General features: G+C 48.6%; 1 protein-coding gene, 1 long non-coding RNA gene, 1 other non-coding gene and 1 pseudogene across 8 annotated transcripts; 2 read left to right on the forward strand and 2 right to left on the reverse strand.

Moving 5' to 3' along the window:
• Positions 1-9,765: 9,765 nt before the first annotated feature.
• LOC118969568 (high mobility group protein B1 pseudogene) lies at positions 9,766-12,809 on the reverse strand (annotated as a pseudogene).
• A 5,106-nt stretch (positions 12,810-17,915) lies between these two features.
• TBX4 (T-box transcription factor 4) lies at positions 17,916-49,278 on the forward strand. Of its 6 annotated transcripts, none has more exons than XM_037004065.2 (9): positions 17,916-18,011; positions 22,533-22,721; positions 23,514-23,608; positions 31,587-31,706; positions 33,061-33,208; positions 43,275-43,427; positions 44,436-44,524; positions 44,641-44,876; positions 47,149-49,278. In XM_037004065.2, the coding sequence occupies exons 2-9, from the start codon at positions 22,536-22,538 to the stop codon at positions 47,766-47,768; spliced, it is 1,647 nt and encodes a 548-aa protein (XP_036859960.1). In that variant the 5' UTR covers positions 17,916-18,011; positions 22,533-22,535; the 3' UTR covers positions 47,769-49,278. The 6 variants fall into 6 exon arrangements, with proteins under 6 accessions (XP_036859960.1, XP_017519579.1, XP_036859959.1 ...); XM_017664090.3 differs by lacking the exon at positions 17,916-18,011 and adding an exon at positions 18,574-18,787; XM_037004064.2 differs by lacking the exon at positions 17,916-18,011 and adding an exon at positions 22,310-22,337 and having other exon boundaries at positions 47,152-49,278.
• Positions 22,740-28,017, reverse strand: LOC118969571 (uncharacterized). The gene is made up of 3 exons (XR_005057483.2): positions 27,880-28,017; positions 24,059-24,165; positions 22,740-23,509 (listed from the first exon to the last, which is right to left on the reverse strand). It is a non-coding gene; the product is annotated as an uncharacterized lncRNA (long non-coding RNA).
• Positions 38,256-38,362, forward strand: LOC140849330 (U6 spliceosomal RNA). Its single transcript, XR_012131070.1, has one exon. It is a non-coding gene; the product is annotated as a U6 spliceosomal RNA (small nuclear RNA).
• Positions 49,279-70,612: the final 21,334 nt, after the last annotated feature.

The raw sequence follows: 70,612 nt of genomic DNA on the forward strand, positions 1-70,612 counted from the left end.
CTGATGAAGGTTTCACATGAGCAACATTGTGGTTACAACATTCACACATATTATCAGGTTCCACCCCACACACCCCATTGCAGTCACTGTCCAACAGTATAAGTCATTACTTGTTTTCTCTGTGCTATACTGACAAGGCAAAAGTTCAATGGAAGGAATTGAAATGTGGCTGTTGGCGAGGGTATTCCACTGTGACATCAGGGCCCTGTGTCAGCCTGGCCTGTCCCTCCCAGCACTCAGTCTGCCTCAGACACCAGATGTGAGAGCTCCTCGACAGGAAGGCCTGTTGGCCTTTCCTATGCCAGGGACGAGGGACAGTGCATCTCAGCTACGGAGCCAGCCCAGTGGATTGTCTGTGGCCTAACCTCAGCAGGCCTCTGAGTACACTAGTCAGAAACCCCTCAGTGGCAAGGGACAGAGATCCAGCTGAAGCAGACGAAAAGGAGCAGCTCACTGGGTCATGTGGTTCCGGAAGCGCAGAGGAGGGGCAGCTGGTCTTCACAAGTGGCCCTGGGCTCTCTCACTCTCTGCCTTGTCTTGCATTTTTCTTGTGTGTTGATGCATTCTCTCCTACCACACATGAGCTACCTCATGGGGCAGGGAGCTTGGCTGCAGGGTTGCAGAAATCTAGCTTATTGGCCCCAGTGGAAAGGAAATCGCCCTCTTCTTCCACTCAGAACCACCCAGGGGAACACTCTGGCCCAGCAGGGATCACACACTCACTTCCCTCAAACTCCCATATAAACAACCCATTTCCACCCACTGGTTACACCAGAAAACCAGGCTTGCTGGTCCCTCCCCAGATGCCTGCTACCCACAAGGTACTTTGCACTATGACTTCTTTTAATCCATACGACTGCCCTGCAGAAAGGTATACTAGTCAGCGCTCTTTTGGTTCCTACAAACAGAAGCCTAAATCAAATTAGCTGAAAACAAAAAGGGAATTTATTGCTCCTATGATTGATAAAAGCAGGCGTGGACTTTAGGTATAGCAAGATCCAGGGAGTCTGGTTAGTCTGGGCTGTCCCTTATTAGCAACCGCCCTTGGCCTGACTCCCCTCTGTACTGGCTGTGATCTCAGGTACATTATCCCCACACAGCAGGAGAAAGGACTAAGGCAGACAGGGCCTTGGTAGCCTTTATAGCCCTCAAGCCCAGAGGAAGGGAGAAGCCTGTTCCCTGCGTGGAGCAAACTATTTGGGGGAGACTGATTGGCTCGTCTGAGGGTCATATCTACTCAATGGACAGGGAAAGGCAGCTCTGATTGGCCAAGCCAGATCATATGCCCACCCCTGCAGCAAGAGGATAGGGCAGCACTGTGGGGCTTGGTGCCACCAGAACCAGGAGGGAGAAGATAGATTGCACAATAATTTCCCCATTGTATAGACTGGGAAACTGAGGCTTGGAGAGATTAGGTAATTTGCTGGAGCCATACAGACTTGAAACACAGCTGGGACTCAAAACTACATCTGTCTGCTCTTCCCAGAACATCACTCTGCCTCCTTTTAAAGTGATATTGAAATGTCACTTGAAAAGTAGATTTCTATTCTCAGCCTTGACATTCCCAGTACCCCTGGCAGCAGCTGTCACAGAGAGGATGCTCGGGGTAGGGACAGATCCTCAGACAAAATCTTTCATAAGCTCTGCTCCATGCCTGGTAGTCTTTGAGGTCCCTGACTCCTGTTGCCATACTGAGCCAGAAATCCATCACCTGGCCTCTGTCTGGACACTGCCCATGATGGGAAACTCCCTGTCTCCCAAGGTAGGCAACTTGTTCCAGCTTTGAACTGGTCTAATGCTTAGAAACTTCACCAAGGCTAACCCATTAGGATGGCTAGAACCTTAAAAAAAAATTAAAAAAGCAAAAAAGGAAGTGCTGGCAAGGACATGGAGAAATCGGAACTCTTGGACCTCCTGTTGGGAATCTAAAATGAGGCAGCCCACTGTGGAAAAGTTTGGCAGTTACTCAGAAAGCCAAACGTAGAATTACCATATGATTCAGGGATTCCACTCCTAAGTATATACTCCTAAGAACTGAAAACAGGGGCTCAAACAACTATACGTGCATCAATGTTTATTGTATCATTATTCACAATAGCTGGAAAGTAGATACAACTTATGTGTCCATCCACAGATGAATGGACAAATAAACTGTGGTATACACACACAACAGAATGCTATACAGCCATAAGAAGTAGTGAAGTTCTGATACATGCTACAACATGGATAAAGTGTAAAGACATTTTTATGCCAACTGAAATAAGCTAGATACAAAAGGACAAATATTGTATGATTGCACTTACACAGAGTATCTAGAATGGGAAAATTCAGAGACAAAACAGATTAGAGAGTACCAGGGCCTGGGAGGGGGCAATGAGGAATTAAATCTTAATGGGTAGAGAGTTTCTGTTTAGGGTGATAAAAGTGCTTTTGGAAATAGATATCACTGATGGTTGCCCACCAACATGAATATATTTAATGCCACTGAGCTGTACACTTAAAAATGACTAAAATGGTAAATTTTATGTTATGTATATTGTATGCCACAATTATAAAATGTTTTAATGATAGAATGGCAAATTCATGTTATATATATTTTACCCCAATAAAAAAAAAATGGGTCAGCATGGCTGCAAATCCATAAATGACCTTCCAGGTGAACTTTTAAAAGGCCCATCTTCTTCTGGGTGCAAGTGAGTGGACTACTGGCTGAAATTCAGCCCCTGTTTAGTCCCTCAACTTAAAAGATGCACTTAGGTAGTGAACAGCCTGCACAACCATGCCTGGTGACAATGTGCCAGATCTGATATTTATGTCAAAGTCATGTCGGGTCCTCGTTCTGGTATCCAGTGTATTTGCCATCTCCCCAAGCTTTGTGATGCCTGCTGAGCTGATACTATTCCATCTCCCTCACCATTGATTAAAAAATCAAACTGGACAGAAAACTAGGCTACTCAGTAGAGACCTCCCGCCCAACTGGAATCGACCTGCTAACTGACACTCTTACTCAAGTTCAACTGCCATCAGTCCTACTTGTGCCTCTGGAACGACACATCATCACACCATGTCCTGCCTCCGTCCTCACCAGCCTTCACATTTTCCCACATTATCCTCAAAGATTTCATGAGAACTAGATCAAAGGCTTTACTAAACTCAAGAGAGAGGGTATTTCCTTCGTCTGTTAGTCTAGACATTCTATTACAAGAGAAATTGCGATTACGTTGGCCTGCCTGGGTCTTTGAGGAGGTAGGATCATGCAGGGCAACTTTCACACGTGAGCAGGCATTGGGATCACCTGGAGGCTCCGCCCACCTTACCTCAGATTCAGGAGGTCTGCGTGGGGCCCCAGCACTTGCATTTCTACTCAGTTCCCAGGTGATGCTGAGACCACTGGTCCAGAGACCACATTTTGAGAATCACTGATGTTTTGGGATAAGAGCAAATTATTTGGAGTCAGATAGACCCTAATCTGTTTGAGCCTCAATTTATTTGAAATAGCAGTAATAATCTTGCCTCACATGGATTAAAAGGATAATGCATAAAAAACACTCAGCTTGCAGCCTAGCACATAAGTGGTCAATAAATACTGACTCATATTAATATGCCTAGGAACCCTTCTGTGCTGGCTGTTCACAGACCACAGCTGGAACACCCATCTACACACTGGGGGTTACTGTCTTCAGTTTTTCTTGGGCTGATCTGGGTAGTGGGGATACAACATTTTCAGAAAAGGTCTGTGTCACAGCCAGAGATCACCCAGGACGTTGGGGTCAGCAGCCAGACCCCTTCTTCCCAGAGCTGGCTGGGTTCCTCCGCAGGTGCCAGGTCTTTGGGCAAAGGGCAAGAGCTCAGGCCTTGGCCACTCTCCTTCCTCTTAGAAGAGGATAACTGTCCTCTCTTAAGAATATGCCACAGCAACTGTATCTTTAAAGTCCCAATCAGGATGTCATGCCTAATAAAAAAATCTGTGGCTTAAGCAATGTTAAAAAGTCCTTTAAAGGTATACAAATCAAGTCATAGTTAGTTACATGTTGAATAAATTATATTTCTGGAAAAGAATGCAATCAAGGCAGACACTGTCCTGAAAAATCTAGGTCACTGGTTCTAAACAGGGGTGACTTTCACCCCCAGGGGACATTTGGCAATGTCTGGAGACATTTTTGGATTTTACAACCTGGGGTGAGGATGCCACTGGCAGCTAATGGGTAGAGGCCAGGGGTGCTGCTGACCATCCTACAGTGATAGCAGGGTGATTTCCCAGGAGAGCCCCACAGCAAAGAACTATCCAGGCCCAAATGTCTACATGTGCCGAGTTGGGAGACCCTGGCCTAGGCTCCCTGGGGGCGTACATGCAGCCCCCAGGGTGTGGGCCCTCTTGTTTTCCTCCTCCCCACTTTGGTCCTGGCCTTGATGCTGTTGTCAGATGGGAGAGGCCTGGGGCCCCTTTGCTCTCTGCTGTTTCCTTTTGTGTTGGCAAATGCAAGGAGACAACCGCTTTCAAGGAGGGGCCCAGGCACCCACACCCACACACACACACACACACACACACACACGGCAAGAGACGGGCAAGGTCTTGAGTTGGCATGTCCCACGGGAGAGTGTCCAGAGCAGAGTCCAGATGCAGCAACGCCCAGCTCTGCTTCTGACCCGTTTCCTCAGTGCCTACTGTGGGCACAGGTGCCTTCCTCACAGTGCTGTTGGGAGGCTCAGGGGAGATGAAGGGCACGACAGAGTTTTGGAAAGCACACAGGTCAGGCAGCACCAATCCACTGTGCCCTGCTGTGGGTGAGATAGAGGAGTTTCCCAGGTGGCCAGCAGGTGGGGGAGGGCACCTCTGAGCCGGAGGAATGAGTGTGTAGCCAGTGGGATGCAGACAACCAGGAGGGACTGCAGCACGAGGAGGGGGTGGGGGTGTGGTGACACGGAGCCAGGCAGCGGGCGGAGCCTTCTCTCAGCCGTGGCTGTCAGACAGCGGGCGCAGGGACGGCTGTGCGAAGACAGGGGCTGGAGCAGGTGGGCTCTGCGCAGGTTGATCAGCAGCATGGCGTTTTGAAGTGAGGAACATTCATATGCACAACTGATGTTTTGAATGTGTTTGTATTTTTAGTTCCTTCTGAAGTGGTTTTGCAGCTTCAGATGTCTTTAAGCATTTTTCCCATCTCTTCAAGGTGTTTTAGGTCTACCTTTAAATTTCTAATTCTGTTTTAGCTAATGATTTTCATTCTAGGTTATGTATATTAGCCAACATTTGGAATAACTGATATGTCCGACAATAAAACATTTATTGGAACAGTATTAAATGCTAATAACAAGGACTTGTGGGAACAAATTAGATGTTCATAGACACACACACACACACACACACACACGCATGAAAAGAAAGCCAGAGCTGAAGAAAGTGGATTAAGAGAAATGAGAGAAGTTTTGTAAGTAGGGAAAAATTGACCCAAATTTCTAAAAACATATATAGGTATATGGAAGTCTGTGTGTGTGTATAATTTTTTAGAGGAGGCAGTGGGGTATAGTGGTCATGCTTTTGCCCAGAAGTTAGAAAGAGACCCTATTTACCAGCAGTGTGACCCTTCCCCTTGGGATGTTATTCATTTTCTCTCAACTTCAGTTCTTCCATCTGTAAAAGGTGGGTTAGAATGATGGTATGTTAAAGGGACAAAGGAGCCAGCTGGAGAAGCTCCCCGCGGCCAAACCTGGAGCAAGGTGAGTGACAAAATAAGTAACATAGGATTTTAACCTCAAGTATAAAACAAATATTCATGAGTTGTACTGATAGAAATAAATGATTGAATAAATAAATAAATAAATACATAAAGGAGAAGACATAAATCTACTATGAAAAATTCCAAATAGTGTATATAGATACTCCTCTTTCAAAGAGGGGAGCATAACTCCCCACTCCTGAAGTGTGGACTGTGGGCCGTGACTTCCTCCCAACTACTGCAGTGTGGGAAGAGGGGGCAGAAAGAAGCAACTTTATAGTAGAAACCTGGTGAACACTACCTCAGCCAGGTGGTCAAGGTCAAGGTCATTAGTGGTTAAGTTGTACTGAAGATGTGTACGCTGGATAGGAAGGATGAAAAGGGCACTTCCCCTCTGATACCTTCCTCAGCAAACCCATAGCCTCAGGCTAGTCATGAGAAAAACATCGGGACAAACCTCAATCAGGGAGAGTCTACGAAATACCAGACCAGTGCCCCTTAAAACTCTCAGGTCGTCAAAAACAAGGAAAGTCAAAAAAACCATCACAGCCAGAAGAGGCCTAAGGAGATATGATGATTACATAAAATGTGAGATCCTGGGTGGGACCCTGGCCCAGGAAAAGGGCATTAGGTAAAAACTAAGGAAATCTGAATAAGTATGAATGGACTTTAGTTCGCCATATTGGATCAATAGTGACCCATTAATTGTGACACACACACCGTATTAAATTAAGATGTTAACCATAGGGGACACTGGGTATGAGCTATGTGGGAAGTCCATGTACTTACTATCTTTGCAACTTTCTATACATCTATTCTAAAATAAAGAGTTTATTTTTAAAAAGTGGAAGATTGTATCTATGTCATATTGTTGCATTCAGTAATAGAATTTATATTAAGTATTTAGGACATTGCCATATGGTATTTAAGGTTAGTTATTATTTATCATTGTTGTTCCTATCTCTGTTTTCTTATTAAAATAGCAATACACACTCATAGAAAAATTTACAGATGAGATGAAGAAAAGTATGAGCCAACGAAGAACATCCACAATCCTTCCCTCTTGAGACAACTACTGGTCATCACACCTTGCTGTGGATCCCTGAAGGGATATAATTAATTTTTTGTAAAATTTGGATCACGCCATACCTATAATTCGATAAGTGGCCATAATTCAATTAAGTAGCGTTTATGTCGTTACAACTCTTTGCTCTAACAAGTAGTCAAGAGCACAATGGATTAAATATTAATTGGGAAGAAAAAAGAAAACCCTGAAAAATGATAAAAACTGGACACCAATGCCTAAATATGCACAAAAGGTGCTCAGTGATTCATCAAACATGCTCCCCTGAAAAGCTGATGACTGACTTTTCCAAATCTGTTTTATTTCATAATTTAAAAATAACTTTTTTTTAACTAAAGAAAGAAGGGAATCAGGCAAAATGTTGACAGGGGTTTTCTTTTGTCTCCTTTGCACCCTGCTGCGGTTGCCAGGTTCTCTATAATAAAGAGGATATTTTATTCTAAAGTAGCAGCCATGCCAAGGATGAGTGATTGGCTGGAGTCCTTTCCAACCAAGTGCCTAAGTCACTGGTTCACTAACTTGCTTTCAAGGAAATCTATGTACTCTCTAGCGTCTTAAACGCTTCCCAAATATTTAGTGATCTGGTGAAGTACCTGAGTATGACTTTGTTCATTGTACAGATGAGGAAACTGAAGCTCAAAGTGGCTAAATTGCCGAGGTAGTAGCCCAGCTGTGCAGCTCCAGAGGCCATGCTCTTAACCTCGTCGTGCTGCCTCACCCAGTCCTTCTGGGCCAAGCTGCCTGTGGCCAACAGCCTGCCCCATGCTGATAAGGGATCAAAAATTACACTAAGCTTCCCGATTCTGGGGCCAGGCCTTTGGAAGCCATCGGACTCCAGAAATCTGCAGGGGCCACTTCTTAGTTGGGTGACCTTGGGAGAGTCCCTTAACTACCATCCCTCAATCTCCTACCCCCAACCTCAGCTTCCTTACTTGTAAAACGGCCAAGGTGATACCACCTGGAGGCTTTCCTTTCCCTCAGGGCTGTCATCAGTTCAGGTTTGTGAGGTTACCTTGCAAACTGCAAAGTGTGTGTGTAGGCAAGAAATCAAAGGACAGAAGAGGGTACCTGTGGGAGGATGGGGGCTCCAGTGGTGTGTAGGGACTTGCTGGCAAATTTCAGACAATGTCCATGAGCAGAAAGGATGGTACAGAAGACCAGCACTACTACTCTCTTTCAGAAGCCCAGGGAAATCAGAGCATGAGCCTCTTATTTGTTGGAGCCTCCCTATACCATAGTTAGCTCACTGGATCCTCCAATGATCTGGGAAGTAGGCAGACTGTTCTCCCCCCTGCACCCAATCTGCTCTTCCTAATGTCCCCAGTGACCTCTAATTGCCCCCCTCCCCTAGTCATTTACTTTCTCCTCCTTTACATCTTGCCAGTATTTCACACTACCGACCTCTCTCCCGGCTCTGAACAGTTCCCCTTTTTCTGCCGGCCCTTCCACACCCTCCAGATTCTCTGCTTGGTTTTCTTTTCTCTTTCTGTGAATTCTACCTTAATGGACTCATCAACTACCAGTATAACCCCCGCCTCATGCACTGATGTGTTCCCACTCATCAGCCCTCGTATGTCCACCTTCACCTTGTCCCTCACTCAGTGGCATTGTGACCAGAGAGGGTTCTGTTCTCAAAGCTGTTGGAATGCACCTGGCTGGTTTAAGCAGAGAGGGAATTCATTGGAAGGACAGAGCAATTCACCAAATTGAAGGAAAGACTGAAGATTCAGGTTCAGAAACTATGAAGACCAGAGCAGCTCTGGAGAGCTGAGTGGGTGCAGGTGAATGGCTCCTTTAGGGTGCAAAGACTGAAGAACATAGCATAAGAATGTTACCTACCATGTAGTATTTGTTGAACCTTAAATGAACTACATGGGTAAGGAAGCTGAGGCCCAAAGCAGATGATCCAAATCCTATCCCTTAATTCTTTCTGCATTATGCACAAGATAAAATTCTAGGAAGAGAGCCCCCAGTGTGGTCTTGGCTGGGGGTGGGCAGAGCCCCTTCACTGAGAAGTCCCACCAAACTATACCCAATGGGAGTGATTCTTTCCCCTAAAACTAAACTGGGGTTCTGAACCTAAAAAAGGAGAGTGGATCGTGGCAGGAGGGGTAGGGTGTGCAAAATCACAAATGTCTATTGTACTCCTGCCCAGAGACATCCTCAACTCCTGCCTCCTTTCCACTCCACTTCTCATAAACATCGTCCCTGCTTTCATAACTGGTATCTCTGCTGCCACTTCTCACCCCAGATCTTCCCATTCCACCACTAGTCATCTTCTAAAATACAAATCTGATCAGTCCAGCCCCATTCCCTCCTAAAAACACTTTACAGCTTCCCATTGCCCTTGAAGGTCTTTTTCTTTTTTTTGGTCTCAATTCAACTTTTATCACCTTCATCATATGCAGGGTGTGTGAACAAAAGCTTTTCAACAGCTAGCTAACTGAAAAGCTAAACACTGTAACCATTCATGTGATCCAAAATAGGCAAAAAACACAAACACAAAAACAAAACCCATCGCTTCTTCTGGAGAAGAAAAATTTCAAACCTATGAAAAGGACAACAATACTAATTTAAAAAATGGTGTTAGAAGCATTCAGAATGTCAACTAAATGGTGTGCAACTTTTTTTTTGGCAATTACAGAGTAGTATTCCATTCACAGAATAATTACTTCGTGTAAGCTGCATCAGCGACAATTGAAGATGAAAAAACTGCCATCTGCATAGACATCTCACTTGTGCTGTGCACCAGTCAGAACCCACTTTAGATTTCCATGCCAGGTCACCACCCCCACACTGTACCAGGCAGTTAGTGGCTGGTGAAAACACCACACTGTCAGGGCTAGCTGAAGACACGTTCAGGAGTGTGTTCCCTATTCAAAAAAGGTACAGTATAAAAGCAGATCTTACACAGCCTTACATTTCAACGTTTTTCTTTAAAAGGAGTGAGTGTACAGAGGAGGGGAGTTAAATGTTTTGTAGATAAGAAAACGGTGCTAGAACCAACTTATTATCTTCGTCCTCATCTTCATCTTCTCTCTTTTTCTTGCTTTCTTCAGTCTTGATGACCCCTTTTTTTGCCCCATCACCTTGCCTGTAGCTTGGCGTGCAACAACACCCTTTCCTTAAGCAGGGCAACCTTCTCTGCCTAAGGCTGCTTGCTTGTCGTCGGCAGCCATGCCGTTCCACTGCCCTCCTGGTTTCTTTGCAACATCCCCAGTGGGTAGGCCCACATGTTCTTTGGTTTTTGGACCATATTCAGAACAAAACATGAAAACGTCCTGTTGGGTGCTTTGGGATCCTCAAAACTTTTCGATTCCCCTTTGGGAGGGATGTAAGTGTTCATGTCCCTTTCCTAACTGGCCTTGTCTGCTTTTGTTATGTCTTCAAATTTGCATTTCTCTTTAGCAGACATGGTCTTCTACCTTTCTGAGCTCTTAGAAAACCGTGAGGTGCCAACTGAAGCATCTGGGCACTTCATCTTGTGTTCATCCAGTAAGTTGGCACAAAGAATACATATGATGGAATTTCGCCTCTCAGCTTCTTAGAATCTCCTGTGGCCACGTTTATTTTTTGTAGTGAAGCTCTGCCATGAAGGGCCTATCTGGCTCTCACTTGCCCAGCACTCTTTCTATGGTGCTCAATGTCTGGCAATGGCTGTCTAGATAAAGTTATGAACCTGGTTTTACAAGGCCCTTCCCAAACTTCACCATCCTACCATTTCCACTACTGCAGCCCCACTACTCCTCAAACTGTTCCTTCTTATGTGCTCTCCCTTCCTGGCATGCCCCTTGTACGTCCTCTCTCTCTCTCTCAGAGCGTCATGCATATTCATCTTTCCGAGACAGACTCCCATGTCATCTCCTTGCTGAACCTTCTTCAGCAAGGCAGGATGAGTTGGTCATTCCCTCTTCTGTAATCTTATCACACTTGATGTGGCTTTATAGCCCCGAGCACATTTTATTACTGCATTTTTTGAGAGGTCTGTCTCCCCTACTAGACTGAGAGTTCACCTAACATAAGGCCTGGGCTTCCCACCACTTTTTTCTGCTGCTGCTTAGCCCTGTGCCTAGCATGTACATGTGCCTAGCTTGGTGAATCTTACGTGAACTATACAGATAAGGAAACTAAAGCCCCGAGAGGTTAAGTCACACACCTGTGATGATAAAAATGTGAGCCAACTCAGAATGCGTGGACTTAGCCTCTAGAGGCTTTTTAAAACAAGAGACTTTATCAAAAGGACCACGTTCAAAGTCCTGTTATTGGTGGACAAATGGCTGAGTTGATACCTGAAGTGGCTGCCTCCAGGAGTCTCACCAGGAGCAGAGGAACCAGCCAGAGGACTCCAGTGTCTCCAGCTATGTTCCCATGGAGCTCAAGGTTGTTTGGGGGAGGGGAGACAGATGAGGGAGCCCTTGCTAATTAAGCCTCTACCCATGAGTGAATGTGAGGCTAATAAGGCAGCCCCATTCCAGGGCACCTCCACACCAAGCCAGCCGGTCTGCCTGTTTATTGCCCGTATGGAGATCATTAATGCCTCCTGACACTGGGGTCACTTCTGGGGTCAATCCCCAAGCCCGTTCTGCAAAACAAGGGGAAATGAACTTCCCAGCACATGTGGCCCAGGATTGGTGGGGAGGGGGACTCCTGTCACCCCACACCTCAGCTTTGGGAGAGATCAGCACCCCAGGCTGCCGAACCCCCCGAACAAAGTCCCCTGGCCCAAGCCAGACTCCAGGGGGTGTGGTCCTGGGAAAGGGTGAGGGGAGGCCCTCATGTGAGCCAAGACAACCCCCACTGAGGCTGTCCTAGCCGACAGACGGACACTAATCCCTTGGCGACAGGCTGGGCTGGTGTCTGGGAGCTGCAGCTGCAGGTGGCGGGAAGGCGCAAGGACAGCGGCCATGTGGGAGCCGCTGCGGACTCTGTTCCACCCTCCTCCACTTCCCCCTCCGTGATTGGGCCCCTTACCCTTCCGGATCCAAGATGGTGGAGGGAGGCGGGGTTCTGGTCCAAGCGAAGCTGTGATTGGTGGAACCGAGGCCCTTTGTGCTGACGGACGACCCCAGCAGCCACTCAGAGGGCTCCTGGCTGTCGTGGCGGGCGCTCAGCCCCCTTACCTCACACTTGAAGCAACCACGGAGGCCTCGTGAACGGGTCTCTGCGAAGGGCCAGGGTGGGAACAAGGAACCCCAGGTGGTCCTCCAGGCAGATCCTTACCAGTCTAGGATCTCTTCCTAGGTAACGACCGAAATTGGGAATCAGCCCCTACTGGCCCAGGAAGCTGAGAAGACTCCCAACTAGCTGGGAGGAAATCAATAGGATTATGAGGTTAATGCCAGACCAGGCTGAGTGACAGTTGCCAAATAAATGATCCCAGGAGGACATGGCTGAGGTTAAATGAGGCCCAATAAATAAAGAAACGTGTTCAAATGAGGAACTTCAGAAAACACAGGGATGTGGGGGTCGGCCCCGAGACTCCTTTGTCCCCTCCCCTTCTGGGGCCTGTTGAATTCTGGAGGAGCCACGGCCTCGGGCCCTGCCTCCCAGAAGTCACAGACTGTGGGCCGTGCCCTGTGCAGTACCAGGGCTGGCATAGCTCCTAGGCACAGGGCTCCTTGGACAGTGCCATGCACCCAGCTTCCAGGGCTGATTGAGGAAATGGAAACTTACTGTGGAGGTCTGACCAGTTAATAGAGCCCCAGCATGCCTCTGATTCCTTAGAAAAAGGACCAACTGCAGCAGGAGGAGTTGAAGCTAGATGTTAGGAGGCACTTCCCAAACATTAGATGGATAGAGGGAACTTGCGGATCTTGGAGGCAGGAACAAGAGCTGTTAAAGAGGATTTTATTCCAGATGAAAGCACATTTATCCTTATCTCCATTTGTGCCTGGGTTAGTCGAGCATTTACTCTTGGCCAAGATGGCATTACCAGTAGAAAGGGCCATCATCAGCACCACCTGTGCACAAGAAAAGCTTGTGGTAGAGTCTGTGTATACAGTGTGCTTCATTCTACCACCAACGTGTCCTGGTGGGTGAGCAGCCACTCCCAGGGGTCCTGCTGACTCTCCCAGTGGCCAGCTTGGTGGAGGTCAGTGGGAGACACAGTGTAATGTTCTTGGGGCCATGAAGGATATACTATTTCTCTCTTTTGGGAGTCTAAGGAGAGCGAAGATTAAGTCTTTGGTTTCTGGGTAGGTATTTTATTTTTTAGATAATAAACAATAATAATAAGATATTGGGCTCTAGAGTCTTCCAGGTCAATGACCTCTTCTCTTGCTAGGTAAGTCCTATTTATAATAATGATACTAGTGTTACTATGTGTTAGGCAGTATTTTACACTTTTACAACAACTTGTGGGGGAGGAATTGTTATCCTTGTTTAACAAATGAAGCCAGCTTAGGTTAAGTGACTGTAGAGCAGTATATTTAAAAGCACTTGAGCACTGATGATCCAGTCAAATCCTGACTTCATTTCCTGGTTGAATGACTTTGGGCTAGTTATTCGATTTCTTCATCTGTGAAGTGGGGATTATGATAGTACCCACCTGACGGAGTGGTCAGGTTGAAATGAGAGAATGTACAGAAAGCTCTTAGAATACGTCTGTGCACATTGTAGGTACATAATAAATGTTAGTTATTATCATAAGCCCTTAAAGCATTTCTATGTGATACCACTTCATCCTTTCTACTACCCTAAGAGACAGTTGCTGTTACTAAATTCACTTTTCAGATGAGGAAACAGACTTAAACTCTATAAACAGCCTGCTAGGGACCTGAATTCACGTTTTTAAACTTCAAATTTCAAGGACTTCTGGTAGCCCACATACTCTCTCATTCTTAAACTCTAATTTGTTTCAGCCTCGTTCAAAAAAAACCTTTAGGATCCAAATTAAAAGCCAATTTGGATAATCCATGCTTAGGAAGAGCAGAGAGGAAAAAGAGAAGGAAAGAAAACGGGGGTTAGATAATTAAGTGCTTTCTCTGACTTAGGAATTCTTTTTTAACCTAACATGACCCTAGCAGATATACCTTCCTCAGAAAAATAGTAAAGTAAGTGTGTATGTTTAGGGAAATCTTACTGGAGGAAATGGAAAAGAAGTGGCCTTTGAGGATCACACCAGGACAAAGTCTAATTTGCAGAGAAACTGCCTACACATACGGGTTCTGGAACAGAAGGTCTAGATTGCTACCCTTGACTATGCAAAACCCAGCCTTGATCATTCATTCCTTATCTCTGTAGCGCGTCATGTAAGAGTTATAGGAGGGAGTCACCCAGGCTGTTGATGAATCACCACCTCTGCTCTCAGTCCTGAGGGGCTCAGACCAATCTACCTCACCCAGGACAGGGATCAGCCCAGTCCTAAATTCTTATAACTGTAAGTTTCCTAATTCTCCTTGTGGGAGAAGGCCTTGGAGGCCAGGGTGAGGTCAGGTGATCAGACCTGCACCTGTGGTAGGAGAGGAAGCACCTGCCATAGCTGCTACCTACTCCCCATTCCCCTTGCTCAATCCTCCAGTGTCCAGAATCAGGTCAAGCTCCTGTCCCCACCCCAGTCATCCTGAGCTTGATAACCCCAATGGGGAGTGAGCTGGAGAATCTGGAACCAAGATTTGGGGCTGCTGGGTAATTGTAAAGCCATAGGGAACAGGAGAATTCCCTGCTGCCTCACTTATCCTTTCCCTTTTTGGGTGGCTTAAAACGTACACCAGGACTTAGATCATAGCACACACAGTGTAACATGGCTGGTAAGGGAGTATGGAGGGACTTTGTTTCTTGGATCTGAATAGAAAGTTTTGTGCACATGCACAAGGACACATACAGGCACTCAGATATGTATCTTTCATTATGGAGTATCTAAGGATGTGCTCAACACTGAGCTGGGACATTTACATATGTCTCAGAAGTGTATTTGGCTGTAAGTAACAGAGACCCAGACTAACAATGATGAGGTAGGGTTTATTTTTCTCATGTTACTAGAAGCAAGCTGGCACCGGTTTACCTGCTCAGTCATGCCTTTAGAAACTCAAGCTCTTTCATTTTACTCAGCTGTCCGTAGCATACTGCTTTCATCCTTATTGCCTCAAGATATTTAGAGAGTGAGAACTCCAAGGATGTTATCCACAAGTGAAAATAAAACTCTTGTCTTTCCCTTTATCAAGAAAGAAAGATCTCCCACCAAACCTCCTCCCCTCTAGTCTTCTGCTTAGGCCTCATCAGCCAACACTGGGTCACACAACCATTCCCAGCTACAAGGGAGAGTAGGAGAGCAGGGAGTAGAATCTCCATGATTAGCATAGGGCAGTAAGGCCTGGTATTTGTTAAATGCTCTAAAAAGCTTGGTTAAAAAAAAATTTATAATTGCTTTTCACCAAACTATGGTGCCCATTCAAGTGGTCATCTTCAACCACACCCACTCTAGGCTCTGTAACAACCACCCTACTGTACTGACTGGGATGCTCCAGTTTATCATCCTGCTGTTCTTGCTACTTTTGGGGTTGCTTCTTTAGCTGATTATTTAGTAAGTGTGCAGAACATTCACTAGTGAATTTGTAGTACGTGGCTAGCCAATCAGTTGGCTAGCTAATAAAATGGTTAATTGTCCTGCCCTCTTATTGATGTGTCTGGCACTTAGTAAGCACTTGATATTTACTTGAATCCATAAAATGGAGATAAGATGGCATTATTACAACATAAAATGTGCTATTTTATAAATGGTAAGACAATGTACAGATATAAGGATAAAATTTAACATGAGAAATTACTTTAAAATTTAGGACCAGGACAAAGTTTATTTCCCTACCTTCAGCAAATAAATACTGTTTCTACTTTTCTGACATGGAGAACACCATTTTACCCTGATGCTGCTAAGTAAGATTTTGCTCTCAGTTATAGCAACATAGTCAACACCTAGTGATAACATATCTTCTTTCTCCTTTTTCCTTAATCCTGTTTTGTTTTCCTACTATTTTTATTAGCTTATTTTGGTCATAAATAACCTTAAGCCTTTTTTCGAGAAGTGGAATAAGATACATTTTTTAAATATTTGGGGTCTCTTACTAACTACCTACACATAGCAGGTATTTACATGCATTAACTTGGCTGAATCTCACAATAACTAGTAGGTTGGTGTGATTACCCCCATTATATGTAGGTGTTAAGGGACTTGCTCAAGGTCACACAGCTGCTAACCGCTGAGTCAGGATTTAGGGCCAGTTTGCAAAACCAAAGTCAGTCTGACGTCAAACTTGAGAGCTTTCCCCTAAGCCAAACCAAGTTGGTATGATAGATGCCTGGTTATAGTTAGCTTGCTACTTAGCTAGCTGAGGAGAGTTTTTGTGCCTAAGACTCAAATCAATTTTGGGGCAAAAAATTGGTCTTTATCTTTCTCCACTGGTCATTTATCAGCAAACACTACACTTCATTAATTGTAAGCTACTCTATTATTGTATGTAATGCTAATGAACTACAGCACACCATTGCTCTTAAAGCCCATCCCAGTTTCAGAGATGTCAAAATGTGAAAAGTGTACATTTTTGTATCAATGAGATAAGGTATTCCAGTCTAGTAATGGAGAACGAGTACATATGGCCTCCCTATCTCGCTGGTTGGCTGCTTTGCCCTTTCCTTTTCATTGCCAAGCCTTGCCCACCCCTTCTGTATCTCATTTCTCCATGTCATCATGAACTAGTTGATACTGTCTTGGACCATCTCCTATGAGTCTCCAGAAAGCCTTGCACTTATAGAAAGTCTCCACTCTAGTCTCTTTAAAGACATAGATGGTCTCACTATGGACTTCCTCCAACAACTGTCAACAAATTCTTTCTAGAGTGTGTTCGAGCTCTAGTTTTCCCGTGGTACCTGGGGGTTCACTGCCCTCCCTGGTCACAATTCCACACCGTCATTGGTTGGCTAGTCTGTACACTACTTATTTGCAAGGGATTTCCCTACAGGCTGTCAGAGAGGGCATGGGAGGGGGCTTGGGAGCAGAAGCTGGGGCATGTCATCCAATTCTCCTTCATATAGGAAACATGACTCCCTAGGCATCTCCTGACATACCAGGGCCTTCCCTTGCTCCAGTCCAGGAGGAGGCAGGACTGGGGGAGGATTCAGCTTCTCCACCCTTCTTAGGCCTTTATTCCCCTTCCTGGTTTGGGACTCCATGAGACAAGCTGTGAAGGGCAGAAGGGGTAGTGGGATCTTGAGTCATGGGCACTTTGGGAAGCCGGGTTACAGGTTCCTTACAGCAGCAACTGGCTTTTCTGAGTTGGTGTTTTTCTTCCTCCTTTGAGTGCAGGGGGGTGGGGGAGGCATTGATACTGGTTTTCTATTTCCTAGCATTAGAAAAGAGAAAGACCACTTCAGGGAAGGAATTTCCCCATCCAGTTCCCTTAAATCTGATTTTGAGGTCAGAATCTGGAAAGGAACAGAGGTTGATTGAAATGTTGGGGAAACCAGTGGAGGGAGGATGCACCCCATGCTGAGAAACAGGGACTAATCTGAGAATCCTACTGACTGAGATCTGGGGCCTTTGGAATGGGTGGGCAGGCCTATCTTTGCCCCAGTGTTTTGGGCATGTGACAGGCTCTGAGGCTTGGGCGTGGGCTGAGGTCCACATGGGTTTTTCTGTCTGTGGAGCTGAAGGGTCCTATGGGGAAGAAACAGATGGATGTAGGGGAATAGAGGTAAGTGAAGACAGAGGGAGTGGAGAGCCAGAGGCTGGGCAGGCGTCTAAGAGGCTGAGGGGCCCTCACTTTGTGAGGCACAGATGCTGCTGGCGCTGAGCAAGCAGAGTGGCCTTGCCTTCCTAGACTGGACAGGCACTGTGGGCTTCCTCGTCAGCAATCTGGGATCTCGGGGAGCTGCTGGCAGAATCCTGGCCCTCCGCAGCAGTTTCCCCAGGAGGCTCTGCCAAGCCCTGGCACCTTGGAGCCTGGGCCTGGGCTCCGATTCAGAGGCCAGCCCAGCACTCTCCCGCTGCCGCACTCCAGGCCCGGCGGCCGGCCTCCTCTCTGCCTGAGCTCAAGTCCTGCCCTCACCCGTGACCTCCGCCGCCGACTCCCAGGGCTCTAGGCCGGGTCGGCGCCCGCTGCCCCCTGGGCCCGGACAAGCAGGGGCCGGCGAGCAGAGGGGCCGTTCCCAGACAAGGCCGTGCCCTGGCGGTCGCGACGGTGCCCCGAGCCCGACAGCAGCGTGGGCGCGGGCCCGAGAGTGTAGGTGTGAGACTGTGCGGTGGGCACGGTCGGGAGACGGAGCGCGGGCTGAGGGGCGTGTGTGCACCCGCGCCCCAGAGACGTGGGCCTAATGAATTCAGTGCGTGCTCTGCTGCGAGCGGGCCTAGGACACGGGGGTGGGGGGGCGGTGCGCGGGCGGGGAGCCCGCGGCCTGCGGCTCGGTGGAGGACGACTGTCTGCAAGAGCGCCTCGGCTTCGGCCGGGCCTGGCTGCGGGGCGCCCAGGGTGCGGGCGTGTCGCCGTTCCGGGCGTGCCGTCCTGCCTGTCGAGCCTCGGGTGGGACCCGGGCGGCGCGGCCCATCCGCTCTCCCTCTCTTCCCGCCCCTCTAATCTAAACCATGCGGGCTCCTAGCCCGGCTGGGACGGCGGGAGACACCAGGCTGCGTGGTGGGGGCTCGGGCGGCCGGCTAGGGGCTCGGGGTTCTGGGGCCGTGGAGCACGGGGACCCTGAGCCCCCCTCCCCGGGGGGCGGCGGGCACGGTCTGATTGACAGCGGCGACGTCAGAGCGGGGAGTGGGGGGGCGGGGGCCCCGCAGGGAGGCAGGAGGAGGAGGGAGCTGAGGCCCCAAGTGCAGCCTCGGAGATCAAGGGCCCGATCCAGAGCCGGGATGTGTCCGGCCCCGAGGGCGCGGCGGGCAGCGGGACCCTGACCCAGCGGCCCTGAGTCGGAGCCCTGGCTGTCCCGTGCTCCTCGGACCCGAGCCTGCAGTGGACCTCGGGCTGCAGGCGCCTCCGCATGTGGCGGCGCAGTTAGGGTGAGTTCGGATTCTGGAGGGGATGGGGCTGAGCCGGCCGTGCGGGACAGGGGCCACCCCGAGCCCACTGCAGGGTCGAGGAAGATGAGCTGGAAGGGGGGCGAATAACGGGACTGGGGTAAGGACCTCGGAATAGTCAAGGCGGCAGGAGGGCGGCGCGAAATGCCTCAGATCGGGCTGCCGCCTGGGCCTGACTCCCAGCATTTGGGGAGCCAGCCCTCCTCTCTTCCGAGTAACCCGACGAACTGTGTCTAGAGACCCAAAGGCATAGAAACCACAGCGCCAGCGCCAAAGGAACAAGGTTAAGCCGCGACAAGCACAGCGGTGGCCTTGAAATTGGTGTTTGCATAATAAGAACGGCCAAGGAAGAGGGCCCGGGTACTTGCGGCAAACACCGATGTAGAAATGCGTGTAATCAGAACACTGAACTCTAGAGCCTTTGATGAAGCAGGCTTGTCAAAATTTAAGCAAATGAGCATCATGTAAAAATAATGATCGATGATCAAGAATTATCAGAATGTAAGCAATTACCAAGGACGCAGGGCCAAGCGGCGTAACTAATATAGTTCTGGTACTTTAAAACAACGGTAAAATAATAGGCACTTTCAGGAACAAGTGAAAATTGTAATCACATATTTTAAAGTGACTCCAAATATAGGGACAATGTGATAAGAACCACGGTATTAAAATAAATAGCGATAGTAGTATAAGAAATAGTAATAGTACAACAAATGACAAAGCTGTAGAAAAAAAGGTGAACAATGAAAAATGCTATTAAAGGAAATACAAATATGAATAGTATTGACAGGATACTATAATTTATCAGTAATACTATGGTGAGTTATTAAAATAAATATTGAGCAAAATCTTAAGAGCGATAGTAATATAAATAGACAGTAACAAGAATTGCAGAAGTAATATGACAATTTATGACCAGGACATTAATAGTTCCAACAACATTATCAATTAATAGTAGAGTAATAATAAATATTGTACCAATGTGATGAAAAATAATCAGAGAATTAAGAGCTACAGCAATATTACAAATTATGATGCAGTAACAAGAAGTAATGATGTGATGAAAAACAACTAAGAGAATTAAGGTCCGCAACATTACAAATAATGACAAAGTAACGGGATATCCTATCGATGTCATGAAGAATACGTTAAGTATTAGGAATAATCCTAACAAAACAGTGGTAAAATAAGTATTACAAGGATGTGAATAAAATTAGCATGAATATTGAGAAAAATAATACATGTTATGGTACAAAACAAATCCGAAACTGTGACAAAGTACAGAAACTGAGGAGCAGTGACGGAACACTTTAGGGGTAAGGAGTAAAAACAGAAACAACTATCTATCAGATACACTATCAGAACACTATATCTAGTAACTATTAAATAGTAGTGGTACTGTTACTAATGTGCCAGGAGGCCCTAGAATGATGGAGCAGTGAGAATCAAGCAGCAACGTATTTAATAATGATGAATTAGCAAATCAAACCAGTACTTCAACCACACAGTATTAAATGGAGAAAATACTAGTAATTTGTGTGGTGGGATAATTTTAAAGTTATCGAACTGATCAGAGTAGAATACTACTCTGATAATGGAGATGATTAAAATATTTAAAACTGTACAAAATAATAACAGTTCCCCCAGGACGAGAAAAATTTCAGCAGTAATCTAGAGTGAAAATAAAAATGCTATTAGAAAACGAGGCGGCTGAAAGCGATGCACCCGAGCGAAAAGGGCGCGCAGCCGGCCGGCGGCGGGCGCGCAGGGGTCTGCGCGGTCCTCGGGCTCAGGCCGCGGACTCCGGCGGGTCGGCGGGGCCGGTCGCCCAGGGCGCCAAGGCTCGGCGTCTGCGGGGACCCAGGGGAGGAGGGCAGCCGGGAGGGAAGAAAAGGAAGTTAGCGGGGAGCTTCAGCGACGGAGAGCTGTGGCCATGTCGGGATGTGACTCGGTGGCCGAGAGAAAAGGACGAGGCAAACCTCGAGGAGGGGAAGAACACAGTTCAACCCTGGACATTCCGAGCCCGCGCGACGGGACCGGTGTCAGTGGACGCGGGCCGCAGACGTGCTCGGCACCCCGCAGGACTGGGAGCGCAGGGTGGCGAGCCGCACGACGCCGTTGCCTGGCTCCAGGCCGCCGCACCTGAGACCAGCCCATCACGGGCACCCATCCCGGCTGACCCCATATATATTCGGAACAAGCAACTTGGGCCAGATTGCGCAGCTGCTCTCCCTTGCCGGGGTCTCTTGGGTTTCCTAGGCTTGGCCCTTGACCTACACGTGGCCCAAGGTGGCTGCTGTCGCTGGCCATGCCCGATGAGACTTGTTCCCTGATGCCTGTGGCCCCGAGGACCGGCGGGACTGTCCGCCTTATCTTTATGGGCTTTTCCCAGCCCCAGCTGGCCCCAGCCCCTTTTTATATCCTCGGTTGCACTTGGCTTGTTTACTTTGTGAGGCCCTGGGAGCTGAGGTCTAGGCTCCAGGATGGGGAGGCCAGTGGAAAGGATGGGTGAGGGACCTGGGCTTTGGTATGCCCAGGGAGATCCAGGTGAGAACAGAAAGGTGAAAGGAAAAAGGGGGAAGGTTCTGTCACAAGCAGGGAACCAGACATATGGAACACCACCGAAACTTGCCTAGATCCAGAAGAAGGGAGAACGCAGGGAGGTGGAAAGGAGAAGCAGAGGCGGTGCAGGCTTGCACCCAGGATGCAGGCAGGCCAGGCAGATCTTTGCAGGCTGAGGTCTCATGCTGATAGACCAGCTTCTAGAAGGGAGCAGGCACTTGGGAAGGTCAGTGAAATAGTCCCAGACCCTTGGGGAAGGATAACTGTGTCCTGTGGCAGGACTAAGCTGTACCTGTGAACTGGACCCACCCAACCAGCCTGGTCCTTAGCTGGTGAGGGTCTGGGTCCTTTGCCCCAAAACAGAACCCTTTGGAGCTAAAGTGTGAGTGAGCCAGCAAGTGTGAATGTGAGGGCAAGGCTGAGGAGGCCCCTGGTGGGGTCCAGGGCCTGAATTAGAGCTGCCTAGGAGAGTGTGGCTGTTCTGGTGACTAGGAAGCTGTGTGAAGGCGCCATGTCTGTATGTGAGGATGTGTATGCGTATGTGGGTGACACACTGGGTGTCTATGTAGTGGGAATGTGCAGGAGTGAAAGCCTTTGGCTTGCGAAGTCTCTACCTGACTGCTGTCAGAGGTAGTGGGTGAGGGCAGATGGGTGGGCAGTGGTCTGATGGGTGGCCCAGCCCTAGGCACCTTCTGCAGGTGTGGAGTCCCAGAGGCCCAGCTCTGCCCTCCTGGCCTGGCTCTCCTCTCCTTCCTGCCTGAGGTCAAGAGTGAGCCTGGATCCTAGGTATTAGGGAACAGCGGGAAAAGACCCCCAAAGACCTCAAGCTCCACTGGAGCCCAGCAGGAGGGAGGGATTGGGGGGTGCAGCGGGGGCAATGCTGAGAGGGCGGTCCTTCCCCAGACCTGCTCATCACACAGCCACACACCCAGGGACAGGCAGACCGGAATCCGCACGCAGACCCTCCCAGGTCCAGAACCCAGAGGGAGGAGGGGAGTGTCCATCCTCCACATATTCTCCGGTCCCCAGCTCAGGAGGGGGCGGGGTCCACGTGCACCGGGGCGGTCTCCCCGCTAGGCCCCCAGGCCCCCAGCTCCAGAGGGCTGCGGGGCTTCTGGCGTATGTGGATGGATCTGGGCATGTGACTCGGTGTGTGTGCCCACAGGAGATGCTGCAGGATAAGGGCCTGTCGGAGAGTGAGGAGGCCTTCCGGGCCCCGGGCCCCGCGCTCGCCGAGGCCAGCGCCACCAACCCCCCCGAACCCGCGCTGGCTGCACCAGGCCTCAGCGGGGCCGCGCTCGGCAGCTCCCCGGGCTCCGGAGCCGACGTCGCAGCCACTGCAACCGCAGAGCAGGTAGGGCCGCTTCGGCTGTCGGGTACAGGTCGGGAATCAGTCTGTCTGCAGGGCCGCCTGTGTCTGTCAGTCCGCCCCGCGGACAGCAGGCCTGCTTCCTGGGGGCCCTGGCTGCATCCTGGACTGTCTACTTGTTCAAGATCCCCGGGGCAGGGCTCGCTCTCTCTGCCTTTCCTCCCTCCTCCTCTTCGAGCCCTCGGGGCTACTCTGGGACAGGCGGGGGAGCTCCGACGACCCCGAGGCGTGGGGCGAGGGGAGGGTGCTTAAATCCTGGGACGGAGCATAAAGAACCGACCAGGCCATGCGAGCGGGAGCCCCCACGGAGCTCAGAGCGCGGGGAAGTCACCAAGTGGATCACAGGGATAACCTGATGGTCACAATGGACAGAATCCTTCTGTGGACTCCCTTGGTCCATGTGGTCCTGCATTGTCTGCGGGTGCGCGCATCTGGCCCAGGGTGTGTGTGCCGCTTCTGGTCGGTTTGTCTGCCTGCAAGCCTGTGGCTATGTCGGGCCACGTGGAGTGTTTATGCTTGTGTGAGAATGTGTCATCTACCCTGGCACGGTCAGTTTATGTGTCTCCGAGGGCCCAACTATAGGTACAGTTCCGAAGGAGGGGTTTCAGCCATTAAATTTTTAAAATTCATCAATGGTACAGGATAATCTTGTGAAATGAAATCTTCAGGCAACGGCAGGGTTCTGCATAGTTCCTCGGGTCTGTATTCTCCTTTCTGAGGCCTCCACGTGGGGCCGCGGGCCAGGCCAACGTAAGTCGTCCTCCTTCCCATCCCTAGACGATCGAGAACATCAAGGTGGGCCTGCATGAGAAGGAGCTCTGGAAGAAGTTCCACGAGGCGGGAACCGAGATGATCATCACCAAGGCGGGCAGGTCAGCGCTGGGAGGTTTACTTGGGGGCGATGACGGGTGGGAGCAATGAGGATCCCCATGGGCTCCCCTAGCAGTCTTCTAGGTCTCCAGCGTGGTAGGAGGGGGACAGGGGAGCGACGGTAGTCCCCGCCGCCACTCCTGCTATGGCTCGGACTGCGCTGCTGAAGCCCACAGCCGGCTCCCCCCGCGAGGGAGAGGCAGGGATGAAAGGAGGGGAGGGGCAACACTATGCAAATAAATGCAAATAAGGATCGCGATGCCGGAGGTCCCTGCAACTGAGGGTTTGGCCCCCTGGGGGACTGCTTTGTCCTCCACCTTTTGGGAACCTGCATAGTTTCTCAAGATTGCACTGATTGGGGACCCGGAGATGCCCTTCAACATGTGGAGGAAGGGGACAGGACCATATTTTCCCATTTCCCTAACTTTTCCGGGTTACCGCGAACCCCAAACCTCTCAGTCCACGGTGCTGCTCCTCTGTTGCCAGCCTCCTCTTCGGCCAAGGGGAAGGCACCTCTGGGCCCTGTGTGTGTGTGTCGGGGAGCAGCTCTCGACTGGCTCTGCCAAAGAGAATGATTTATAAAGTGGAAACATCTTTAAAATGCGCTGGTGTCTGTGGGAGAGAACCGGGGGCCGTGGGGGCGGGGGGTTGGTGTGTGGAGAGGAAGGCGCAGAGCCAGGCAGGACCAGGAGCTTCGCCGGGGCTGCGCGGCTGGGTGAGCAGGCCTGGCAAGGAGAGCGGTTGTCCGGCGGAGGGAGATCGCTGCAGACAGGAAGCTGGGAGCATCTGGTTCAGGAACCTGCTTCCCCAGGCCTCCGCCCCCACCTACTCACAGTTGGTAAATGTTGGTGGTGGTAAGGGGACAGGTTAGGTGGGAAAATGTCCCTTTGCTTGGCTGGGAGCCCCTAATTGATTTTTCTGAGGAATAAAGTATTGAAGTATCAAGGGCCAGGGATGGGAGTCAGATCGCCAGGCTCCCAGTTCCAGCCCAGCTACTTCCATCCGCGCATCCCTCAGGCCAGACTTCAGGGTCTCTCTCCACTTTCTCCTCATCTCCACCTAAGATAATAGGTCCTTTTTCATAAAGTTGTGCATAAAGCACTTAGCACAGCTTCGGGCACATGTAAGCACACAATAAATGTTAGCTAATAATAGTAGTAATCATAATTAGAAATGTCTGGTATCCTTTCAGCATTTTTCTTCTACTTTATAAAGAACTCCACTTAACTGCTTAGGGAATGCTGGGCTACTCAAAAGAACCAAAAGGCAGGGTTGGGGGGATGTTGCTGGGCGCAGTGCAGGGTTGCTGTAGTCCTTCTGTCTCCTCCCTGGCAGGCCTCGCAAAGTCTCCTTTGTTTTGTTGTGCATGGGTGTGTGTGCAACTGGTTATCCTCATGACAAGTCAGGGAGGTGGAATGGCCACTTAGGGCCACTGGGGAGGGCACAGGGAGATATCAGGGCCTGAGTTTGCTGCATGTTGGAGTGGTGAAGAAGGATGCATTGGGGGGCCTGACAGAGGATGGCACAGGAGTGGTCACTGAGGAACGGGGTAGGTGTTACAAGCCCTGGCTCTTTCTGAGTGTACTTGGGCAAGTCACTGAACTTCCTGTGGCCCAGTGGTGTCGGACAAAATAGAGATGGTGATGGTAGACCTACCTGCCACCCTTCCTTTTTCAGTTACTATGAGACCCAAACCCGGGAACTTGTGAGCAGTGCTTGGTAAATTGTTGAGTGGATTACATGTATGAAGAGGGAGGATTTATTTCTCATGACTGCTGGGGTGGAGGGAAGGAAAGAAGAAAGAGAAAGATCCAGAATTTCCATTTTTAGGCAGCAGAAATAGCCTTGTCTCTTGAAAATAAATGGCCAGCATATTCTTGGGGGCATGCCTGGCCTTTGCCATTTTAAACAAAAGGCATCTGTAATTCTTCTCAGTGGGTTTTTCTGCATCTATGTAGGTCCTCCTCCTACCTCCCCCCAGCAAGCGCGCGCACACACACGCACCTGCACACACTTCTAGAAGTGTCCTGCTTCAGGCAGATGTTTGTGCCTGATCCTAGTGAAGGCTTAGCGGTGGGCCTTGGAATGATGATAACAATTTAAAATGGCTGTGATGATGTTGGCCAAATATCGATTCATCACAGTCTTTAATTTCTCTGACAGAAAGTTATCCTTGCACGAGGTCTAGTCCTTGAGAAAGTCACTGGACTCATCCCCTCTCCCGTATGGCTTTCACAGACCCCCTTTCCTCCTGCACAGCTGCCACTGGCCTCAAAGACCACATTCACTGCTCTGATCCTGGGCCCCCCACCCCTCTCCTGCCCAGGGGCAGCCTTAGGAGGCAGCTCCCTTTGCTTGGGCTGTGGTTCGTCAGCATCCTGTCCAGCATCTTTCTCTTTTCTCTTCTTTGTGTCTTTACTGGCACCCTTCCTGGGACACTTCCATTTCCCAGCAGATGGCCTGGACCCTTCTCCTGAACCTTGAATCATAGATTCTCCAATGGCTAGAGCTGGAGGAGAACTGAGAGAACATAAACCCAACCCCAGAGAAGGCAAGGCACTTGGTTCTTTTAGGCAGAAGTAGGGTTAGGCAGCTGCCAGGCCAGGGCACCCCCAGAACAAAACCCCAACTTTGAGAAATTCCCTTGATGCTTATTTACCAGCGTACAATGTGGGGCTGTTGATTTGCCCCAGAGACCCTTGCTGTTTAGGGGCATGAGAATTACTGTCTGACTGAGGGAGGGGATGGCCCTGGAGAAGGAAGCCAGAATGTTCTCAAGCCTAAGGTCCTAAGTTTCTTGCACTAAGTGCCCGAAGGTCTGACGGCCAAAGCAGGGAATAGCCCCCCTCATTGGATAGTGACTTTGAATTCTCAAACAATTTCATCTGGTGAATAAAATGCCAACCGCAGTGGGAGACCAATTTTTGAATGCTCAGGAACCACTGATGTCAGGTGTAAATGAGGCCAAGTCCTCCCCAGCCAGTCTCTGTATCTCTCAGGGCCCTGCCTCCAGAGGCCTTATGCTGTTAATTGCAGAAAGCAGACCCTTCTCTCTGCCTCAACAGCCCTGCCAAGCTTGATACATGTGAGAAACTGCATTTTCTCCCAAACACAGATAAAATTGAGCTCCAGAAAAATTTAAATATAAACCTCCCCCAAATGAAAATTTCCTAACCGTCTGACTGCTTTACTCCTAGGTCATGGCTTTGCCACCAGATAAATCTCCACTATCAGCCTTCATAGCCTGTTGAGTTCAATGTTGCTTGTGTTAGTGACAGTGAATTTGCGCTTGAAAAATGAACTACCGATGAGAACTCCTGTTGAACCTGTATTGTTTGTTATTCTGAGGCAAGGATTTGGCCCGGCTTAATCCAGGGCTTCAAAGCCAATTGCCCTCATTCTGTATACAGAGCGTCAGAGCCCAGTGGCGTGGGTGATAAGAGAAGTAAGGATTGAAGACACTGGGAAAGTAAGTTGGGGAGAGAGCGCTTTGATCTCTTTCTAAAGTATTTTCTGAAAGCAAAAGTCTATCAGAAGGAAGTGTCTTTAAAAAAAATCTAAGAGAAACAACTGACCTTCCAAACAGCATCCATTCCACACCCTCATTCCTGCCCCCTTTCTCAGGGAAAATATTTCTTAAAAAATGCTTTGAGTGAATTAGAAAAGTCTGAGTGTGTGCGCACGTGCATGTGTGTGAGAAAAGTGGAAATAAATCATGTAGCTTTGTCATTGCTCTTAGAAATCATTTGGCTACAAAAGGAGTGGTCTCAGTACAGGCGGCAGGAGCGGCTGCCCCCCCTTCCATGCTGCCACACTCTGCCTTGTCAGCTGCCACCTGGCCCCCTCCCAACATACCTGGAATTCTTCCTAAGACCCCCCAGACACTGAGGAATAGAAAGATGGGTGGGGTTTTCTGTGGACCCTACCCTTTGCCTGCAGCCTGCCATGATCTGGGCTCCACAGCCTGTGTGTGTGTGTGTGTGTGTGTGTGTGTGTGTGTGTAATTTTAATGTCCATTTTACTGAAGTGGAACATTTCGTGTGTGTGTATGTGTGTGTGTAATTTTAATGTCCATTTTACTGAAGTGGAACATTTCTGCCGAAAAATGAACAAATCTTAATTGTACAGCTCTATAGATTGTCACAGAACGAACACACCCGTGTAGCCACTACCCAGAAAAAGAAAAAGAACATTTTTGGCCCCCAGAATTCCTCTTTTGTGCCTCCCAGTCACCTCCACTCCCCTCCTCGAAACCTCTCTCCAGATTTGTTACCTCTTCGATTTGGTTTTGCGCCCGCATTTAAGGGAAGGCACATATGGCTGCTCCTGGGATTCCTGGGACCCCCGACTGAGTCGGGCTGCGGTGGTAGGGGGCCCGGCCCGGGGCGCAGAATCTGGCGGCTGCCCCGGGCCTGCTATTCCCTGGGCCGCGTGAGGGCTCGGTGCGGGGCGAGTAGGTCAGCGCCTTGAATTTGGCAACGGCTCTGGCCCGGGAGCCGGGAGCCCCGCGGCCCTCCCAGCCCAGCTGTAGCTTGCGAGTCCGCTCTCAGCAGCGAGTTGTTGCCAAAATCAAAATGCCCCGAGACCCTTGCCCCGCAAGCCTCCCACACGGAGAGACGTCCAAGGACGCTTATCCTAGCAGCTCATTCCAAAGCCATTTCCGAGTAAGTAGATAAAGGCTCCAGCCCCGCAGCCCTCCAGAGCCTGGGGCATGATCAGAGGAGAGCGCCGGGCTTTCATCTCCTCGAGGGCCGGCGGGGCAGGCGGCTTGTTTATTCCCGCGGCGGGGCCGCTTCCGCGAGTGCGGGGAGCGGGGAGGAGGCCGCGGGCGCCGGGCGGAGGGGCGGCCGGGGGGAGGCCGCGACGCGAGACCCGGACTCCGGCCCGGCCGGCGCTGGTGGCGGCGCTGAGGGGCATCCGGCGGCCCAGCGTCATCCGCTCCCTTCTTGGCCCTCTCCCGGCCCTCCGGGACGTTCGCTTCCCCCCTAGGTGTTGGTTTCCAGGTACGTTCTGCGCCCTAAATCACAGGAGCAATTGACGTCTCACCCCGTCGGGTCTCTGTGTCAGTCGGGGGGGCTTGACCGCGCAGGGTGAGCCCAGAGGAAGGCACAGCCCCAAGCCCAGCCCGGCTACCTGGGGAGAGCCCCCCGCGCCGGCCCCCGCGCTCCCGCGTTAGGCCCCTCCGGGCCAAGGGCAGGTACTCTCGGCTGGACGGGGTGGGAGGACCGCACGCTCCGACGTCAGTCGAACTCCGCCTTGCCCCCTTGCCCCGTGGCCCCCGTGGAGACCCCTCGGTGGGGAAATGATGGTGGAGCAGGTCCCCGTGGGGTGTGTTCTCCGTAGCCGGAAGCAGTCTCCCAACTGGACCCTGACAGAGACCCAGGTATATGTTTCCATGAAGGCAATCGGAGGTCACTGAGCTCCAGCCTGGAGCTGCGGGCTTCCGACCTCCGCGTTCAGACTAGGCGTCCTGCACTCCCTTCCTGCTTCTGCTGCTAAGACCCTAGGGCACTGGGAAGAGGGGAGTTGGTGGGCGGGGGAGACAGAGGCCAGGAGGTATCTTCTGGGCCCCAAGTCCACAAAACCTCCCTTAGGCTGTTATCAGTCAGAAATCCGGTGTCAGTCAGCTTCTAGGAGAGACCCAGTCATAGGACACCAGCTCCCTGCCTTGGGGTGCTGAGCATAGGCTTCTTACAGGCCTACAGGGCACTTAGTCAGTGTCAGCCTGGCCTGCTGAGAAGGGGAACGGCAGGGCCCTTTACCGCAGGCCTGGGTTTTGAAGACTGGTGAAGTGGCAGCCAGCCGTTTTCTCCCAGCCCCCTTTGTGGACACTGGCCTGGGGAAAAGCCGTGTGTGCCTTCTGCCTTTGCCACCTGGAGTGATTACAGGAGAAGCAGGCTAAGTGCAGGGCACCAGTGCCCGGTCAGGCTGAGCACAGCCAGGGCGGCCCCATTTTGTGGAGGTTTATGGAGCAGTTACAAAATGGTGGCCTGGAGGGACAGGCTTCTAGGCCTTCCCTTGAGAGGGGGCTTGTGAGGCAGCTGCTGCTGTCCCCCTCTTCAGCTTTAGGCCCACCAGGGAAGAGGCTGGGCCAGGAGACGGTGGTGAGGGCTCCAGCTGTGCCCCCAGGTGGGGCAGGGGGCTGGGAAGCAGCAGGCAGGACTGGGTTCCTGAGCCCTCTCACTGCCCTCACTCTTGGAGAGGGGGTGGGGTGGACATTTGAAAATGCTTTCGGTTGACATCTGAGACAAATTCTTCCACACGGTTTATAAGTCCCTAGACTTGCAGCTAGAACTTCCCTCCTCCCGCAAGGCATGCACGCATGTGCACTCCACTGTGTGCTCAGGCACATGTTCTCTGCCACACACACTTCCACAGACTCTAGGCCACACACCTCCCACCCCCACCCCCCACCGCCCGGCCACTGCAGTGCTGTCATGGGCCCACCGACTGGGGCTGGGCTGGGGGTGGAGTTGAACCCTCCACCTCAGGGTCCTGTCCCGGGCTTGCTGTAGGGTCTGGTGGCTTCCATCCCTTCTGGAAGCCCTATCCTGTCCAGGTAAGCTGGTAACCTTGATGATAAAATGGGGGACTCCAATAATTTGTTTGAGGCATCTAGGATAGTTTCTCTTGGGGGTCCTCTCAGCTTGGTGAGAGGCAGAGGAACACTGGACAGCTTTCCTAAAGTGGATTGGCTGGGCCCTGTCCCAGCTCAGGGGATTCAGTTCCCAATACCCTTAGAGGCTTCAGTTAGGTATGGATTCTGCCTCTCTCTTTCGGGGAACACCTTTGCAGGAGACCAGCCAGGATGGGGTGGGAGGGTCTGCGGAGGACGGTGAGGAAGTGCTGTCCAGCCCCAGCCCCCAGAAGTCCCGTTCAGGGCCTGGTGACCAGCTGGGGAACTGTGCCCCTGCAGGTGCATGCCTGCTGCTGCCCTGGTGTGTGTGCTGCATGCGTGCTGCAGGGCCTGGGGAAGCCCTCCTCTGGAATGTGCTCTGAGCCTCAGGGTGCTGGATATTCTCAGCATGAGCTGCAGCAACCGGAAAACTTTGTCTTCTGGTGAATCCATGGTCATACATGCAGGTCACAACCAGTGGTTTGGGATGGAGGAATTACAGCAGGGTCAGTAGTAATAGTCCTAAATGGACTCATTTAATCCACACGGCAACCTATGAGACAGGGAGTCACATCTCCATGCTAGAGATAAGGAAACCAAGGCACAGAGAGATCCCAGCAAGTTTGTCAGGGGTGGGCCGGGCTGTCAACCACAGCAGGTTGGTTCTAGAATCCATGCTATTCTCCATGAGGCTCCTGGACACGCTTCCCCTGATACCCAGTTAGTGTACAGAGGTCCGGTGAGGCCTTCACAGGGATTAAACACCCCTGCTCAGCTCACCACAGGAATCCAAAGGCCTTTCCTCCAAGTAGGTCTGAGGCCTGAGAGTCTCCACAGTCACACGACCCAGAGGAGACATCTCACTGGTTATGGAAGCAGCTGACAGGGACTTCCAGGTCTTCTGCTCTGGTCCCCTATAATGGCAACCCAGAACTTTAGTTGTGTATGGACTGGTGAAGGACAAGAGGGAAATTAAAGCACCCAGGTTGGGGTCAAAGTCCTCGCTCATGTTCCTGACCAGGGTCTCTATGCTACTCGGAGCCACTAGGCCAAACTCTCAGGGGACTGTGGGGGAAGTGGAATTGAATTTGGGAAACCATGCACTGCCATTCTAAGCACACAGACTAACAGCTTCAGGAGCTGAAAGAGAAAGGCTAGTGCAGCCCTCCATTTGTGTAGGGGGAGGCCTAGGCCAGAGAGGTGACTGACACAAGGTCACACAGCTCTGACCGGTGCTGAGACCTCCTGCTAAAGCGACAGTGCCTCTTAAGGCCTTCCTTCTGCCTGCACCCCCACCACCCACTGTATGCCATCTCTCCTGGGACTCCATCCACGCCTCCACCTCACCCCTTGGCTTCCCCCAGGAGGATGTTCCCCAGCTACAAGGTGAAAGTCACAGGCATGAACCCCAAGACCAAGTACATCCTGCTGATAGACATTGTCCCTGCGGATGACCACCGCTACAAGTTCTGTGACAACAAATGGTAAGACCCTGGGACCCGCACACCACCTGCCTTCCCTCAACCCCTCTTCCCATGCACCATGCTTGTGTCCACCTGATGGTCTGCCCAGGACTCACCAGGAAGTCCTGTCTGCAGCCTTGGAACTGGCCTGCATTGTCTGCACACCTGCTCCAGGTGGGACTGCGGTTGGGGCTGAAATGAGCTGCAGTGTTTGGGTGTTTGCTGAGTTTCAAGGGTCTGTGCTCTTCCCCACAGCCATGGACAAACAGCACTGGTGCCTGTGCTGCGGGCTGACACACAGCCAGCAACGCTGGGCAGATTCAGGCTCCAGCAGTGCCTCATGGGGAGGGTGGGAGCTGTGTTCCTGGGGGGCTTCCCTATCTAAGTGTTAGGGTCCAGTTGCCTGGTCCGAGGTGTCTCTGCCATGTTTCTCCGTTCACTTCCTCTGGCTGCCACAGAGCCCTCTGTCTTAAGCTGTGTGTCCACTGCCCAGAGTGAGTGGGCTGCCCGGCAGTGGGGGATGGACCCTTTGACAGGAGGCTGGAGGAAACAGGTGGGTTGAAGGGCAGGCTGGGGCTCAGTAAATAAATGTTGGGCTACTTTTCCTGAGCCACCTCCTCAGAACCCTGTCTGCCCCAGAGCCCAGGACAGCAGTCAAGGAGAGAGAGGGATTGAATCAGTTGGGAGCAGGCCAGGACGTGGGCTCTGAGGTGGGGGGGGGGGGGGTAGTAGGGCCAGTGGAGATGGGGCTGAGGAGGCTGATTCGGTGGCCAGGGCCAAAGGCCATGCTTCCATTTCTTCTTTCTCTGGGCTGGATTAGCACTCAAAGCAGGCCCCAGCTGAGGGGACTGGTATTATTTAATTTCTTTGGGGGGCAAGCAACTTGAAAGTTGTCTGCATCCTCTGAGAAGCTCCCTTCAAATAATATAATTCATGACAATTTAAAATTGTAAATATATCACTGATCCAAAAATATTTATGCACATGCGTATAATCATATCAAAATTCATCAAGCTGCACACTAGAATGTGTGCATTTTATTGTATACTTCAATATAAAAAAGAAGTAAATAAAATTGTTAATATGATACATACACAGAGGTACCCATCTCTCCCCACAATATATTTGTGACTAGCCCCATTCCTTCAAGTACATAATCACAATTTGCGGTTCCACTGAAGTAAAATAAAAGAGATTCAGAATTGCTACCCCCTCCTCAGCACTCTCTCCTCTGCTCCTCACTCCTCTCTGCAAAGTCCTAGTTGAGAATGTGATAGGACTAGGGGCAATTGTTTCCTCTGAGGGCACAGAGGATCTCAGCTTCCCCAGCCCCCAGGGCAACCAGGTGCTGTGGCTCAATCTGCTCTGTTGGCAGGATGGTGGCAGGGAAGGCTGAGCCTGCCATGCCAGGAAGGCTCTACGTCCACCCGGATTCTCCTGCCACTGGCACCCACTGGATGCGGCAGCTGGTCTCCTTCCAGAAGCTCAAGCTGACAAACAACCACCTGGACCCCTTTGGCCATGTAAGACTGGGGACTGCATGGCTTTGAGGGTGTGTCCTGAGACAGCACTGGGGGTGGGATGGTGGGAGTTGGAATCTGGAGAATCTGCTCCTGGGATCCAGCTCCAGGCTTTGGCATTTGCCAGGCCAGTTTATGGAAGGGCCAGCTTAGTCCCACGGCTGTACAACCAACCGTCCCCTAGCACTAACTGAGTAACTTGGAGCAAGCTTCTTAGCCTTTTTTAGCCTTGGTTTCATTGTCTAGAAAATGGAGATGACCATATGTACCTTTCATGGTTGTGAGAATTAAATAAGACAATACGCATGAAGCACCTTGCACATAGGAGGCTCTAAAAAATTGGAAACTGACAGTGACCTTGATGGTGGGTCAGATCTCCCCGGAGCTGGACTCACTGGAGCATAAGACAAACTTTCCTTAGGAGAGTCACAGACAGGTCCGAAGCCTCTCTTTGGCAATGGCAGTGCCGCTGCCAGCCTGGAGCGCCTGCCTCTGGGAGGGAGGGACTGGCTCTGGCTCCCATGTCAGCTCGGGTGGGTTCTGCCTGGGTCCTGGCTCTCGCAGGAGAGATTCTGAAGCTCTATGGATGCTGCTGCTCACGCCCCACCCAGGCTGCTGAAGCTCATTCCTTCCTCATGTAGCCCTGGCAGGCCCACAATACGTTTTCTATGTGGAAATTTTTAGCTCAAGTGTGTGGCAAACAGAAGCCTGGGGACCTGGTATTATCCAGCAGGGAAGGTGTAGGGTGGGCTGGGGCAGAGCGTGGGTGCAGGAGAGGCTACGCGGGGCAGGTGCCCGGGCTACAGATGTAATGCAGTGCGTGGATGGCGGGAGGTGGGAGCTGGGGTGCGGTGCAGCTGTGGCATCTTCTACACCTCAATTCTATTTCTGGGGGCAGTATGCAAATCAGAATTCTGTGGATCATAGTTCCTCATGGAAAATGCCAGCAATGCTTCCTTTCTGATGGGTTGGCATGTAACTGGAAAGCAGCACAGGGCCTCCCATGCGGGGCAGGCAGATGCTGTTGCATGGGTGCCAGAGATGCAGGGGTGCACAGTGGCACTTCTCACGCAGTGCTAGCCTCTTGCTGGGGAGAGACAAGCCACCAACCCAGTGGGAAGAGTCAGCCAAGTCCCCGCCTCCCAGAGTACAGGGCCTTTCTTTAGCTGAGGGGCAGAGGGGACTCCAAGGTCTTCCTGAGCTCTATCCTGGCCAGGGCCCTGCTCCCAGTTGGCTCGTACCTGGCCTGCTCTGCTTGACCAGGCCGTGGCACCGACCTGCAGAGGCTAGCAAGGGCCTCTGGGGCAGCAGGTGGGGATCCTAGCTGGCAGGCACGTGTCTGTCCACAAATGCCCCCGCATGCAGACCCCAGGGGGCAGACCACTGGGGTGAGCACAGAACTTGGCAGAAGCTGGGTCTTTGAGTAGCAGTCAGAGGGGCCAGGGATCAGACCTCTGGCAAGAATTTTGGATGCACAGCTTGCTGTCATGTTCCCAGCTGCAGGGGTGCCTCAGAGGACTCGTCCACCTCCTGGAGACCCTGCAGAAAGTGGCAGGGGAGGGAGTCAAGTGGCTGAAGATCTGGGCTCTTTAGGAAATGGGGGAGAGACCTAGTTTCATAGCTCAGCAAGTCCCAGCCTGACTTGCCTCTTTGGTGGTTCTGCTGGGGCCCATAGGAGTTTGCAGTGACCCTGCATAGTAGTCTTGAGTCTGGGCCAGTGGGGCTGCTTGATGGGCTCATGATGTTGGGGTGGCCCTGGCTATGCTTGCCATGCTTGCCCTCGGCAATAGGGATATTCCCCATGTTAACTCAGCTTTCTTCCTGGAGGGTTGGGATGCTGAGCATCTTCCTTTCCCCCATCCCCACATTTACTCAGTGCATGCAGTTCATTGGTTATGACAACCACTGTGGAGCGGAGGGCCCAGGGAAGTGAGGTGATTGTCTCAGGAGCTGGGGAGAAAGGAGCTTTGGACCCATGCCTTCGGGCTCTTTGTCCAGTGCTCTTTTGGCTTCTCCTATCTTTCTAAACCTAGGGCTTGAGCTGTCTTAGATTCAGCTATTTGGAGCGTTGCTGGAGAGGAAGCAGCCTTGAGCATGTAGGCAAGGTGAGCTAACTGCTAGACACCCCAGGGCAAAGCAGCCCATGTGGACCTCGGCTTTCTGCTCCTTGGCCTGCATCGATGGGACCTGTGAGCCCTCCCGGTCACCTTTCTTGGCTTCTCGGTCCAGGAGGCTGGGAAGGAGCCACCTTATGCTGTGCACTTGCCCCAAACAAGCCCTTCCTTCTGCACAACTCACCTCCACACTTTGAATTTTCCCTAAAAGCTTCCAGACCTCAAGGTACTTTCTTGGCCAAATGGACTTTGGACTTTCCCCTTGGGTCTCACAGTACCTCTGGGACTTCAGCAGCCTTCTCCCAGAAAGGTTCAGGATCCAGGTGAAGGCTTGAGTCAGCAGCCTGTCCTACATGGCAGGTGGGGCCTTGGAACAGGAACCCCTCAGACAATGTGGCCACATGTTCCCAAAAGACAGGACTGGAGTCTGGCTAGAAAACTCCTTGTGGGATTTTGCTGTGAGTCCAGGAAAGCCCTCTGTTCTTGAGGGGTAGGTTCATGGTATGACCACTGGCTTCTGGGAAGAAGCTCAAGGCCAGAGAATGGGCAGGCTGCAGGGGCAGGGAGCATGGGGGTGGCGGGGCAGGACTTGGCTACCACGCCATGGCCCCAGTTAAGCTCTACTTCTGTTCTCCTGGCTACAGAGGCTGCCTGCCCGTCATCCCCTCCTACTTGCTGCTCCCCTCCCACCCCAGCAGGGTCCTGTGGCATTTGACCATGGATGGAGAGAGAGGTTGCATCAGAATGTTGAGGAGGGGTCTCACTGGGGTGGGGCCTAAATCCTGCCATGCTTGCCAGCACGTGGGTCTTTTCTCCTGATCTGGAGGCAGGGGGATAATGGCTGCAGGGGGGCGTGTCTGTGTGAGTGTGTCTGCGTGAGAAGGGGGATGGCCTTCACCACCTCTTATGGCCCAGGACTTCCGGATTGCAGAGGAGGAGGCCAGCTCATGATTTCTGACACAGTGAGTCTAACCGCTCCAGAGGCTGAGTCAGCCCCAGGATGGGGCTGTGGGCGGCAGTACCTTGACTGCAAAGCGCGTGCATGGCCCTCTCTGTGCTACTTCCTCTTCTGGCCATGTGCCTCTTCACCCCTTTAGTTTCTCCTGAGCTGTGGGATCCAAGCTTAAATGCCACTTCTTCAGGGTGACAGTTCAAGGTCCCCATTATGTGCTCTCAGAGCGCCATGCACCTTTCTGTCCCAGTACTTACCACAGTTATAATTCATACTTATCTAATTTGTTTTTGAACAAGAAATACATCCATATGGTTTAAGAATCAATCAACCCAAACATCTACAATGTCTTTACATGGTTTAAGAATAAATCAATGAATAAATTAAAAACATCTCCCTCCACTGGTTCCCCATCTACTCAGTTTTTCCCAACCCCCATCACAGGTAACCACCAGTACTGATTTCTTTTTGGTGAGTCTTTGGACATATACAAAAGAATACAGAGCCTCAAATCCCTTCTTTGACACACAAAAGATAGCATACTATAAACATTTTTCACACCTGGCTTTGTAAACTTAGTATGACATGGAGTCCATGGCATTCATTTGGAGCTTCCTCATTCCCTTTTTCATAGCTGCATAGAATTTCTTCCCATAAGGGGTACGTAAATTATGTAGCTAGTCCTTATTGAAGGAATCAGATGTTTTCCTGTTTTAACTCTTTTGATTAAACTCACGCATATATCATTTTATACTTGTGCCAAGCACATCTGAGGGATAAATTGCTTATTTGAAGGGTATTGGGATTTGTATCTTATAGTTTTGGAGTTGTACTGGTGTATATTCCCACCATCACTGGAACCTCACCAACTGGGAAGGGCGAAGTTTTGGATTTTTGCCGATCTGTGGGTGAAATATGCAGTGGAATATTACTCAGCCATAAAAAGAATGAGATATTGCCATTTCTGATGACATGGGTGGACCTAGAGGGTATTGTGCTAAGGGAAATACATCAGAGAAAGATAAAAACTGTATGAGTTTACTTATACAAGGAATCTAAAAAGCAAAATGAACAAACAAATAAAACAGAAATAGACTCATAAACACAGGGAAAGATTGGTGTTAGCCATAGGGGAGGGGGATGGGAGGATGAGGAAAAAACATGTATCAGTCTTAGTTTCAATTTTTATGTCTTTTATTATGAGTAAGGTTAAGCATATTTTAAAATATATTTCCTCTTCTGTGAACTGCGGTTCTTACCCTTTGCTCATTTTCCTCTTAGATTTTTGATCACTTATTAATTCCAGAAGCTTTTATCAACTAGGAAGCTTTAGCTCCTATCTGTGATATGAGTTGCTCATATGTTTTTCCAATTTGTCTTTTGTCTTTTGATTTTTGCCAGAGTTCCTACACAGAAGTTTTTGATCGAATGTGTTGGTCTTTTATAGATTCTAGATTTTTGGTAATTGAAATCCACTCCTTACTTGTAAGGGAATTTTCTTGTGTTTTCTTCTAATATTTTATGGATTTACTTTTACATTTAAACCATTGATCCTTTTGGAATTTATTCTGGCATTTAATGAGGTGTGAATCCAACTTTTTTTTTTTTTCTAGAGAGGTATCCAGTTGTCCCAACACCAGTAATTGACTGGCTGTCTTTCCTCCATGGCGCAGGATGCCTTATTTCTGTGCACTAAATCCCCGTCTGAATGTGTGTCTGTTCGTGTGCCAGTGCCTTAACTGTTGAGACTTCATAATAAGTTTTAGTGTCTGGCAGGGCTGGTTCCCCTCATTTCCCTTCTTTTTCAGAGTTTTCTTGGCTACTCTTGTCTGTTTTTTCATATGAACTTTAGAATCAGCTTGTCATTTTGAGAAACTGACATATTTTTGTTGGAATTGCTTTAAATTGTAAATTTACTTAGGAGGATTGATGGCAATGTCTCTCTTTGCTGAAGTCTCCTTTTTGTCCTTCAAAAGTGTATTCAGTGCTCGCTTCGGCAGCACATATACTAAAATTGGAACGATACAGAGAAGATTAGCATGGCCCCTGCGCAAGGATGACACGCAAATTCGTGAAGCGTTCCATATTTTTAAAAAAAAAAAAAAAAAAAAAAAGTGTATTCAGTTTTACTTTGTAAAGTCTCACCCATTTCCTGTTAATAGTCTCATCATGTTTGTTGCTATTAGAAATGCAATCTTTCTTCCTTACATTTTCTCACTGCTTATTTTTGCTTGATTTTTGGATTACTGTGTGGCTTTCCCACTAGATAGGAAACCTAGAGGTTTTTAATCACCATTGTGTGTTACTGCACAGCCCTGTGTCTGGCAAACCAGTGGGTGCTGGTAAGCAGTGACTGACTGAGTGAACCCGCTGGAAGGGGTGGTATTTAGACAGAGATGGCCCTTTCTACACCAGGAGCTGACATCCCCCCAAAGCTTAAGCTGTCAGCTTGCCAGTGGGGACCCAGAGCTATTGATCTCTATTTTCTTCCATGTTCACTAAGCCCTGAGAATGTGCCAAACTCTTGCTGGGTGTGTTGGGAGATACAGGTGCTCCACACAACTCCAGACAAGGCCTGGCCCGCTACAGGTACGAGCTCAGCTCAGAATGAGTCCCAGTTCTAGCTCTGCCTCCCATCTGTCTGAGGCTGGGCAGATGCCTCCACTTCCCTGAGCCTCAGGCCCTCATCTGTTAACATGGGGCTAATCACAGTGTTTTCTTTGCAGGACGTTGAAAAGATTAATGATACGATGTGTGTGGAATACTCTGCACAGAGCATGGCACATAGGCTGGGCTCGGTAAACACTGACTGTATTCCTGTGACTGTGAGAGAAGGCAGAATGGTTCCCAGGCCCCTGGGCTGCTGTCCTGCAAGTGAGGCCAAGGGCCTACGTGGCCAAGGCTTCAGAGGTGGGCTACTGGCTTGCCTGACTCAGTTCTAGTCTGGATATTCTTTGGGCCAATCACTTACCTCTCTGGGTCTCAGTTTTCTTCTTTTTTTCTAAGCTGCAGATCCAGTCTCTGTCCTAACCTCCTTGCAGTTCTGGAGAGGGTAAGGGGGATGATAGAAAGTAAATTATGATGCAGAGGAAAATCTGGTTTTAATATGTGATAAAATGGACAATAACCACATTGTGTGGCTAGCATCCAGATACAGTGTTCTGTGATAGATAATAGGGCCTGGTGAATTCTCGGCCCTAACGTTGCCACCTTATCATTAATTACTTGGTTTACTGATGAGAGCAGTGTGTGCTCTCTCAAAAGCCATCTGGAATCTTCTCAGAATTCTGTCTCCAACCAGCTGTGTGTCCTTGGGCAAGTCACGTTCCCACTATAGCCCTCCTGCTCCTCATCTGTAGACTAGGAGGTTGGACTAGGAGATCCCTGAGGTCTGTGTCTCCATGCCCTTAATGTTCTGTGATTCTAACACAGATGACTCTGGCGCTCACTGGCCAGACACGCTGCGATGATGTCTTGAGGAGATGGATGTTTGGCGCTATCACAGCTGTTAAAATAGAACAGGCTTCTGAACCGTCGCCAAAACATAATGAATTCCATTTTTGTAAAGCAGTGTTGATGATGGGACCAGTCACATAGTGGGGCTCGTTGACGTAGCGGGCCCATTTGGCCCAATATCCTCTGCAACAAATATGAATGTGAGGCTGTGGCAAAGTAGTTTAAGGTGGTGCCTGAGGAACTTCCCAGTAAAGCCAGGTGTGAGTCCCTGAGCTGGTTTCCCATTCTCCCACGCTGCTGGGGTGGAGGCATTGGTTCAGTGCATGGGACCTTCTTCCAGACGACCTGTCAAGGTTCCAGACTGTTGGAGTCAGGAGGGGTGTTTGGGGCCACTTAGCCGAAGGCCTCACTTTACAGATGGAGACTCCAGTGACTAGGCAGCAAGAGCTTGCTCAAGACTTGCAGCTGGTAAGGAGAGATCCATGGAGGCTTTTGGGGTCCTCTTGAGTTCTCTGTGCCTGGGACTACACCCTGTGGAGGCTGCTACCTGTCCCTGCAGGTCTGGCAGTTTCTCTCTTCCCAGGTTTCCCTGCCACCCTGCCTGGTTCCCTCCCCAGAAGGTGTGTGTGTTTGGCAGTCTCTCATCCCAGTCATTGAAGACCTTGCCTAATGGCCTGAGGAGTCTGGCCTTTATTCCCAAGGGGCAAGAGGGAACCATCTAAGGTGGCATTATATGCATAAGACATTTACTGAACTCTAACTGGCGGCAGGACTGGTGGGGGCACATGGGAGGCAAGAGGGGGAGATACAAAGGGCTCTGCTCTCAGGCAACGTACAGTCTGCCTGGATGAACTGGAAGGTCCTAAGAAGGGAGGTGGCCTCATTTGGTGTGGAGAGGAAGTAGATGGAGATGGGGAGAAGGCTGTCCCAAAACCCGGGGACAGACAGGCTGCACAGTGGGCATGAGAGGCTTTTGTTTTGCAGATGGGCCCACAGGACTTGGTCACTGACTGGACCTGGAGATGGGTAACTGTGAGCAGGGGAGCTGGTGATGCCCAGCCTATGCCCGGATGGCAGACAAGCACAGTGGGTGCTGCCATCTGTCCTCGGGTGTCCTTAGGACTGTGTGGCCATGCAGGTGCCCATGGCCTCTGCTTCAGGTCCCGTCAGGCCCTTGTCTCTGTTCTCCCCATGTGTCCCGCAACCCTGGGAGAGCCAGTGACTAGGCCCTGCGTGCTGGGGGGCTGAAGCATGGAAGCCCTCACAGAAAGCCTATGCACATGTTCAATCAGTACTTTCAACCTGAAAAATGCCTTAGAGGTTATCTCGTCTCTAGTGAGCAAAGACAGACAGGAGGAGAGGGGCCTGAGGGTTTGTGCTCATGAGCCGGGCCTGCTCCTGTAACCCTGCGCTGTACTTCCTAGTACCTGTTTTGGGGTAAAGGCTCCTGGAGGTACAAAAGGAATGAAAGATAAGGCCCTTCCTCTTGAGGAGTTTGTGGCTTCATTGGAGGGCCAAGAGGAAGTAGGAGGAGAGCAGGAAGCAGCACAGTAGCCAAGCAGCGCATGGGGGGAAGTTTCCGAACCGGGAGTTCAGAAGAGGCCTAGCCATCTGGGAAGGCTTCCTAGAAGAGCTGAACCTCGAGATGACAGGCCTAGAAGGGGAGAGAGAATGGGAAAGGAAGACCAAGACAGCAGGAGGAACTGTATGTGCAAAGGTGCAGAGGCAGGAGCGTGGGGTCCCCTGGAGCGTCACGGGCCCTCCCGGGGGTTCAGTAGTGGGATCTTCTGGGGACTCGGGTCCTTTGTGGCGCCTGCAGCTGCAGAATAGTGCAGGTGATGGGGTGACCTACAGGGACTGGGAAGTGATTCCCCAAACCCAGCTCCCCTGCCATGGGACCCTCCCCAGGCTCCCAGAAAGGAGTCCACGAGGCCTTCCTGGCCTTCTTGCACCCTTCAGTCCCACTGTGAGATTTTTGTCTGGCAGGCCCCAGGTTCTTCCAGCTATAGGACCTGGCTTAGGGTTTGGGGACCTCTGTACTTGTTCAAAGAGGGCCCAGAGGTTTGTCCCTAAGGGCTGAGGGAGGAGTGGTCAGTGCAGAAGGCAGAAAAACTAGTTCCTGCTAGATGCTTCCCAAACTGGTGAGGCCTTAACCCACCCACTTCCTCTGCTGGGTCTGCTTTCAGGGCAGTGCCTGTCCCCAGGAGGACCTTGGGCCCTCCCACACTCAGGCCACCGTGGAAGAGCCCAGCTCTGGCATTCCACTTGGCTCTCTGGTCATGCAGGGGTTAACCCTTGCCCTAGGCTTCAGCCTGAGGCCTGGGCCTGGGAACCTGGCGGTGCAGAGCCTGAAGAGGCAGCCCAGCAAGGGGCTCTCCCAGGCAGAGAGGAAGGAGAGAAGGGAGCTCAGAGGAGAACAGGACCTGGGGGCCAGTCTTGCCAGGCGGGAGCCAAAGGGTTAACAAAAGCAGCAGTGCTGATAAAATGCCCCAAATTCCTGGTCTTGCCTCCAGTGGGGAGAGTGTCTGGCAAATGTCAACGATAAAAAATACATTTTAATGGCACATGATGCAGCTGCTACCGTGGGGTGCAGCTGAACGAAGCAGGTTTGGAGCAGCAACTACTGTATGTTAGTACAGAGGCCGCAGGCCGAGCCTCCTGGGCGCTCTGTGTGAGCTCCGCCTGTTGTGAGCCTTTGCCTTCCCAGCCCCAGGCACCCTCTGGCCTTCCTCCATGTTATTTTAGGAACTTTGCTTCTCTCCTACCTTGGTACCTGGAGCTCTAGCCCACGAAGGTGCTTCCCTCCAGGCTGAGAGCTGCCTGGGGCAGGGCTGAGGGCAGGAGGCACGTGCATCTCCCCGGCAGCCCCTCAGCAGGCCTCTGTGAATGTTGAGTGACTGAGTGCCTGGATGAGAAAACACTTTGCTCAGCTCCCTTCTCCCCCTGCCAGGCTGCTTTTGCTGCTGACAGAAGTGAGCATAGGGGGCTGAGCACCCACCGTGGGTGCGTCTAGGAAAGGCAGGTCCCCATCAGTGTCAGGGAGCTGGTAGCAGGGGGAGAAGAGGCAGGAGAGGAGAGGGAGAAGCAAGGGGAACTTACACCCCCCTCCCTTGGGGGATCTAAGTTATGTATCACAATCCCATTTTACAAATATGAAAACAGAGACTCAGAGAAGTCCACTGACTTACTTGAGGTCATACAGTGAGTCAGAGGCACCTTGGACTTTTGCCTACAACCCAGAATTCCACCTACTACACTGTGCTGAGTTTGCTGGGGGCTTTCAAACAGTTAAGTTCACCATTACCACAGTGGAATGACCTGTGGCATCAGGGTAGTCCTGGGACCAGGCAATAGTGTTGGGCCTAAGTGGGGACCGTGGAGCTGAGTTTGGGGCCTAGGGGCCTGGTTCTTCACTTGGGAGCTTTAGGACCTTTCTGGGCTCAGCCCCAGTAGTCAGGTCTTGGAGTCTGGGCTTTTAGGAGAATGAACCAGGCCAAAGAGCAGAGGGCTGGGACCTGGAGCTCAGCATGAGAACCTTCTCTTCCAGATCATCCTCAACTCCATGCACAAGTACCAGCCGCGGCTGCATATTGTGAAGGCTGATGAGAACAATGCTTTTGGCTCCAAAAACACAGCCTTCTGCACCCATGTGTTCCCAGAGACTTCCTTCATTTCTGTGACCTCCTACCAGAATCACAAGGTACAGCCACAGCCCCTCAGCCCCACCACTGACACCACTGGGCATTTTTGTGCCACGACAGAGGCAGGGAATGAAGCCCTGTGTGCAGCAAGGCAGACGCAGGCCCAGTCCAGGGATCTCAGAAAGCTTTAATGTCCCTTACAGCAGTGGGAAGCTGAGTGACGATCAGGGAAGGAGACCAGACTCCTAAATCTCCAATGTGAGGTCATTATGGTCTGTTGTGGGGAATGGATGAAGTTGGCAACTGTAAAACCTAGGAGCACAGAGCTCGCCCTGTCGCTCAAGTGTTAGGCCCTTTCATTCTATAATATTCTCCCTGGTGGGATTCAAAGGTTGGATTCTGGGCCTGTGGAGACAGGGCAAGGGCATGGGGAGAGGGGCCCTGGGGCACTTCAGCTGAGTGGGAGCAGGGAGACTGAGACAGGCTGTGGCCACGTGGGTCTGGGTCCCCTGGCCTGCCTCCCACCTTGCTACTTGCCCTCCCCAGCCTGACCATCTCAAACTGCCACTGCCCTCGGCCTCTCTGCCTCTGCCTGCACTACCCTTCTCAGGACACCTTCACCTCATGCACACTGGGACTGGCAAGGTGGGTGGGTGTCGTAGGGGAAGGGCCAAAGGCTGCTGCAGATTTTAGGCAGAAGAGTGACAGTCAGATTTGCATCTAGAATGGTCACCTTAGAACCTGATGTGGCATTCGCACTGGATGGGGATGACATGGACTGGAAGCTGTTAAAGGCATCCAGGGGACAGTGAGGAGGGACTGAAGCCAGGTAGCACAGTGGGGCCACAGAGCAGGAGACGGAATCAGAGGGCCTGCGGCAAGTAGAAATGATAAGTGCCAGCACTGAGCCACAAGGAGGACCTGGCAAGACTCCTGGCTGGCCTAGGGCTGGGGTGTGCAGCTCCCCAGGCCCAGCCGTGGGGTCTGTGCCTGGGGCAGGTGGGGAAGGCCAGAGGGCAGTCCAGTCCCCTACCCCAGTGACTCCACTGTGTGTCCTCTCCTGACAGATCACACAGCTGAAAATTGAGAACAACCCTTTTGCCAAGGGATTCCGGGGGAGTGACGACAGTGACCTGCGTGTGGCTCGGCTGCAGAGGTGGGGCTGCCCGGGCCTGGGGGTGGGCAGGCAGAAGGAGTTCAGGCACGTGGTCTTGGTGACCCTCAAAGTATCTACACTCTTCCTGTCTCCCTCTGTCTTCCCCACCCCTCTAGCAAGGAATATCCTGTGATCTCCAAAAGCATCATGAGGCAGAGGCTCGTCTCCACCCAGCTCTCAGCTAAGCCCGACGTCAGCCCCCTGCATGGCGCCCACCAGGCGCTCCAGCACTACCAGTATGAGAACGGAGCTCACATGCAGTTTGCTGCGGCTGAGCCGCAGGACCTTCCCCTCAGCACCTTCCCAGCCCAGAGGGACTCAAGCCTCTTCTACCACTGCCTGAAAAGACGAGGTAGCTCCCTCCTGGTCTGGAAGTCCTAATGAGTCAGGGGTGGGGGGTGGGTAAGCTCACCCACGAATGCCTCCATGACATGTGAGTGTGCCTGGATACGCACCTGCACCACACACACACACACATACCCCTGGTTACCTGTGTGGCCTGGGAGCATCAGCCTGTGGGTTAGGGACGGTGGCCAGGCTCAGTTCATGACGGGGTGTTGGCTCTCGCCCTTGCTTTGCACGCGGCCTTCAGAATCCTTCCAAGCAGCCTGTGGCCGTGGTGTCCCTGGACACTGGCACCCATCCCCAGTTCCAGGCATTGCTTGGCAGCCACTGCTCTGAAGACCTCCACAGGGCGGGTGACAACACGTCCTCCGCTGAGTTCCCTCTAAGCATGGAAGGAGGCTGAGGTGCTGCAGCCCAGGGATTTTGGACTGGGGCTGTCATTTATCAAAGCAGCCTCAAGGCAAAAATGGGGATGGCCTAGGGTCACGAGTGCAGGCCCTCCACCTCACCATAGCAGGGTCGTCAGAGACTTCTTGAGAGTGGAAACAAACTATCGCGGAGGCCGGGAAGGCAGGCAGAACCACTGTGACCTCTGACGAAGAGGAGGCGTGACCCAGAACCAGAACCTTCGGGCTCTGCTACAGGTCTGGATTGCTCCATCTGCAAAATACAGATGCCCTGCGTTATTACACTAGAATACCTTGCAGAGTCACTGAAATTCTCTTGGGAATGGCTTTGGAGGGTTTTTCTTACAGTCCAAAATGCTCTGTCAGCCCAGCTCCTGGGGACAGCCAGACGGAGCTCCCGGTATCCCCTGCCCCAGTGCTGTGGGAACTAAGGACCTACAGCAGGCAAATGGTGGCCCTTCGGCCAAGTGATGCCTGTTTTCATTTGGCCTGTGAGCCATACCAAATGGTTTTTACATTTTTAAATAGTTGAAAAAAGAAGACCATTTCATAATATGTGAATGTATCTGAAATTCAAATCTTAGTATCCATAAATAAAGTTTTATTGGAACACAGCCATACACATTAGTAACCTATGGCTGCTTTCATATGACGGCAGCAGAATGGAGTAGTTGTATCAGATACTCTTCTGGCCCACAAAGCCTAAAATGTCTACTGTCTGGCCCTTTATAGAAGAAGCTTGCTCACTCCTGGCCTAGAGTGACTGGCCAGTTTTCAAGCCCAAGAGTTTAGTGCTTTTGAGAGGAAGGAGGAATCTGGAGAGAAGATGGAGAGGAGGGATGAGTAAGGGATGAGCAACAGCTGGGTGGGAGAGAGGCACGTTCCTCCTTATCATGGAAGAAGCTTCTAGAAGTAGTGGGGGGAGAGGTGAGTGCAGGCCTTCAGACTTGGTCCACTCCTCCCCCAGGCCACCCTGCTGGGGATGCACAGACAGCTCCCAGGATGGATCCCTAGGGAAAACAGAAGGAGTGGGGGCAAGAGAAGCCACTACGCAAGTGCTCTTAAATTTGTTGAGTGGGCTGCTGCCCAAGTGGTTGGGCCTGGGTTGCCCCTGGGTCCCAGGGAGGATGTGCCACCCAGACGGTCAAGCCCTCCCGGTTCAGGATGTTGGAAGACACACAACATACGGTTTGGGGCGGCTGACTTCATCTTTGCCCAAACAGAATATCAGCTTAGCCTTAAAAGTACAAGTCACCTTTTATATATTATCAACTCCATTTCTTAATTTTGTAAACACTGTTATGTTGGAATCTGTATACTAACAATCTGATGGGCCAGCTTTGAACAGATGTAAAGTTTACTTCCTCTTCTAAAAGCAACAGGAGTATGCCTGCAAGTAGCTTTGGCTTGCCAAGGCCTTCCTGGGAGCTGAGGATTGAGGCAGAAGCATTGTGGCTTTAATTTCTGGCTGGTTCTGACAGACGTGGCCACTGGACCTGGTCTGGCCTGGCAATTGCCTCTCCTTCGCTTGGCTAGGATGTGCCTGACCTAAGAATGCCAGTGCACAGCAAGGCTTTCTACCATTCCTGAGAGTCAGGGTGGCAAAGGGTCAAAGCTATATGCTGCCTGGCTAAGCACATCGCTCAGTGTGCAGTGAATGATGTCCCCTGTGGCCTTCGAGCAGGGTCACACTCAAACCTGACCACCTTATCAAAGCTGTCCCTGATTAAAATGATTCTGGCCAGGCCACGGAAACATGGGGCAAGGGCGGGCCCTGCATGACAAGGATAGGCTGTCCTGGCATCCAGCAGGGTTATTCTGGGCCCTGGGCTGGTGGAAATGGCTCTTCCTGAAGGTTTCTTTGTCTTCCAGCAGACAGTGCCCGCCATCTGGACTTACCCTGCAAGCGCCCCTATCTGGAAGCTACCTCTGCAGTGGGAGAGGATCATTATTTCCGTTCTCCCCCTCCCTATGACCAACAGATGCTGAGCCCCTCCTACTGCAGTGAGGTGACCCCAAGAGAAGCCTGTATGTACTCAGGTTCAGGGCCCGAGATTGCTGGGGTGTCCGGGGTGGACGACTTGCCCCCGCCCCCACTGGGCTGTAACATGTGGACATCAGTCTCACCATACACGAGCTACAGCGTCCAGACCGTGGAGACTGTGCCTTACCAGTCCTTCCCCACGCACTTCACCGCCACCACGATGGTGCCTCGGCTGCCTGCTATCTCTGCTCAGAGCTCCCAGCCTCCAGGAAACACCCACTTCAGTGTCTACAATCAGCTCTCACAGTCTCAGGTCCGGGAGCGGGGGCCCACCGCCTCATTCCCCAGGGAGCGTGGCCTCCCCGCCGTGTGTGAGAGGAAGCCGCCCTCCCCACACCTGAATGCTGCCAATGAGTTTCTCTACTCTCAGAGCTTCTCCTTGACCCGGGAAGCTTCCTTACAGTATCATTCAGGAATGGGGACTGCAGAGAACTGGGCTGATGGATAACTCCCATGTCTCCTTGGCAGCCCCAGGACCCTAATCCAGTGTTAACCTCTGTGGGTGGCCTGCACTACCCAGACACATGGGATGGTATTTCAAAGGGTGGTGTGTGTGCATGTGTGGGTGCATGTGTGCGTATCGGGAGAGCATCTGTCCTCTGACATACAATTGAGGCCATGACAAGGAAAAGAGTTCTAAGATTTTGCAGATTTCGGCTGCAGGACCTGGGTCCACTGTTACCTTCTGTCTCCTGACATGCCCGTGGATGGGATGTGAGTGGAGAGTTCATGTGTGTCATTTAGAGGTTTTTGCTTTACTCAGGGCCAGGTAGTGAGGTCTCTCCCACAGGGAAAGCTGGGGGAAGATTTTCGTTGCTGGGCTGGAGGGCTTTGCACACATTGGAGAGTCCCTGGCCTTCTGTTTGCAAGGGGAGCTGGGGGGCTTGTTTTGAGAGCAGGAGGCCCACTCCACTGACTCCTGGAGATTCCATGAGGCCTCCTGAGAAGTGTACTCAGCAAAACCACAAAGCTGCTCTGAGGGGAGAGCAGACCGCTCAGTTAGTGGCCTGGAAATTGATCTCTGGAGCTCTGAGATCTGAGGGATGACTTTTAGAGAGGGTCATGTGCTAAGGGCCACCTGATGAGTACTAAAACATTTTTTTTCTTCAGAGAGGAAGGAAAAATGCAACCAGTAGCATCTCTGTTACCATTCAGGTTTCCTAATAAAGTGCAAAGCCCTTCACCCTCGGTCCCTATCATACAATCTCTCACCCTCTGCGGCATGCAGGAGGACTCTGCCTCTCGGGCACCATCTGCATCCTACAACCAGTCATTAGGAGACACACTTCACAGGGCAGTGTCCCAGGAGAGCACATCCGAGCTGCTGCCAGGCATCTCCAGAGCCTGTTCTTTTCCCTGAAAATCCCTGCCTCCGATGCAAGAAAGCCCAACAGAAATAAACACAAGAACTGAGAAAATATTCATTTCTTCCAGTAAATTCAGCCAGTGAGCTCAGAGGAGCAAGGAAAATTCTCCAGTGAGGTGGATCTTGTAGTCTTCCATCCAGCCCTTCAGCATTGAACACCACCAGACCATCCGTGTGGCTGGTGTGAACTCTGTAATCAAAATTGGGAAATCACTAAACTCTTTGCATGCTGAGCAGCTATTTATATATTATATGAATAAATAAATAAATATATATATATATATCTCACAAATGCAGGCCACATGTCAAACTCAGCTTTGCTTTTTACAAATGAATAAACTTAATAAATGAACATTGGTGGGGGTATTTGGAAAGGCATCTATTTAAATTTTTATTACACATTTGATGTTAAAACTAAGAATGGTTTAGATAAAACATAAATAAATATATATATGAAAACACACACACACACATTACAGATGAAACTTTATTAGGAGACACCTTAGCTAACGGGATATGCAACTTCAAGTGTTTTGTTACATAGCATGGACATTTCCCTTTACATATTGGAACATAAAGCCATTTTACAACAGTGAAGTGTGTGGATGCTCTTTACTACTGGCTTGTCATTTCTTGGCTCAGCAATGGTCTCTTCCTCCCTTTTGCTTGCGTTTTTTTCTCAAGAACCAGATGGAGCCCTTAGTGCCTCTGAGCAGTGTACCCTGGAGCCTCTGAGCTTAGAGTGAAGTCACTCAGGACCAATGGGGCAGTTGTATCTTTGAGCTCCTGCTGATCTCCAGATGCTGGATCTGGATTCCAAGGCCCACGCAGACCTCAGATGGGCAGGGAAAGCCGTAGGCAAGAAACAGCCACCTTTTAGTAGCAAGCACACAACCTGGCAACTTGGGGGAGGTGGTCTCAGAAGTAGGGAATTCTTGGTGGGATTTGCGCACCTACTTCAGAAAAGGAAGAGAAGAGCAGGTTTGTGTCAGAGCCCAGCGCTTCCTCAGCAGTCAGATGTGTGAGCTCATCAGCCACCTGCACCCCAGAGAGGAGGGATCCAGGCCTGGCTGGGCCCTTCACTTGCATTCTCCTACCAATCCCTGAAGCTCAGCCACAAGCGAGAGTGGGAAAATGGAGAGGAAATACAATCCAGGGTCCCCCTACCAGGCTAGAAGAGAAGCTGGTGTCGGAAGGTCTCCCTGCTTCCCGTCCTTTGCCTCCCGCCCCTCCCCTCATGGCTCCTTTTCCAAAGCTGCTCACCCACCATCTCCACTGCAGGCCGGTCTGGGAGGCGAGGAGAAGAGAAGGGAAGGGTAAGAGGTGCCTTGTCAATCCTGGTCCTCGTCAGGCTTAGGATGGGATTTCCCCAGAGTCCTTCCCTGTGGCCCTGGGGTTGTCCTCTGGCGGGACTTCCTCCTGCAGGAGGCCAAGCTCCTCCTGCCTTGGCTGTGCTCCATAGACTTGTTGGTCACAGGGGAAAACTTTACTGAGCTTGGCTCAGAGGACGGCGGAGGGGGTGCTGTTCCTCACTCACACCTGCTCCGCTCTTTCCTTTCTGGGTGAAGCCTGCATTATGGGGTGTTCCACACCCTCTAGGACCCCAGGCAGAGGGCTGTGAGCTACATGTAGGCTCCCAGGCTCTCTTCAGACCTATGGTAGCGTGAGACCGAGGTAAAGAATGCTGCTTAAGGGACAGTTTGCCCTTAGCAGCCACAGCTTCCTCCTAGTTTTCTGGGAAGCATGAGGTTGCTGGGCTTCTCCACCTGGTCATGGCTAGAGAAGGGCCTGCAGTGGGATTTGTGGAACTTTCCTGCCCCTCTGAATCAACAAGTCAATAAAAAGGGGGCACGTGGGACACCCTGGAACAAAGGGCACCATTCAGTAGCGCCAACAGGTCATACATCATGGGGCCAGAAACCTGCCACGTGAAAGGTGTCTGCTTCTGCTGTGCCCTGCTCGGGAAGGGAAAAAATATGATGAACGTTCAGCTGTGAGGCCCAAGGCAGGCTGCCCCCAAGCTTTGCTCTCCAGCCCCAGGCCAGGCCACTGCGGGAAGCAGGGCTTCGCTCTCAGCAGCAGCACAGCCACCTAACTGCCCTCCAGCTCCAGGACAGCCTGGAGCAACAAAGGGGAGAAGGAAAGGAGAAGCTGGGTCCGCCTGACAAATTGTTAAAAAACCAAACCAACTTCCAGCCTCGGCTGTGCCTCAGGGGGTCAAGAGGCCGCAGCTCGCCCTGCTAATGGAGCCTGCTGCAGGAGTAGCAGCCCCAGGCTTGCAGTGTCTTATCTTACAACATAAAATTAAAACCCACTTAAAAGGCCGGAGGGCATGTTAACATTCCCCCTGCTGTCTAATTGAAGTAGTTCCCAGTGCAAAGGATTTCACTTGAAAGATGTCTCCCTCAAAGCCCCAGTTCTCCCACTTGGCGGGCAGGGAAAGTGGGTGGGGGATTGGAGGAAACTGTCATTTCAAAGGCCAGCGTAAGCTCAGGCTGGAAAAGCAGCCATGCTGTTTGCCACCCCCATCCAGGCAGCAGGTGGCGACAGCAAAGGTTAGGACAGGCTAGGTTGTTTTGTATTTTTAAAAAATTTACAAATTCATTAGCAGCTATGTCAGCAGAGGCCAGACTCCTGACAAGAAGTCCTGGTAATGATTCAAATACTGTGAGTTTCGCAGCCAAACCTGGCATTCCCTGCGGCCAAGAGACTGCTATTCCGTACCCCAGCGCCTTCCTCCCTCCTATGCAAATGTATCACAGGTCTCCAAGGCAGACGGAATCAATCAGGGACATCCTGTAAAGGTGCTGAACTTGCACTGGCCATCCTGAGTAATGGGAACCAGTCAGCCTGCAGCCGGCTGGGACCAAAAGCCAAGGTGACAGCTATTAAGCAATTGTGTGCAGAACAAAATGGCAAAGGGGCCGGGCAATCAATTCAATTTCGATGGGCAGCCCAAGCAACTGCCAGTTGTGTCGCAGCTGATTAGAGAGCACCAGGCAGGAGCGTCCAATGCAAGCCCGTCAGAGATCAGAAACAGGCCTGGGATGTAAAGGGAAAGACCTGTCTCCTGAGAAGCAGGCGATGAAGGACTCTGTTTTATGTGACTGTATTCTTCCTTCTCTCCTTGAAGAAAGAGTAGAAAAAAGCAAGCAGTTTGGAGATTAGATAGTTTTCCTTTCAGCCATTTATCATTATGAAGGAAAGTAGACAGGGCAGGGGCAGAAAAATCTCCAGTGGGATTTCTGTGGAGTCTCACTAAGAAGGACCAGGCTTACACTTTGCAGCTCAAACAGCCCCTGCTTATTACCACAGCCTGACGGGGTCTGCAGAGCGTCCAGAGCCCCTCTTCTCTAACAAGGGCAAACAGGCCCCAGCGCTCTGAGGGTCATAGGAATTCTCCTGCCGAAACCCCAAACCACCAAATTGTATCATTTGTGAAAATTAAAGCCTGGGTTGGAATAATGGGGAGATGAGGAAAGTGGAAAAGGAAATGATGAGACAGAGTTGGGCAAAATCCCAGCAGGCTAGGCCCAGGCTGCGGCCCCCATTTACTTGGGCCTGGTGTGGGGCAGGAAAGGTCAGCCTCAGTCAACACTGATCCCAGCCCAGTGGAAGATGTTGGCTGCCTGCTCGAAAAGTCTGGGCTCCTGTTTGGTTCTCCAGTGCAGATGGATTGGAGGAGGCAGAGCAAGGGGCACCCACAGACACTGAACCCACGAGAGAGAGCAGCTGAGCAGCCATGGAGGGAGTGGGGGAGGCTTAGTAGCAGAGGGCAAGGGATGTTGCCTCAGGAGGGAGAGGACCCCCTGGAGGCCCGGGCAGGAATTAACACCTGGGGCAGGGCTGGTGGTGAGGGAGGGAGGGCTGACTTAGAAAAGGAGAGCAATGGGTGCCATGATCAGATCATTCTTAAGAATGACAGTTCACCTGAACAAATTAACCTCACTAATAATCCAAATGCAAATTATAGTGAAAAAAATGTCACTTTTGTCTTAACAAATTGATAAGCATTTAAGAAAAGATGTAGGGAGCCTCTCTCAATCATCACTAGTGGGAGCACAGATTGTTTTGGTCTTTCTGGAAAAAGCAATTTGGTTAGCATGGACTCTAAAAGTGTTCATATCCTAAAGAAAATAACCAGAAATGTGGGCATAGCTTAATGCTCTATAACATTCATTGTGGTATTATTTTTAACAGCCCAAATTGGCCCAAAGTAAGTTATGGTTAAGTAAATTATGAAATACTCATATTCTGGAATATGATGTAGTCATTGAAACTAGGCTTACCAAGTGTGTTTAATGACATGGAGAACTGATTTCAAACTAAGTGGAAAAAAAGGATTATACTATAGAGTATGATCTCAAGAATATTTGAAAGTAAAAAAAATGGTGTAGCCAACCTACTGATCATTAAATCACAATCAACAAGAGAACAGGATATATAAATATATATCTCCATGATACATTATGCAAAAGAAATTTTCTGAGTAAAATGTGTGGTTTCCCATTTGTTTGTAATAAAAACAAACGGTGTGTGAACCTGTGATGTGTATTTGTGTGGATATGGATGAAGCATGTGGTTGTGTGTATGTGAGTGTGTGTGTAGTTGTATATGTGCATGGTAGGGGCACAGAGAAGATTTAGGAAGAATTGTTTCTGATTGTTCCATCATAGGTCTGTTTTATCAATGAGTATATATTACCAATTAAGACTTAATTAAAGAAAAAAGAAAAGTAAGTTGTAATCACAAAAGTGCCTGAAATAGTAGAAGGGTAGAAGAAACTGTATCCAAGTGCTGCGGGGTCACTCGGGGAAGTGGTTGCTGCGGCCCGTCAGGTGAACTGAGTCTGACTTCTAGGCCCCACGCCCTGTTTGTTTTCCCCTCTACTCTCCAGCTTCCCTCTCAGATACATGTCCCTCTGCCCCAGCCCTGCACACTGCTGTGCTCCGGGGCCGGGCTTTGGCCTCCTCTTCCCACCAGCTGAGGCGTGCTCTCCACGGGCAATACCATCTGTTCCTGTGGCTTCTTTCACTAACATGTCGGATGAATCTCAAGTCTAATTTCACTTCCCTCTCCTGAGACTGACTCTTGGTCATTTCTGCTTAAGAGATGTCAGGCTCCCCAACTCTCCCTGTTCAAACCCGAGACCTTCCAAACCTCCCCGGGCCTTCTCTGTTTTGGGAAATGGCACCATTAGCCAACCTCCCATTGCCGAAGTCAGAAAGCCAGGCTTCAGTGCTGACTCCTTCCCTTCCCTACTGGCTTGCCCCAAACACTTGTTAAATGATACAGATTATATTTCCTAAAGATCACTTCCATCTGCACACTTTATCTCTCATTCCTCAGGCCTGGCACTGGGCCCTCCATGGGAAGTCCCTCGGTGTGGGCTGCCTGCTCTCCAGGGTTACCTGCGTGAGGCTGAAGAACTTCGGGCTGTAGTGAGCGGTGCTCCTGGGCACTGAAGTGTGGCTCCAGGGCTGATGGCTGTTCAGACACGTGGAGGTGGGGAACTGCCCACGCGGAAGACAGGAGGCTGCTCAAGGGCAGTGATCTGCCTCCGTGGCGACTCTGCTTTCAGCTTGGTGTGGCCTGAGTCCTCTGCTCTGGCTGCTGCCATGGGTGGGTGAGGAAGCAGGCTGCTCCTACAACTCATCTGCGGGGTCACAGGCTAGCCCCTGGGGTCACAAGCTATCTGAGCACTCTCCTGCCCTATAAGCCTGCATCCGGAGTGTGATGCTCACACTGACAGCTCCTCTCAGCTTAGGCAGCTGCTACCTGGACGCAACTGAGCCTCAGGATTCAGGGCCATTTCCAGCATCTACCCTCCACGTCCCTACATCTCTTTGTCCTTCAGGGATTCCAAACTGTCCCCTCCCCCAAGCCCTTCCTTGGGAGACCGCACAGCCTATGCCAAGATAGTACGGGCCTCATCTCTCTTAAGGAGAGAAAAACCAAACCGAGTGGAAGACAGGAAGCCCCGCAAGCATGGTTCCCTACGTGGAGCACCAAGAACGGGATGCCTGCTTAGGAAACCATAGTGCTGCTGGCCGTTCCTCCCTTTCCAGCCCGACCTGTCTCCTGAGCAGACACCTGTACGAACTGGGCGACTGCAGCAGGTGGGCCAGGTGTCATCCTACCTGCACATAAGCTGTTGAGCTAGATGAGTCCCACATTATCATCTGAATCTTCTTTACAGTTGGGCCTAAGGAATTGAGAGACTCCTCCAAGCATAATTTAGTGAATAATTTGTGACACTTAGACATACTATCGTCTCCACCATCCACAACCAGGCCAAGCACTTGGGCTTTCCACTGCCTCCAATTCACAGAGAAAGGAGGGGACTGCCACTGTATTCGGTCACACCCTCTCCAGGAGGCTGGGTCAGCTTGGTCCAAACAGATGGAAGCAGTAAACAATCCAGGTGCCTCTGAAACAACTGGTCCCCATGTTTTGGGGATGGTCACAAGCTCCACTTGGCTTGGGCGGCAGAGCCAGGGTGTCCTTTCCTCGCCACTCCAACTCCTGGTCACAGTGTGCTTCCTTGGCATGACCTGGGGGAGACCTGTTTTGGAGTCCCTTTTCTTTGCCCCACAAATTCCTAGCTAGGTGCCTGAAGAAAGGGCTAGGTCTGTAGAATGACGTGGCTCCATTAGGAATGATGAAAACTATGTGAGGTGCTTTTAATAACATCAAATACAGCTCAGTGTCATCTTCCTTCTCCCTGGACCCCACATGCTGACAGCCTGGCCCTCCTGCTCTGTCTGTGCCTGGACCGAAAGCCAGGAGCTGTCTCTTCATGGCAGTTGATGGACCTGGTACCAAAAGTTCAGGCATTAAGTTCTGGCTTGTCACGCTGGAGACCTGGACGTAATTTTCTAGCCCAAGAAAACGAGCTTTTGGCTCCTTTTTATATAAGCAGAGAGCAGTGAAAAGAGCTTGGGACTCGGTATGAGCTGTGGGTCCTAGCCCCAGTCCTGTCACCTGCTGGCTGTGTGACTTGTCCTCTTTCTGACCCTCCTTTTCCTTCTTCCACACAGCTCCTCATCTCCTTTGCAGCAGTAAAGGTCTGTGATTCCATGAATAATGTCTGCAATCATGAATTTCTTAGTTTTATTCAGGACTCTATCTGAATCTATAGCAGTACACTCTCCAAAGTAACATAATGGAAGAAAATACTAGAACTTATTCTTCTGTTTATTTTAACTTCATCATTTTCAAATATCTAATGTCTATATTAGGACAGTAGCATATATGTATACTTTATAGATAAATTCATAAATAATAAATAATATATTGGGAGTCTCTTGCTTTAAAGGGAGGTGAGATCAAAACAACGTGGAAACTCTGGGATGATGGAGAAGTCCCCGTGAGGTTCTGGGTTCTATGTAACCTCCCAGAGATGGTTTACCAGAGCTCTGGATGAAGAGGCGCAGTGAGGTAGTGGAGAAAGAATGGGCCTGGAGCTCTGCCACGTACTGGATATATGCTTACTTACTAATCTCCGTGAGCCTCTATCTCCCCATTTAATTAGGGGTAATGAAGTGCTACCTATCTTCTGAGGTATAGAAATGATTAAATGAGATAATACAGATAAAACTGTGCTTAATTCAAGCCATCCCTCCTCCCCTAACATAGGATACCCATCTGCACAGGTTTCATTTTAGATGCTTCAAAGATGTGAGACTTTTTTTTTCTGGGAGATTCCTTTTATTGCTTTTCCGGACTTTATTGCTTCTCCTGTCTCACAGTTAAGCCTCCTTTAACAGATGCCAAAGCCTAGATCTATGCACAGTTAGGGGTGCAATGCCAGGGGGTGGGAGGGCCATGCTGGTCTTTCCAGCCCACTGAGCACCTCCCACTTGCAGGGGTCTGGGGACCATCCAGGCTTCAGGATAACATTCAAGGACATAGAAGAAAGAGTGTTCCTCCAACAAGAAGCAGGCATTTTCACCAGTGCCTCCAGGAGGGGACGGCTGGAGTTTCCTGCTCCCTCATTCAAAGCCCATTGCCAAACTCAGTGACGCTGGACATTAATCTGTTCCTGAAAGGAAGTCTCAACTCTGCCACTATTTTGTTGGAGGTCTTGGACAGGTTCCTCAGTCTTTCTTGGCTTCAATTTCCTCATTTACAACAAGGGATGAGTAATATCTATGTGGCCAGCCTCCTAGGCTTGGCTCCTGGGCGAAAGGAGATGCTCTGCATGAAAATACTTAATAAGAAATGAAAGGGATTGTAATTAAGCTTCCTGTTGGTTCAATTAGTATCAGTCCGTGCTCATTTTTTGCACTTTTATGGAAAAAAGCCCACTGCTTTATAGGCCAAGAAGGGAAATGGCAAGATATTGAGCAATCTCATCAGCCCTGAGAGGTGGATGATTTAGCATCATCGCCTGCCTTATCATTATCCTTACCCTGCCTGCATCCTCAGTCAATTTCCGGCACACAGAAAAGCCTGTGGCTGTGGTCAGGAACAGTCGGCCACAAGGCTCCTCCCAGGTTGCTGATCCTTTCATTTCCTCCAGCAGACTCCTGCCGGGGACGAGGTTCTAAGTTTCACACTAGTTTTTTGGACGAGTCATTTACAGCAGCCCTAGGCACCCAGCCCCTCTCTCACTTTTGGTGCCCAGCTACTGCTCTAGAAGGCAAGATTGCTAATTAGGACGTGATCCCAGCCAAATGGTAAGAAAGATTCAAGGAGCGGGTTCACTGGACCTTTAAGATCCTGCCACAACTTTACGGCGGCCGTGGAGGAAGCATGAGTCATACCAGAGAGGTGAGGCTGCTGCTCAGGGAAGGCTGCTGCAATGACATTTTTCACGCTTTTAATAAACCACTGTATTATTAGAACTCACCAAAGCTGAATTTAATGAAAGCCTTAGGCCCTGAGGCTTGAATTTTTCTTTTGTATTGCAAAATGAAACCAACTGGTCCAATTCAAATTAACCCCCAGAAAATGCAGACTCTAATTATATTTCTCTCATTCTTTTTCCTTTCTTTTTTTTTTCTCTGCCTTTCTCTACTCATTTTCAACTTTTGACGGTGAATACAGTCTACTGCAAGAAAGGAAAGGAAATATACAGGAGGAAGAAAAAGTAAAATATGAGAAACATATTCAGATTGTCACAAGTTTCTCTGTAGGATTCTTTTTCTTTAAGGAAAGTTACTGAGCAGTGATGCAAATTTACATGAGAATTTTAAAAAAGAGAATGAAAAGGCAAAATGTGCAAGGAGCTCTCAACTGGCACCAGAGACATCATCTGATTTAAAATTCAGTTTTATGAAAGCTCCCTCAATTAGGCCTGCTAAAGCAGCATTTCATAACAGGCAACTTTGCACAATACTGGGGACCCCAAACAAATAATCACTCCAGAAATATTAAGAAGACAAGTCCTTCATTTTTCAAATTTCTGGGGCGCAGCCCTTGGGAACTACCTTGGGGGAGGGGGTGAAGAAATTGGCTGCTGTGCACCTGGCCTTCAACTATTCAGAAGCTTGGGCAGCAGGAAATAGCTTGGCGGCAGCTTCTTTATTTGCAAGAGTTAGTGAAAAGACATCTTTTTCCTCTCATAGCTACGTTCATAAACAAATGTTCACTCTCCAACCCTCACCCCAATTTGGAGCATATTTACCCACTTGAGTAGGCCTTCAAATGCCTCCTTGTCCTTTACAGAGCAGAAAAGCCCTAGTGCTGCGCCCCGGCTTCGCGGCCACGTTGGGGAGCGCGTTATTGGCCCTTGCCGAAGACAGGTCGGTGGTCCTCCCAGGCACAGAACCCCGACTTGAGCTACTGGACTGTCAAGTCACCCACTATTCCAAGCGCAATGCCTTCAGCATCGGGGGCTGGGAACCTGCGTGGCGCCGCCTTTGTCTCAGCCCACTCCTCCTCCCATCCCTGCAGGGGGGGTCCCTGCTTGGCATCAGGGGGGCCCCAGGCATAAGATCTTAATTATTTCAATGGTATTTGTTTTCATAGCTTTTTTTTTTTTAAATGTGTCCAGGTCGATGGCATTTTAATGCCTTATTAAATGAGGTTTTACAGCAGTCTGTCTGTTCAGTCTCTGGGCCCATGCCTGTACTTTGTGTGCAAGGATTTTATCTTTCCTGCTGGCTGAAAATATTTTCCGAATTCCTATAAAAGTTTTCGAGATTTCCTAAGACAAATAGAGCTCCACCAGCTCTAAAATGACCTTGATGCAGTCGGCATTGCGTTCAGACACATGCTCTCTCCCTCGTTTACACAAAGAACTGAACTCCACTTGTATTCATTAACTGCCTTATGGCCACACCGAATTTGCTCCACAAATGTGCTGGTGCAGAAAAACACAACTGTACCCAGAATGGCTCCCCAGAATCCTGCCTTTTACAGGGTTCTTCCATCCTCTCACATGGCCACTTTGACTTTGAAGGAGGCATCAGTAAAGCCTGTCCTTAGGTGAGGGGTTTACACAGGAGTGGGAGGCAGGGCACAGCTGAGGGACCAGCGACAGAGACATGGCTGTCAGGTAGACCACAGAGCCTCCTAGAAGAAAATCAGCCAAGCCCTTTTGTTTACCTGCCAGTGTTTGAAATTTTATGAAAATAGTGTTCAGAAGGAAGCAGAATATAGAAAATATTGAAATAAGCCACAAGTCAGGCTACTTAGTGTTATGGAAAGAACCTAGAACTAACATGGGTTAAAATCTCATTTCCAGCACAATTCAGCATGTGATCTTGGGCAAGTAAAATGGGAGAGATTATCTATAATCTCAGGGTTGTTGTGAAGACTGAAATGAAGGAATGTGTATAAAACATCTAGTGCAGCACCTGACAGGAGGGATTGTGACTGGCTACCGTCACTATTTCATGAGGGTCCTTAGGATGCAGAAGGGCAAAACACAAGCACTGTGGGTGCTCAGGCTTTGTTAAGGGTTCTGGAAGTGGGAAGGGAAGGGAAGTCTCAGGGACTGGATGCCTGCTCTGGACCAGACACAGTAGTAAACTGCTACAACCAGAATTTAAATCCAGATCTGACTCCCAAACCTGGTGCCATTATCCAGCTTGGGGAAATTAAATATGGAGAGCTATCTCAGCTGCCTGCCACACAACTTAAGCTTAAAACAGCCAGAGCCTATTTTGCTTAGGTTGTATTAAAAAACCCCTCCAATGCTAATAGCTTAACCACCAGGAAAACTCCCTGTGAACTTCTATTTTGCTGAGTCATTTTTGAGCATTACTTTCTTGGATGGAGATTCTTCACTCCGTCCATTTGGATGGACTTTCACTACAAATGCCACATTTAACATTTAAGATATAGAAAAATATCTTTGACATGAATCAGTAGGGATGCCCAGACCATTCGGAACATTTCCTGCTTATTCCGCTTCTGCTGGCACTAAGCACGTCACAACCAAAGATGGAAGGTCACTCGATACCTCCGGTTGGAAAGGATAAAGCTCAGAGGTTGTGTTTATGCTTCTATAGTTATAACTGGTCAGCTTTTTAACTGAGGCTTTCCACATCCATAGAATCAATGAATAATCTCAATTTGAAGGAATATATATTTCATTCTTTGAAATTCCTCAATCCCCTTTCAAAAGAGTTTAGTCTTTTTTTAAACATTGTCTTTTCTGTTTGGGAACTCTTCTTTTTCTGTACTTAATTATCTTAAGCATCTATAATCTCTAGATGATAATTTTGTTACCTGAGGTTCTTGGGGGAGTGTCTGATTCTGTTATTTATTGGGCCTACTGATGTTTCACAACTTTTTTTTCTATTATTGTTTCATAATTTTGTAAGAACTCATCCTAACCCAGTCTTTATAGCTTGTCAGATCTCTTAGGAACAGTTTTGTTTTTGCATTTGAAGATTACCTTTTATGTTGGTTTTTCAGACTGAGGATCTTAGACAATTCAGGAAGAGCAAAATCAGACCCAGGACCCAAAGGAGGGCAAAATTTGTTTTGTGCCAGGTGGGAAGTTTTGAGGATTTTAGCTATTCTGAGTTTCATTTTCAGCTCCCCTACTTTTCTGTCTGTTTAGGTCAGTTAAAGCTCAAGCCCCTTGCACTGAAGTAGAATAAAACTGGAGGGCCTATACTGTAACATAGGAAGAATTGTCATAAAACTATAGCAATTAAAGCAGTATGATACTGATGCAAAGATAGATGAATAGACCAGTGGAACAGAACAGAGAGCCCAGGAACAGACCCACACATGCAGTAATTGAATTACCAAAAAGATGTCACTGTGGTAGAAAAGGATGGTTCTGTGTTAATTAGAAATCCATGTGCAAAATAATGAAGTTTGACTCCTGACTCACACCATACAAAAAAAATAAAAACCACTTCCAGATGGACTGTGATTTATATAAGAAATATGAAATAAAATGTTTAAAGGAAAACATAGATGAATATCTATATGGACCTGGGCTCAGCAAAGATATCTTAAAGAGGACACAAAAAACACTAACCATAATGGAAGAAACTGATGGATTGGTCTATATGGAATTAAAAACTCACGTTTATCAAAAGGCATCACTAAGACAATGAAAAGCAAGTGTAGAATAGAATATATTGAAGATATTTTTTGTATACTCTGGACTCAAATCCAGAACATTTAAAGAACTTCTATAAATCAATAAGAAAAAGGCAGAGAACCTACAGATAAATGGGCAAAAGACATGTACAGGCTCTTTGCAAAAAAAGATACCCAAATTTGCAAGAAACATATGAAAAGGTGCTCGACTTCAATAGTGATCAGGAAAATTCAACTCATGACCATAAAAGCAGTATGACTATGCTCCCACCAGAATGGCTAAAATGAAAAAGGCAAACAATACTGGGTATTGGTGGGACTTTCATATACAGCTTGTGGAAATGTCAACTGGTGTAACCACTTTGGAAAATTATTTGGCAATATCTACTAAATAGTCAGTATCCTACAATTATATTTAATAGGAACCATTAAATATAGGCCATGCAATTTCCCTCTTAGGTATAGGTGGAAAAGAAATGTGTCCATATGTTAACAAAAAGGGATGAACAGAATATTAACAGCAGCACCATTCATGTTCATTATAACTCAAAAGTGAAAACAACCCAAATATCCACCTGCAGTAGAAAGGATAAACAAATTGTGGCATATTCATACACTGGAGTATTAGCAATGAAAATGAATGAATTACCACTTGATGCAAAAGCATAGGTAAGTCTTACAAACATAATGTTAGGCAAAAAATGAGTACATGCCATGTGTTTTCATTATACAAGTCCTAACAGGCAAAATGAGTTTGGTGCTGTTAGACGTTAGGTTAGGTGGGTAGTGACTAGATGGGGCACAAGGGAAGCTTCTGGAGTTTGGGCAAAGAGTGTGCCCCTTGGTGTGGGCACTGGTTACATGGATATGTTCCCTCTGTTAAACTTCATTGAACTGTACAATTGTGATCTGTACAAATTTCTGTATGCAGGTTACACTTCAAAAAAGTTTATTAAAAATGCTTTATTAAAAAAACAATCCTTAACCAATTAAAAAGAGAAAAACAAAATTTAAGCCCTTGGGTTAGTAAGATTGACTCATTACCCTCAGGTAGTCTAAGCATCAGCTTAAATTTAAAACTTTGATTTTAGTTCTTTTTACATTCTACATCTTGGAGGATTTTTCTTATTTTCTTAAAACTCAGCTATGTATTTAAGTGAAAGTTGCTGTGTTTTTTAATTGATATGTAATTGACATATAACACTATATTAGTTTCAGGTATAAAACATAGTAATTCGATATATATATATGTAGTGAAATGATTACCACAGTTAAGTTTAATTAACATCTTACACAGTTACAATTTTTTTTTTATTGTAATGAAGTCTCTTAACATCTATTCTCTTAGCAGAAAGTTTCTATATTTTATCTTTCAAGAGTTTCTTGAGCAGGAGCATTCTTAGTTTATTTAAGTCACACTATTGCCAAAACAAAAAGTCTTCTATGAAAGGACCCACAGCTTCAATAGTCATCAGGGAAATGCAAATTATATCCACAGTACAATGCTATTATGCTCCCATTTGTTTGAATTTACTTAAGCATTTTTACTTCTCAAGTGACTGTTCTAATTAAAGCAGGGATCTAGGCTCAGTCGACCATAAGGCAAAAGACATCAGTGATTAACAACAGTCTTAACAAATGATTCTTCATTTGGACTCACTTCATTATTTCTTCACCTGGACTCACTTGGATTTTTTTCCCCAGTTTTTTGAGAAATAATGACACATCACTGTGTAAGTTCAAGACATGCAGCATTGATGGTTTGACTTAGATATATTGTGAAATGATCACCACGCAGGTTGAGCTAACATCCATTTTCTTAGATACAATAAAAAGAAAACAAAGGAGAAAAGAAAAAAGGGTGAAAAATTCTCCTTGTGATGAGAATGCTTAGGATGTATTCTCTTAAAACTTTCCTGTATTACATACAGCAGTGTTAGCTATAGCTGCTGTGTTTAACATTACATCCCTAGTACTTATTTATCTTATAAGTAATTGTACCTTTTGACCACCTGCCTCCAGTGCCCCATCACCCCACTCTCTGGCTCTGGTAACCATGAGTCTGATCTCTTTTTCTAGGAGCTTTCTTTTAAAAAAAAAGATTCCACATATAAGTGAGATCATAAGTATTTGTCTTTCTCTGTCAGACTTAGATGTACTAATTATCTTCCTTGTTGCACCAGGTAATCTATTCGCCAGCAAGAAGATGAGGAGAGAGAAGTGACAGGGCAGGAAACTGGTCTGAAAGAGTTTGCTTTCTCTTCTCCTTGACCCTATTCTGTTTGAGAATGGTGGTTCTTATGGTTATACTAGCAGATTCATTTTTAAAACGTCTTTTTATAAAATGTGTCCAGCTGAAGCAAAGACATTTAACAGGAATGTGCATATTAAATCTTGTTTTGTGGAACTGTTAGTTTTCAGGTTGGGGGAGGAAGGAGTTGGAGGAATAATTTTGATATAGGGATTTTTTTTCATTGGTTCACAAGGTGGTTATTTCCTTCTATTAAGTGTCCACATAAAGTTTAAGTCAAATTGAGAAGAATGCATAGAAATAGGATGAATCAGGTAGTCTTGGCCCCCTACCTCTGTGCTTAGCTTTCTAGTAGATTTAAGAAGAGAAATAGAAGGGAGGACATGGTCCTGTGGTCTAGGAGTTTGTTATTTAATTGGGGACTCAGAATTAGCTCAAGTGCAGCAACAGAAGAAATAATTGCTACCCATAACATGGGACACAGAAAGGTGTTCCTTTACTTCCTCTGTATCTCCAAAAGTAGCTCTTTCCTTATTTTCATTTTTATTGTGCACGGTATTGATAACACTTGTCCATTATATTTTCTAAGTGGTTGTTTCTGAGACACAGTAGGAAAACAATTTTTGTTTTGTAATTGGGTACTATTATTCTCTTGGTTTTAGTAGTTTTTATTTTGTTCTCTTGGATTTTCTAGTTAGACAATCTTATTGTTCTCAAATATTGATAATACTGCCACCTCTCTTCTCCCTTCCTCCTTCCCTTCTTTTCTGTCTTTTTGTTGGATAGAATTTACTTTAACAACGATGATAAATAAGGTAGTGATAGTGGACCTTCTTGTTTTGACCCTGACTTCTATTGAAATCCTTTTGCCTTATATGTTTTCCTCTTATTATATATTTGATTATTGCATTTTTTACCATTTGTTCTGTTTTTTTTTCTAGGAGCATTCATTGACTTCTTTGTCTATCATGTACTGTCTCATTGTTGTTCTTCTCTTTTCCTTGGCATTCAGAGTGACTTCTCTTATACCTTAACTGGTGCTGTATGCACTAATGATTCTCAGGTCAAGAGACAAATTACTTCTCTCTTGAGTATCAAAATCTATATTCCTATTTCCTTCTGGGTATTATGATCTGATGTCCTGTGGAAACCTCAAGCTTGACATATTCAAAATTGGATTCTTTTCCTCACCAAAAAAAGTTTCCTCCTCTTGTGTGTACTAAAGGATATAAGAAGAAAGTGATCTTTGAAAGGAGGCAGGCAAACATTTAGGTTGCATGTGCAATCCAGAAGTGGAGAGTAACACAAGTAAAATCATAACTATGACATGAAGCAGTATAGAATACATGCCATGAAAGCAGTACATATAAAGAACTATTGGAGTTCAGAAAATCAGAAACATTGAAAATCACTGTATTGAGGGAGGTCTTTAATATTAATGAAAGGAGAATGAGATAGAAGTATCTGAACATAAAAATAATAAAAACAATGTACATATCACCAACACACAGTTACCAAAAACTGTAACAATGATTTCTGCAGTAGTAAATTTAAGAGCACATTTTAAAAAGTAAAACTTCATTCATTCATTTAATCAATATATGTTAAGTATTAAGAATTTGTTAAAGTAATTCAGAATGGGAAATTGATACATGGCCTAGTGCAACTGATTAAGCAGGAAAGATTGTAAAATAAAGGAATGTATCTGAGATCCTGAATTGGTATGTTTACTAAAAAATAAATCTGACTAAAGAAAGAGCAGCATAGACGTTAGGTCATCTCATTACTTTACCAAGATGACAAATCCTGGTGCTAGCCAGGGTGAGCTCAACCGAAAAGACTGATCAAAGAGAAACGTCTTAGAAAGCTTCTTAAATTATGTGATAAAGAAGCAGTAAAGATGGCTTGAGTCTTTTAACCAAAACACCACCGTAGATGTTCCTGATTAATTCTTATCATAGCTGACTACTCTGAGCTGATTACAGTAACTAAGAAATACCTGCACAGGAAGGTGCATGTGTGTATGAAAAATGGACAGAGAGACAGACAGAATATGAATGAAAGTCTGTGCAGCATTATGAGTGAAACTTTGTGATTGAAACATGACAATCAGAATGTCCAATTGTATTTTTTCATAAGTGTTTCTCTCTGAGGTTTCATGCTTGCAAAAATAATACTGGCTTTCCATTTGACAAATATATGGAACATGGTGAGTGATTTGAGTTGGAATGGCTAAGAACATGGAGCTAATATTCCTGAGCACTTAAAGAAAAAACAAAATCAGAAGCCCTGGCCAACTATTATTTGTCTACTATAGCCTTCAGCTGGGCTGAACTGCAGCTGAAAGTTTGGGGAGAGTGGTGGAGGAAAGGTTTTTGGCCAAAGACCACAGATGGGCTGAAGAGGCTGACTGCTGTTAAAGGACAGCCTTCCTAAGGTGAAGGGAACCAGTGTTTGTGGAGAGCTGTGTGTCATTTAGGCACTTGATCTGTATTATCTTATTGATTCTCACAAGGAAGGAAGGCAAGTGAAAGTATCTCATTTAACAGATGAGAAGACTGAGGGCCTGAGAGCTTACATGGTAGGTAAGGACTGGAACTCAGTGTAGACACCAGGTTTGTTGGCTCCATATTACCACACGACCCTGAACCCTAAGCAAGGGTAAGGATGCCTTTTTAAAATTTCTTATCGACTCTCAGGAACAACAAAAAAAATCTTTTTGAGACTCTGATGGTTGGTTGACACTAAGCAGAATTCCCCCAGAACAGGTGAAAGTCATCAACAAAAGCCTGTACTTTTTGAGGGCCTCTAGAGACAGACTCCCGCTTTGGAAAAAAAATGTGTGTAAAATAAACTGAATCAACTCCAGATTCATCTTACCCAATACTATCTGAGAGGGGCTAGAGGAGCCATTCACTAAAGGTGAACTAAATTCCAGCTTATTTTTCCTCCTGTGAAGCAATTATGTCAGAAAAGATTAAATACAGTAATAATAAACTACATTAAAACTTTCACTTATCAAAAGTCAGCATATGTAAGTGAAAAGGCTAGTCAGCAATATATTTTCCACATTATCAAGTGACAAAGATATGGCATATATAAAGAATTTCCACAAATTAGAAAAAGACAAACAATTCCATAGAAAACTAGGCAATAGTCTTGAGCATACACTTCACAAAAGAACGAATATGACTGATAAACATATGAAAAGATGTTTAACTTCATGGGAAATGCAAGTTAAAGTCACAAAGGGGTATTAGCTCACATTCATTAGATTGTCAAAACCTAAAATGTCAAATAAAACCAAGAGTTAGAAAGATATGGAGCAACTGGAACAAATAAATACTGATGGTGATTGCGTATATCCACTTGGAAAGCAATTTGGCATTTTTTAGGATGTTGAAGGTGTACCAATGCTATGACTGGGCAGAAATAAATCCTTAGAGAAACTCTTGCCATGTTCCTCAGGGAGGAGTTACAGTAACGTTCAAAGCAGAACTGTTTGCAATAGCAAAACAACAGAATCAATCCAAATACCTATCAAGGGAACAACGGTTAAGTACATTTTAGTACAAACAACGGACTATTATATAGCAGTGAAAATGAATTTAGTCATGCACGTCAACATGGGTGTACATCAACATGGGGAATACTGCAAGTATGCTGAATGAAAAGAAATAAGTGAGGAAGAATACATGCAGTATGACATTTTTATGAAGCTCAAAACAAAAACTGAGTTGCATAGTTTAGGACTATTTACATAGGTGAGTCACATGCTAAAGGAGAATTGAGGAGTAGTAAACATGGCATTCAGGACAGGGTAACCTCCAGGGTAGAGGGAGCAGAATCTGAAATGGGAGAGGAGCACAAAGGGGTCTTTGTCGGCATGGATGTTCTTTTTCTTAACCTGTGTTTTGGGTACAGAAATGTCAATCTTATATTCTCCTGCCTCAGATATGCTTTATATACATTTCTTTGAATACATAATTTAAAAATATGAAGAAATAGTACTAAGGGCTTAGAATGCATTAATTTTAATAGGATCTTCACTAGCTTCCCCTCCCTAATCAGTTAGTATTCATCAAACACTTTTACTCTGCCTTAAGGACTCCCTTTGGAATGGAATTTGCAGTGGGTAAAAGGATTAGACAGCAGAAGGTAAAAATGCTAACTGTTGGTAGATCTCAGTTTACCTTTGACATTTAAAAAGTAAAAGTTAAACTTCATGTTTGACTGGCCCCTAAATGTTCCATGGACACTCAGGAGTGCCTCCATTCATGAAGAAGATGTTTCTGAAAATCCCTTTGTTGACGACAACTTTGTTTCCAGAGATAGAAACCATGCTGGCAGCTTGGGACTGGGGCTCAGAGCCCTGGATTCCTCTCTCCTTGCCCTCAAACCAGGCGCCACAGCTAGACATTCCCTTTCTCCCCTGAGATAAGCCTTGACTCCCCAAGTCTCCCGGACTGTTTGGGAAGCAGGGCAAGCCCCTGCTCGCGGATGGGGAGATTCCACACGGAGGCTGCCCTGCTCCCTATCTGCTCTTCCTTCAGTTGGGGCGCACGTCTGAGTTACTGTCATCTCTCCTCTTTGTTAGCTGCCTAAGTCCCAACACCTGAGGAGACCAGACTCTTCACACTTTCCTGGGGTCAGACCGACTGGCTGAACAAGGAGCAGAGCTGCCCGAGGACGGCCTGAGCCACGTCAGCCATCTGAGTCAAGCTCTCACAGCTCTCAGGGAACACCACCGTACTTGCACAATTATTAGTTCCTTGTTATTTGATCTCTCAAACATTAAGATTTATAAAGTCCCTCTTGGGAGCTTTCCCTTGGGAATTCATTTTCCATTTTACCTAATATTTTGGATGTCTTTATGGCTTCAGTGGCCAGTGAGAAGTATTAGGGGAAGAGCACAAAGGACAGAAATCTTAAAATAAAGAAGTTAGAGGACTTTTCACTAATGACTACTGTAGATACCTTCACAACTCTGAATTACCAATAAGTTGCTACCAATAAAGGTCAGTCTATTGTGTCAGGCTGGGTTGACATATATTGTCTTTCCTGTATGTGCTAAACCTGCAAGGAATGTATAATTGCGGCTCAAATATATATTGGTCAAAGTCCAATACCTATAAAAACCTGAATCAGTTGCTGAATTCAATCCCCTACAAAGCTGCCTCCAGTTGGAAATTCAAACATCTTTCGGGGCAAGAGCAGCTCCAGCCCCAGATGGCGAGTGGCCGCGAAGGACACGTGACACGCCACTGCGCTCATGCAGTAACATTAGATCCTGCTCGCACCGCCCTCGTTCAGTGTGTAGGGGAATCCGTATTTCTGGTGGGACAAGATTACTTCTTCCAAACACATTTTCTGCATATTTACAGAGGCAGGCTTTTTCTGAATTGAAGACTAACAGCTTAGAAACCCATTCTTACCAAATGAAGTTTTGGGGGTGTTTATAGAAGTCCCCAAATTGTCTGAAACTGGAAACGTCTCTATTTCTGAGCATGCAGTTTAAGAACAGTTACGAGACTGGATGCCAAACTTTAGCCTGGAGTGAATTTTTATGACTTGAGCTGTAAGCCTATGAAATTAGGGGTTTAAAATGGAAATGCTGACACAATCTTTGCACCTCATAGAAAGCTGAGTGCTGGTGGGGGTAGTGCCCTCCTCTTGCTGTTGCTGGCCTCTGCTGTGCTGGGAAACATCCTGCCCAGCTTTCTTTACTTCGGGGCCTGCTGTTCTCCTCTCCAATCTCCCCAGGCCTCCCTGTGGCCCAGCTAGGAAAGGCAGCTCAGACACGGTGCATCTGGAGATGGTCAGTGTGACGCCTGGACTGGTTGGAGAGCCGGGCCTGTGAAAACCTTTCTGGTTTCCAGGCTCTCCGGTGCTGCCCTGAACTGCTGCTGACTACCAAGCCCGTCTGGCCTCAGATCGCCCCCGTGGCCCTGAGAGGTACTGCATCAAGCTACAGTCGTAGGGCCAGCCACCACCTCCCTGGGGATCTTCCCATAAGCAGAAGGGCACCATTCCTGCCATGTCCAGGGCTCCCCCTGGATTTTCCAATGGCCTTTGGCTAGCGCCCAGTTTGCATCTGCCTGAAAGAAAACCTCTATCAGAAGCTTTTCCCTTCAGGGCAGTAAGAGTGACAAGTATTTACGGCTGCCTGAAGGTGGCCTCAGCACAGCTGTAAGCACACTCAGACTCTGTCAGACAGCCTGAATTAAAATCTTTGCAGTGACTACTGCACAGGATTATTTTGAAGATAAAACAAAGCAATATACGTAAAGAGCTTGACACTCGCCAAGTACGTATTGGGTGAGGGTAGTGCTGAATCAAGAGGCAGAGTCAAGAGCTAAGAGGACATGAGTGAGCCCAAGGGAGAGAAGAATGGAAATTGATGACTTCAGAATGGAATTTTATTTGCTGGTTTAATGGTCTCATAATTTAATCAGAGGATCCTTACAATTAGATTATTTCCATGCTACAGACTGAGGCTCAGGGAAACTAAATTACTTGGCCAAGTTTATATACCTTGTAAGTGAAAAGCCAGGGTTTCAACGATGTTCTGAGACTAAGTCTGATGCTCTAGCTGGAAGTAATAGCTAGTGGTGATGGTGGAGTCCTCATCACTTTATGGGTTGTTAATTTTTTTTTATTTTGGTATCATTAATATACACTTACATGAGCAACATTGTGGTTACTAGATTTCCCCCCATTATCAAGTCCCCACCACATACCCCATTATAGTCACTGTCCATCAGTGTAGTAAGGTGCTATAGAATCACTACTTGTCTTCTCCTATACTGCCTTCCCTGTGCCCCTCCTTACATTTATGTGTGCTAATCGTAATGCCCCTTTTTCCCCTTATCCCTCCCTTCCCACCCATCCTCCCCAGTTCCTTTCCCTTTGGTAACTGTAAGTCCATTCTTGGGTTCTGTGAGTCTGCTGCTATTTTGTTCCTTCAGTTTTTGCTTTGTTGTTATACTCCACAGATGAGTGAAATCATTTGATACTCATCTTTCTCTGTCTGGCTTATTTCACTGAGCATAATACCCTCTGGCTCCATCCATACTGCTGCAATTGGTAGGATTTGTTTTCTTCTTATGGCTGAATAATATTCCATTGTGTATATGTACCATATCTTCTTTATCCATTCATC

Source organism: Manis javanica, chromosome 4 (assembly GCF_040802235.1).
Source record: "Manis javanica isolate MJ-LG chromosome 4, MJ_LKY, whole genome shotgun sequence".
NCBI classification, from domain to species: domain Eukaryota; kingdom Metazoa; phylum Chordata; class Mammalia; order Pholidota; family Manidae; genus Manis; species Manis javanica.

Coding starts and splice junctions, on each gene's coding strand:
- TBX4 (XM_037004065.2), top strand. CDS start 22,536: ATGCTGCAGGATAAGGGCCTGTCGGAGAGTGAGGAGGCCTTCCGGGCC. Junction 31,707..33,060: donor AAGTTCTGTGACAACAAATG/GTAAGACCCTGG, acceptor CTCTGTTGGCAG/GATGGTGGCAGGGAAGGCTG. Junction 43,428..44,435: donor CCTCCTACCAGAATCACAAG/GTACAGCCACAG, acceptor CTCTCCTGACAG/ATCACACAGCTGAAAATTGA.